The sequence below is a fragment of the Indicator indicator genome, chromosome 5 (genome assembly GCF_027791375.1).
Source record: "Indicator indicator isolate 239-I01 chromosome 5, UM_Iind_1.1, whole genome shotgun sequence".
NCBI classification, from domain to species: Eukaryota; Metazoa; Chordata; class Aves; order Piciformes; family Indicatoridae; genus Indicator; species Indicator indicator.
Window position 1 is genome coordinate 37,408,233 of NC_072014.1, and position 71,134 is coordinate 37,479,366.

At 49.5% G+C, this 71,134-nt stretch overlaps 1 protein-coding gene across 1 annotated transcript; it reads right to left on the reverse strand.

Annotated features, from left to right (window-relative positions):
* Window positions 1-4,299: 4,299 nt before the first annotated feature.
* GPD2 (glycerol-3-phosphate dehydrogenase 2) lies at window positions 4,300-57,725 on the reverse strand. The gene is made up of 16 exons (XM_054381107.1): window positions 57,624-57,725; window positions 52,930-53,101; window positions 50,672-50,796; window positions 49,418-49,515; window positions 48,098-48,261; window positions 28,018-28,182; window positions 26,426-26,570; window positions 19,465-19,658; window positions 15,729-15,863; window positions 14,736-14,911; window positions 13,985-14,116; window positions 10,852-11,010; window positions 9,929-10,041; window positions 9,337-9,415; window positions 9,121-9,219; window positions 4,300-4,425 (listed from the first exon to the last, which is right to left on the reverse strand). Exons 1-16 carry the CDS (start codon window positions 57,723-57,725, stop codon window positions 4,300-4,302), a joined length of 2,184 nt encoding a protein of 727 aa, XP_054237082.1.
* Window positions 57,726-71,134: the final 13,409 nt, after the last annotated feature.

Below are 71,134 nucleotides of genomic sequence, written 5' to 3' on the forward strand. Positions count from 1 at the left end.
TGAGAGGTGGTGGACTGGCCAGGAATGCTAAGTGCTGGGTGCACTCCTCATTTTGTGGTTTAGAAGGGAAAAAATGGTCAAACAGGGAAAGCACGGATGAAACTGGGTGATGTTTGGATCGATTTGGGTGACGTTTCTACCTCATTCTGTAATTTCAAAGTGAAAATGCTCAAACAGGGATGGAATTGGGTGATGCTTGCTCCTCACTTGTCTGTTTTAGAAGGGGAAATGCTCAAACAGGGAAAGCTTGGATAAAACGAGGCAATTTTTTGCTCCTCACTTTGTAGTTTAGGAGTAAAAACGCTCAAATAGGGAAGTTATGGATAAAATGAGGTGGGTTTTGCTCCTCACTTCGTAATTTAGGAGTAAAAAAATGCTCAAACAGGGAAAGAAATAGATGGAATCCGGTGATGCTTGCTCCTTATGTCCTATTTTAGAAGGCACAATGCTCAAACAGGGAAAGCCTGGATAAAACAAGGTGATTTTTGCTCCTCACTTTGTAGTTTTAGGAGTAAAAATGCTCAAACAGGGAAAGAAATGGATGGAATTGGATGATGTCTGGATCAAACTCAGTGACGCTTGCTCCCCACTTTGTAATTTAGAAGTGGAAATGCTCAAAGAGGAAAAGCATGGATGGAATTGGGGGATGCTTGCTCCTCATGTCCTATTTTAGAAGGGGAAATGCTCAAAAAAGGAAAGCATGGATAAAATGAGGTGATTTTTGCTCCTCACTTTGTAGTTTAGGAGTAAAAATGCTCAAACAGGGAAAGAAATGGATGGAATTGGGTGATGTCTGGATCAAATTGGGTGACGTCTGGATCAAATTGGGTGATATCTGGATCAAACTGTGTAATGCTTGCTCCCCACTTTGTAATTTAGAAGTGGAAATGCTCAAAGAGTTGCGGAAAGCATGGATGGAATTGGGGGATGTTTGCTGCTCACTTATTTTAGAAGGGGAAATGCTGAAAAAGGGAAAGCATGGATAAAGTGAGGTGATTTTTGCCCCTCACTTTGTACTTTAGGAGTAAAAAATGCTCAAAAAGGGAAAGCATGGATGGAATTGGGTGATGCTTGCTCCTCACTTTCTATTTTAGAAGGGAAAATGCTCAAACATGGATGGAATTGGGGTGAGTTTTTCTCCTCATTTTGTAGTTCAGAAGCAAAAACGCTGAAAGAAGGAAAGCACGGATAAAATGAGGGGATGCTTGCTACTAAGCACCCACCCAGGTTGTTTTTCCTTTGGAGATGATTTTTCCCAAGGCTTGCCCAAAGTTGGGGTTGTTTTTTTTTTTTTTTTGGTAGGTGCTGTAACAAAGTACCAGGGAAGGGACCCTTTTTAATCAGCTTTATTGGCTCATGCGTTCGCTTCGGACTCGGTTAAAAACAAGGCACATTAAATACATCCTCTTATTGCTCTCTAAATGCATGCGGCTCCTTCTGCATATCAAAAGTAATAAATAACAGCAGCAAAACACCCAGACAGGTCCAAAAAAACCCCAATCAACCAACCAACCAACCAAACAAACAAAAAACCCAACCCAACAAACCCAGCCTCCAACAGGGCATCCAACAGCTCAGGCCAGAACAAAATTCCCAAGTGCCACAAGGGAACTGGGGCAGTGTGGATACACACGGAGCTGATTTTCAGACACAAAACACCCCAACCCACCACCTCAATGAAGAGAAGAGAAGAGAAGAGAACCCCCAGCCCCGTGCTGTTTGCCCACCTGGGATCAGAACAAAGCCAGGCAGTGACACTGAACAACTCTTCCTACAGAATACTCACAGAGGGGGAAAAAACCCAAACCGACCGCGGCACCGGCGGCAGCGACAGCCCCAAGGTGACAAATCAAATACTTGTGGCTTTATCTCTGCGTGGAGAGATTCAGCCGTTGGAAGTGAGGACATGATGCAGCTGCTGGAAGGGAGGACATGAGAGCTCCTCTTGTCACACGAGGTGCTCCTGCAGCATCTGGCTGTGCCACACGTAACGGAGCAGGGAAGCGTGGCAGGGAAGCGCCTCGGATGCAAAAAAGCAAAGCTGCAGCGGAGGGATGAGTGAGCTGAGCCAGGGGAATCCCAAAGTCACATTCCTGATGCTGGAGGGCTGAAAGAAAAGGAAAAAAGGACCAAAAAAAAGGAGGAAAAGGACAAACGGGGGGAGAAGAATTGGGGAAAGAAAGAAGAAGGGAAAAGAAAGAAGGGGGGAGAAGAAGGAAGGGGGGAAAAGAAAGAAGGAGGGAAGATGGGGGAAAAGAAAGAAGGGGGGAAAGGAAGATGGGGGGAGAAGAAATAAGGGGGAGAAAGAAAGAACGGGTGGAAAGAAAGAAGGGGGGGAAAGAAAGAACGGGTGGAAAGAAAGAAGGGGGGAAAGAAAGAAGGGGGAAAGAAAGAAGGGGGGGAAAGAAAGAAGGGGGGGAAAGAAAGAAGGGGGAAAGAAAGATGGAGGAAAAGAAGGGGGAAAGAAGGGGAGAAAGAAGGGAAGAAAGAAGAGGGAAAGAAGAGCGGGGGAAGAGGAAAAACAAACAAAAAAACCCCCCAAGATAAAATGAAAAGACAAAAAGAAAGAAAGAAAGAAAAAGAAAGAATAAAAAAGGGGAGAAAGGAAAGAAGAGGGAAAGAAAGATGGGGGAAACAAGGGGGGAAAAAGAAGGGGGAAAAAGAAGGGGGAAAAAGAAGGGGGAAAAAGAAGGGGGGGAAGGGAGGAAACGAAAGGGGAAAAAGAAGAGAGGAAAAGAAAGGGGAAAAAGAAGGGGGGGGGAAGGGAGGAAAAGAAGGGAGGAAAAGAAGGGAGGAAGGGAGGGAAGAGGAAAAAACAGGAGCTGCAGAGCCAAAAGCCTAGCACAGGAGCTGTACAGCCCCAACTCTGACACAGGAGATGATTTTACCCAGACATAAACTGGCACCAGTTAAAATAAACCAGATTTTACCCAGATACAAGCTGGAACCAGTTAAAATAAACCAGATTTTACCCAGGTACAAGCTGGAACCAGTTAAAATAAACCAGGCAGAAACTGGCACCAGTTAAAATCAACCAGGTTTTACCCAGGTAGAAAATGTGACTCCTTGGAACTGGAGCTTCTTTTGGGTTACAGTTTGGGATTTCTGCTCAAAAAAAAAACTGAACAGAGCAACAAATTCGTCACCAAACCCTTCTCAAGGTGTCAAGGTGCCCATTGCTGGTCAGAAACCTTCCAGCTGATGTCCAAACTGCAGCAGAAAGACAAAGAGGACACAAAGCTGCCCAGAACATCTCAACTGACTGGTCCTAAGGTCCTAATTATTATTATTTTTTTCACTAATTATTTTTTTTCCTACTAATCTGCTGAAAAAGAGCCCTTCTGGGAAAGAGAGTGGAATGTAGAACAAACCCTTTGTGGCTCATTTGCCTGGCTGAGCATTTTGAACTAAATGAAAGACTTTTTGCCATCTAAAACCTGCCCACATCCCACATCTCCCAGCTGGAAGCAGGGTGAAGTTGGACAGCATAAAACCCCACTGCTAGCCAATGCTGTTTAGTAAAGGAAGCTTGGTTTGATCCAGCTAGGAGAAGAAGCAGCTGTCCCCTGGCTCTTGGCTAAGGAATTAGCTGGGGGTGATTAATCAAGATGTCCTGTCCTCTTCCAGCTTCATGCTGCTGTTGGGTTTGGTGCCACAAAAATAAGACAGCAGTCAAGGGAGTAAACCCAAAATCACCTCTGGAAGGCTGAGGACAGCTCCTCGCTGCAATCGCTGCCTCAGGAGGCAGCAGGTTGGTTCCTTTTCTGGTGCCATCTCCAACCTTGAAGGTCAGCTTTCCTTCTCTTCATTGAAGGGGACAAACCAGCAGCTTTGAAACACCAACAGATCTCTGCAAACCCAGAGGACACCTCAAGGCAGGCAGGACTCACTTCTGAGCATCGCGTTTGCCAAGGGCGATAGAACAGTTGATGAAGAAGGCAGCATGCTCCTTGTGCGTGTCTCCAGGTCCTTCTGTGTGCCCCCAAGTCCTTCCAGGCTGTGCCCCCCAAACTCTTGTTAACCAACCCCCAGTGGCTAGAGAGCACCCAATCCAAAAGGCCACATGCTGGAGCAGTAAAGAGCTGCACAGAAAACCATTGACAAAGGAGAACAAAACGCACCCAAGCGTGCCGTCGTAGGAGCTACGCCAACAGCTGGACACCACTTATCTGGGACAAGCCAGGAGAGTCAGAACTGGAATGTTTGTGGCTGTGAGCAGACCTGGTGGTGGCTGGACTCACAGCAGGGCAGACCTGGTGGTCGTTGGGACTTCACAGCAGGCGTGGGGGTGGCTGAAGCTCACAGCCCACCACCGCTGCGGTCCACCGGGATGACCGTGCGCTGCCGCAGGTTCTCCTCGGCGGTCTTCATCAGCACGGCCAGCCGGCTGCCCGAGACGTGGCCCTTCTGGATGGCACTCATCAGCTGGGGAGGCAAGAGGGACACAGGGAAGGTCTCAGCAACCTGCCAGAGGGACAGCAAGGTGACTGCAACCCACACCAGTCCTCCAGCGATGCCACTCAGGGAGCACAGGACCTCAGCAGGGGCGCACAGCCTGGGGCTATCGACTCCTCTGCACTGCGTGTCCTGCCCTGGGCCACCACTAGTAGAATCAGGGAACGGTAGGGCTTGGAAAGGACCTCTGGAGATCATCCAGTCCAACCCCCCTGCCAAAGCAGGGTCACCTAGGGCAGGTCACACAGGAATGAACCCAGGTGTGCCTTCAAAGTTTCCAGACTCCACAACCACTCTGGGCAGCCTGCACGGGGGCTCCAGCACCCTCACACCAAACAAGTTTCTCCACACGTTGAGGTGGAACTTCCTGGCTTCCAGTTTGTGCCCATTACCCCTTGTCCTCTCACTGGCCACCACTGAGAAGAGTCTAGCCCCATTCTCTTGCTCCCCACTCTTTAGCTCTTGCTGAGAAGATGCCCTCACGCTGAGGTGTAATTTCCTGTGTTCCAATCTGTATCCAGTGGTGGGCACCAACAGAGTTTCAGTCTAAAATGGCTCAGTTACTGCCTGCTATTGGCTCTTTGGACCAAGATTTGATGACTAACAGAACTGCTTTTTCCATGTATGAAGCAGAACTGCTGGATGGTGTCAAAGACTCACCTCAAAGCACATTTCCACTCCTCAGAAATATCAGTGAGGGTAGTGAGACACTGGAACAGGTTGCTCAGGGAGGTTGTGGATGCCCCTCCCTGGAGGTGTTCAAGGCCAGGATGGGTGAGGCCTTGAGCAACCTGGTCTGGTAGAAGGTGTCCCTGGCCATGGCAGGGGGAGTTGGAACTAGATGATCTTAAAGGTCCCTTCCAACCCAAACCATTCTAGGATTCTATGGATCTATGAATCAGCTGAGGTTGTGGGTGATAGGAAGAGCAGAAGGACCAAATGTAATCCATTTGGAAGTAGCAGTGCAGGACACAATCAACAGCAGGAGTTTTCAGTGACACCTGAGCAGGAGAACCCAGCTGTTTCCTGGGTGCTTTCTAAATTATTTCAGTATTTTTCATATCTGAGTCATAGGAAATGAGGTTGGAGTGAGGTAGGTGTTGGTGTCTTCTCCCTAGTTATCAGGTGACAGGACAAGAAGAAACGGCCTCAAGTTGCACCAAGGGAGGTTTAGGTTAGACATCAGAAGAAATTTCTTCACTGAGAGGGTTCACAAAGACTGGAACAGGCTGCCCAGGGGGCTGGTTGAATCCCCATCCCTGGAGGTGCTGAAAAGTGGCAGAGATGTGGTGCAGGGGGCCACGGTTTAGCACCAGCCTTGGTAGAGTTAGAGAATGGTTGGACTGGATGATCTTAAAAGGCTTTTCCAGCTGAAATGATTCTGTGATTCTGTGATAAAACTGTTGAGGTTGGAGATCATCTACGAGATCATCTATGCCATGGTTTAAGCAGCACCATCTCACAGAATCATAGAACTGCTGAGGTTAGACCCTTGAGACCATCAAGTCCAACCCCTGCCCTAGAGCTCACGATCCCATCACTGCTGCTAAGCCACCACCACACCACCATGTCCCTCAGCACCACATCCACAACTATTAAACATCTCTAGAGATGGTGACTCCACCACCACCCTGGGCAGCCTGCTCCAGAGCCTGAGAACCATCTCTGTGTTGAATTCTTCCTAACACCCAACCTGAGCATCCCTAGTGATGTAACCAACCCACCACCACCACCACCACTCCTGCTCTACCCTTGACCCCAGCCCATGCCCTTTTCATCCACACATCCTCCTTTGCAGAGATACTGCACTTGACTTCCACCATTCTTGCAAATCCAAATTCCTTTATAGACTTTTAAAAACTAATTTGCCTTTTAAGTCCTTGAAGCTGGGCTGGGCTCTCTCTTAACGAGCACACACTGGTGATAAGGTTTTAGTTAATTCTTGTTGATCCCATGGATAAAGTCAGCATTAGACTGGAAATTACAGCAGGCAGCTCCTCAAAGGCTGCTCTGGATTTCTTGCTCCCACCTGAGAACTAAGAATCCTTCAGATTTCTTCCCCTGCAGAGGAAAATCATCAATGGTGTCTGCAGCAGGACCTCTGCAAATGAAGCTGAATGAGCAACCAGGAGGGGAATCATGGAATCTTGGAATGGTAGGGGTTGGAAGGGACCTCTGGAGATCATTCAATCCAAACCCACTGCCCAAGCAGGGTCAGCTAGGGCAGGGCCACACAGGAATGCATCCAGATGGGTCTTGGAAGTCTGCAGAGAAGGAGACTCCACAACCTCTCTCTGTATAGCTTGCTCCAGCACCCTCACACCAAAGAAATTTCTCCTCCTGTTGAGGTGGAACCTCCTGGGTTGCAGCTTGTGCCTGTTGTACTTGTCCTATTACTGGGCACCACTGAGAAGAGACTGACCCCTTCTTCTTGACACCCACCCCTCAGATATTTGTAAGCATTAACAAGATCCTCTCTCAGCCTTCTCTTCTCCAGACTAAACACCCCAGGTCTCTCAGCCTTTCCTCCTCAGACAGATGTTCCAGGCCCGTTAGCATCCTCATAGCCTCTGCTGGACTCACTCCAGCAGATCCCTGACCCTCTTGAACTGGGGATCCTAGAACTGGACACAATATTCCAGAAATGGCCTCACTGGAGCAGAGCAGAGGGGGGAGGAGAACCTCCCTAGATATGCTGGCTGCACCCTTCTTGCTGCACCCCAGGATACCTTTGACTTTCTTGACCACAAGGGCACATTTCTGTCCCATGGATAACTTGCTGTCCACAGGACTCCAAGGTCTTTCCCCATGGAGCTGCTTTCCAGCAGGATGATCCCTGGTCTGTACTGGTGCCTGGTGGTGTATAGAGATGCAGGACTCTATACTTGTCCTTAGTGATCTTTGAGGTCCCTTCTAACAACCCAAACCATTCTATGGTTCTGTGCATCCACAAAAACTCTGATGTGGCCTTTGTGTTCTGCAGACATTGTGAGGCAGGGCAGCCAAGTCCTAACGAGGCTGCTCAGCACAGGAAAGCAAAAACCCCAGAGAGCCACCACAAAATCCACACAAGAGGTAAGTCGTGGTTGCTTCAGCTTCTTAACCACAACATGGCCAAATGAATCCAATCCAAGAGTTCAAGAGAGAGAGGGAAGTACTGGAGAGAGTCCAGTGGAGGCTGCAAAGATGCTGAGGGGCCTGGAGCATCTCTGTGAGGAGGAAAGGCTGAGAGCCCTGGGGCTGTGGAGCCTGCAGAAGAGCAGCCCCAGAGGGGAGCTGAGCAATGCTCAGCAAGAGCTAAAGGAGCTGTGGGGGGCAAGAGGCTGGGGCCAGACTCTGCTCAGTGGCACTCAGTGGCAGAACAAGGGGCAATGGGCACAAACTGGAACCCAAGAGGTTCCACCTCAACATGAGGAGAAAGCTGTTTGGTGTGAGGGTGCTGGAGGCCTGGAGCAGGCTGCCCAGAGAGGTTGTGGAGTCTCCTGCTCTGGAGAGATTCCAGCCCCACCTGGACATGGCGATGCTGAGCAAGCTGCTGTGGGTGCCCTGCTTTGGCAGTGGGTTTGGACTGGATAACCTCCAGAGGTCTCTTCCAACCCCCACCACACTGGGATTCTGGGATGACAGTTAAACAGAGCCCTCACAGTAAACACTGGCTTCCCCTCCCCTCAATGACATCTTTCCTCACACAGAGGGATGCAAGAGGAAGACCTTTCCAGCAGCCAGAGCAGCAGCTGTGCTTCCCTCTTCTCTCTGAATTCATCAGCAAACTCCCAGAGCTGTGGCTTCTTCTCCCAACCCCCTCCAGTATGGTTTAGTTGGTTTTTTTCTTCCCCTTCCCCCAGTTGCATTTCAGTTCTCCAGCTAAACTGCAGCATTTTAGGCCAATAAATTGTGGGGTTTTTTGTCATGCTGGCCACAACCTGTGAAAATTCCCTGCATTTAGATTCAACAAGGCTGCTCTTATCTGCAGCTCATCTCCAGAGAGACAATTACCATTTCCTCTGCCTTGATCTTGTTTGTTTAACTTGACACAGTGAAGAAAGGGCTGACATTGACCAAAATCCCCAGCATTAATTTCTCTCATGTTCAGCATTCATCATTGCCACCAGGCAGAAGAGACATGGCAAGCACTGGGAACACCACACCAGGAGAGGCTACTCAGAAACAAGAGAAGCCAGCTGGGACAACACCAGGCTTCAGCAGCACCCCTCAGCTTCAAGCCCTGCAAGAAGCAGCTGGATGGGTTGCCACCATCATGGTTTGGTGACAGAAGAGTCCACAGACTCACAGGGTTGGAAAGGACCTCAAGGATCATCCAGTTCCATGGGCAGGGACACTTTCCACTAGATCAGGTTGCCCAGAGTCATATCCAGCCTAGCCTTAAAAACATCCAGGGATAGGGCTTCCACCACCTCCCTGGGCCACCTGTTCCAGAGTCTCACCATCCTTGTACTGAAGAATTTCTTCCTAAGGTCTGGACTAAGCCCCTCTGTGTATCTCTCACCCTGTGACAGGGCAAAGAGCAACAACTCCACAGTGCTCTGTCACTACATCAACACTACAAAACTCACCTGGCCTCCAACCCAGCCCTTCAGAAATGAGGGGGAAACAGTTAAATCCCTGTGCCTTTGCTCATTCCTCTGGTGACAAAGCAGCACCTACCTGCAGGAACTCGCTGAGCTCCACCTGCCCATTTTTGTTCAGATCCACCTCGTTGAGGATTTCATGAAGGGTGTTCTCAGCAATCTGCACACTGATGCTCTGCAGACAAAGCAGCAGCACAAAGATGATTCAGCTGCACTGCTCAGCACTGCTTGGGCCACACTGAAATCTAGAGGAGGGGCTTCAAAAGGGAGGCAAAGGAACACGGGATGGTACCTCCAGGACACGCTGCACATCCAGGATGGTTATGAAGCCTTTCTTCTCCTTGTCAAACATGTGGAAGCGCTTCTTGTACCTGCAAGGGGAGGGTTACCAGAGAACAGGGCTGGTGAGGAGCAGCTGAGGGACCTGGGGTTATTTAGCCTGGAGAAAAGGAGGCTGAGGGGAGACCTCATTGCTCTCTACAGTTCCCTGAAAGCAGGTTGGAGCAAGGTGGGGGTTGGTCTCTTCTCCCTAGTATCAGGTGATAGGGCAAGAGGAAATGGCCTGAAATTGCACCAGGGGAGGTTTAGGTTGGACATGAGGAACAATTTCTTTCCTGTAGGAATGGTCAGGCATTGGAACAGGCTGCCCAGGGAGGTGGTGGAGTCACCATCCCTGGAGGTGTTCAAGAAACCTGTGGACATGGCACTGTGGGACAGAGTTTCATGGCCATGGTGGTGTGGGGTTGATGGTTGGACTTGATGACCTTGGAGCTCTTTTCCAACCAAAACCAATTCCATGATTCTATGATCAGTGAGAGAAGTACCTCTGGGGAGCAGGGCAGGTCTGAGTCCCTAGCAGCACAGGGAACTAACTCTTCACTCACCTTTCAATATCTGCTGGCAGGAGGCTGATTTCAGAGCTGTTTGCCAATTGATCTGATTTCACTTTGTAGCCCATTTCAAAATAGAGAAATCTTTTAGCAGCTTCAAACTCTTCCTACAATGACAAAAGAAGAGTTGTGTGTGTCTGAGGAGCAGGTAGATCTTACAGCATTATCTGCACCATCCTCCTTTTCTGATTCAGACCTGCTGAAAAGGAGAGCAGCACATGAAGTATCTGAGGGGGAACAGGACAGGAACACCAAATCTTCTTCACCTCCCTGGAGGTGTTCAAGAAATGTGTAGGACATGGAACTTTGGGAGATGGTTTAATGGCCAGGGTGGTGTTGGGCTGCTGGCTGGACTAGATGATGTTAGAAGTCTTTTCCAACCCAAACAATTCTGTGATGGACATTAGGAAGAAGTTTTTTTTTTCACTGTGAGGGTGGTGAAACACTAGAACAGGTTGCTCAGGGAGGTGGTGGAGGCTTTATCCCTGGAGACATTCAAAATCAGGCTTGATGGGGCTCTGAGCAACCTGATCTTGTTGGGGATGTCCCTGTTTGATGCTGAGGGGGTTGGACTAGATGACCTTTAAAGGTTCCTTCTAACCAAATGCATTCTATGATTTGCTTCTAAATCTGGGAAGCAGGACTTGGATCTTCATTGTCCCCTCCAGCCAAGGCCAGCTCATTTCCCAGCTATTTTGATCTCCTTGCAATGAGCTGCTGCCCATGGCAGGGGGGTTGGGACTAGATGATCTTTTACAATCCCTTCCAACCCAAACCACTCTTTGTATCTATGAATTACACCAAGTGAATCACTCTTGAGAAGAAAGCCCCATTTGAGGGCTTCCAGCCAACTCCTTCAGAGCTGGAAACTCCTCCAGGAAAACAACCCTGTTTCAGATGACAAAGGCCCTCTGTACCTTTTTTTTCTGCTCACTCCAGTTGAGTTCTTTCCCCATGATCTCCACAATCCTTGGCAGGGCCTCCTCTGCAGCCTGCACGTTGAGAAAGGCCAGGCGAGTGCGGCGGGAGATGATGTCCACCACAGTGCGGGCGTACTCCTTCACACCATACACCACCTGCACCAGGGGCAGAGGGCAGCACCACTGAGAAACCAGCCAGGAGCTGCCACAACCTCTGCTCAGCACCACAAACAGCACCACTGGGCTGGATGCACGATGTGACCTGCTGCAACAGGCTCCCACCCAACCAGGAGAAGGACTTGAGAAGCTTTTTCTCCCTTGGAATCTTTTTTAAACTGCACCTGGGATCAAAGGTGGGGGTGAAATGAACAAGGAATGGGTGAGAGTGAAATGAACAAGGAATGGGTGAGGGTGAAATGAACAAGGAATGGGTGAGAGTGAAATGAACAAGGAATGGGTGAGGGGGTGAAATGAACAAGGAATGGGTGAGAGTGAAATGAAGAAGGAATGGGTGAGGGTGAAATGAAGAAGGAATGGGTGAGAGTGAAATGAAGAAGGAATGGGTGAGGAGGTGAAATGAACAAGGAATGGGTGAGAGTGAAATGAAGAAGGAATGGGTGAGGGCGAAATGAAGAAGGAATGGGTGAGGGGGTGAAATGAACAAGGAATGGGTGAGGGGGTGAAATGAACAAGGAATGGGTGAGGGGGTGAAATGAACAAGGAATGGGTGAGGGGGTGAAATGAACAAGGAATGGGTGAGGGGGTGAAATGAACAAGGAATGGGTGAGGGGGTGAAATGAACAAGGAATGGGTGAGAGTGAAATGAACAAGGAATGGGTGAGAGTGAAATGAACAAGGAATGGGTGAGGGTGAAATGAACAAGGAATGGGTGAGAGTGAAGTGAACAAGGAATGGGTGAGGGGGTGAAATGAACAAGGAATGGGTGAGAGTGAAATGAAGAAGGAATGGGTGAGGGTGAAATGAAGAAGGAATGGGTGAGAGTGAAATGAAGAAGGAATGGGTGAGGAGGTGAAATGAACAAGGAATGGGTGAGAGTGAAATGAAGAAGGAATGGGTGAGGGCGAAATGAAGAAGGAATGGGTGAGGGGGTGAAATGAACAAGGAATGGGTGAGGGTGAAATGAACAAGGAATGGGTGAGGGTGAAATGAACAAGGAATGGGTGAGAGTGAAATGAAGAAGGAATGGGTGAGAGTGAAATGAACAAGGAATGGGTGAGAGTGAAATGAACAAGGAATGGGTGAGGGGGTGAAATGAACAAGGAATGGGTGAGAGTGAAATGAACAAGGAATGGGTGAGGGGGTGAAATGAACAAGGAATGGGTGAGAGTGAAATGAACAAGGAATGGGTGAGGGTGAAATGAACAAGGAATGGGTGAGAGTGAAATGAACAAGGAATGGGTGAGGGTGAAATGAACAAGGAATGGGTGAGGGGGTGAAATGAACAAGGAATGGGTGAGGGTGAAATGAACAAGGAATGGGTGAGGGTGAAATGAACAAGGAATGGGTGAGGGTGAAATGAACAAGGAATGGGTGAGAGTGAAGTGAACAAGGAATGGGTGAGGGTGAAATGAACAAGGAATGGGTGAGAGTGAAATGAACAAGGAATGGGTGAGGGTGAAATGAAGAAGGAATGGGTGAGGGTGAAATGAAGAAGGAATGGGTGAGGGTGAAATGAACAAGGAATGGGTGAGGGTGACATGAACAAGGAATGGGTGAGGGTGAAATGAACAAGGAATGGGTGAGGGTGAAATGAACAAGGAATGGGTGAGAGTGAAATGAAGAAGGAATGGGTGAGGGTGAAATGAACAAGGAATGGGTGAGAGTGAAATGAACAAGGAATGGGTGAGGGGGTGAAATGAACAAGGAATGGGTGAGGGTGAAATGAACAAGGAATGGGTGAGTGTGAAATGAACAAGGAATGGTTGAGGGTGAAATGAACAAGGAATGGGTGAGAGTGAAATGAACAAGGAATGGGTGAGAGTGAAATGAACAAGGAATGGGTGAGGGTGAAATGAACAAGGAATGGGTGAGAGTGAAATGAACAAGGAATGGGTGAGAGTGAAATGAACAAGGAATGGGTGAGGGTGAAATGAACAAGGAATGGGTGAGGGTGAAATGAACAAGGAATGGGTGAGAGTGAAATGAAGAAGGAATGGGTGAGAGTGAAATGAAGAAGAAATGGGTGAGGGTGAAATGAACAAGGAATGGGTGAGGGTGAAATGAACAAGGAATGGGTGAGGGTGAAATGAAGAAGGAATGGGTGAGGGTGAAATGAAGAAGGAATGGGTGAGGGTGAAATGAAGAAGAAATGGGTGAGGGTGAAATGAAGAAGGAATGGGTGAGGGTGAAATGAAGAAGGAATGGGTGAGGGTGAAATGAAGAAGGAATGGGTGAGGGTGAAATGAACAAGGAATGGGTGAGGGTGAAATGAAGAAGGAATGGGTGAGGGTGAAATGAACAAGGAATGGGTGAGGGTGAAATGAAGAAGGAATGGGTGAGGGGGTGAAATGAACAAGGAATGGATGAAGGGGTGAGATGCTGGAGAACAGCTCCATAGAGAAGGACCTAGGAGTGCTGGAGCACAAGTAGTTTCCCAGGAGTCAGCTATATGTGCCCTCATGGCCAAGAAGGCCAGTTGTCTCCTGAGGCACATGAAGAGTGTGGCCAGTAGGTTCTCCTTCTCCTCTACTCTGCCATAATGAGGACACAGCTGGAGAACTGGGTCCATTTTTAGGCTCCAGTTCAGGAGAGACAGGGAACTATTGGAGAGAGTCCAGTAGAGGCTACAAAGATGCTGAGGGGCTTGGAGCATCTCTGTGAGGAGGAAATGCTGAGGGAACTGAGGCTGCTTAAGCTGGAGCAGAGCAGCCCCAGAGGGGATCTGATCAATGCTCAGCAAGAGCTAAAGGGTAGGGGACAAGAAGATGGGGCCAGCCTCTTGTCAGACTTCTTGCCTGGTGACAGGACAAGGGACAACAGGCAGAAACTGGAAGCCAGGAGCTTCCACCTGAAGATGAGGAGAAACTTCTTTGTTGTGAGGGTGCCAGAAGACCTTTTGACCCCCACCATGCTGGGATTCAAAGAACATGATGGAGTTTCTGCACAATACCTCAGCTTCAATGTAAGGAAATTCCGACACAAGCCGTTTCCCAACGATGGGCCATCTCTTCCCTGTCACCTGGGCTATCTTGGCCACCTCAAAAGCCTTGTCACCATACGTTGAAGCCAGATGCTGAGCCACCTACGGAGTTGAAAACAAAATTCAACACGTTGAGGGAACTGGGGTTGTTCAGCCTGGAGAAAAAGGAGGCTGAGGGGAGACCTCATTGCTCCCTACAACTCCCTGAAAGGAAGCTGGAGCCAGATGTGTGTTGGTCTCTTCTCCCAGTGACAGCACAAGAGGAAATGGCCTCAGGTTGCACCAGGAGAGGTTTAGGTTGGACTTCAGAGGAAACTTCTTTGCTGAAAGTGTCCTCAAAGACTGGAACAGGCTGCCCAGGGAGGTGGTTGAATCCCTGTCCTTGGAGGGACTTTTGGAGGTGTTTCAAAGATGCAGAGATGTGGTGCTGAGGGACATGGTTTATCCCTAGCCTTAGTAGGGTTAGAGAATGGTTGGAATGGATGATCTTAAAGGGCTTTTCCAGCCCAAGCCACTCTCTGACTCCATGCTTTTGGAAAGCACATCAAAGACACACAAGTTTCTTGCAGGTCTCTTATCACAAGCCACAAACAACCTGAGGAGGGCACTGGATGTTGATTTTGTGGGAGGAAACTCCTTGGGCTGTGAACGGGTCAGAGCAGCAGTGACACTGCTGCAAAACCCCTCCAACACAGAGATACCAGCAGCAACCACGACTCACCTCACTTTCAAGTCCATAGTCTTGGACCAACCTAATGTAGAGGGTGGGACTCCAGTCCTCAGCCCCTAGTAGCTGGAGTCCAATGGTCTTACTGGAACCTGCCTTCAGACCGTGCGCCTGAACGGCTGCATCGATGGTGTCCTGGGCCATGGCACGGTAGGTTGTCCACTTCCCACCTGCAACCACACATTCACCTCTTTATTTGGGGGAAAGTGGCAGAATAACAAGCTGATGTGTACTGAGATGGTCAGCCTGCAGGAGAGAAGGCTCCAGGGAGACCTTACAGCAGCCTTCAGTGGCAGAAGGGGGCTACAGGAGAGCTGGGGAGGGATTTTTGTCAAGGGCTTATAGTGCCAGGATAAGGGGCAATAGTTTGAGACTGGAGTAGGGTAAATTTAGGTTGGGCATTAGAAGGAAGTTCTTCACAATGAGGGTGGTGAGGCAGTGGAAGAGGTTGCCCATGGAAGTGTGGATGCCTCCTCCCTTGAGGTGTTCACCACCAGGCTGGATGAGGCCTTGAGCAACCTGGTCCAGTGGAAGGTGTCCCTGCCCATGGCAGGGGATAGGATCTAGATAATCTCTAAGGTCCCTTCCAAGCCAAACCATTCTATGAATATGTATTTTATATATTCCATTATTCTTACTGGTCCTGCTCCAACAAGCCAGTCATAGAATCATAGAATCATAGAATCATAGAATCCTAGAATCAGTCAAGGTTGGAAGGGACCACAAGGATCATCTAGTTCCAACCCCCCTGCCATGGGCAGGGACACCTCACACTAGATCAGGCTGGCCAGAGCCTCAGTCATGCCTCCACCATCACAGAACCATAGAACTATTTGGGTTGGAAAAGACCTCTGAGGTCAGGGAGTCCAACCATCAACCCAACACCATGATGGCCATTAAACCATGACTGTAGAGTGCTGCACGATGATCCTGCAGCAGGAAAAGCCTGGACTAAACCCCAGTGGGGAAGGCCCCACAAAGCCATACCTGCGATGGTGACCAGGCCGCTCTCGCTGATGTTAACGACGTGGTTGCGGGAGATGGACTGCGTGTCCTTGGAGTTGGGGTCTGTGACCAGAGGACGAATGCCACTCCATGCTGCCAACACATCTCCTCTTCTCACTGTCCAGAAGCAAAGATCAGCCAAAGATCAGCCAAAGTGGTGATGCCTCTGAGTAGATACTCGCTGTGGAATGGGGACTGTGCTTGGGAGCCAAACAACTCAAAAAGCTGGAGAAGGTTTTCCAAAGTAAGGCAGTAAGGGACTGGAGGACTGCCCTGTGAGGAGAGGCTGAGAGCCCTGGGGCTGTTCAGTCTGGAGAAGAGAAGACTGAGAGGGGATTTAATCAATGTTTAGCAATATCTGAGGGCTGGGAGTCAAGAGGGAGGGGACAGGCTCTGCTCACTTGCACCCTGGCATAGGACAAGGGGCAATGGAGAGAAACTCCAGCACAGGAGGTTCCACCTCAACATGAGGAGGAACTTCTTCAGTGTGAGGCTCACAGAACACTGGAACAGGCTGCCCAGGAAGGTTGTGGAGTCTCCTTCTCTATAGCCTTTCCAGCCTCATCTGGATGTGTTCCTGTGTGACCTGTGCTGGATTCTATGGTCCTGCTCTGGCAGGGGTGTTGGACTCGATGATCTCTGGAGATCCATTCCAACCCCTAACATCCTGTGAGCCTGTGAATAATCTGGGCTAGAGAAGCAAAACCAGCACAGCCCTGACTGGTATCAGGAATGTTTTGTACCCCAAAGCCAGAGACAGGGTGGTCTGTTGTTCAAATCAGTTAAAAACCCAAGACAACAGAGATATAGAATCATGGAATTACTTAGGTTGGAAGAGACCTTTCAGCTCATCAAGTCCAAACATTAACCCAGCATTGCCAGGTCACCACTAAACTATGGCACTCAGCACCACATCTACACAACTTTGAAATCCCTCCAAGGGATGGGGACTCCACCACTGCCCTGGGCAGCCTGGGCCAGGACTTAACAACCCTTCCGGGGAAGAAATTGTTCCTCATGTCCAACCCAAACTTCCACTAGGAAAAGTTGAGGACATTTCCTCTTGCCCTATCACATACTACTTGGGACAACAGAACAACCCCTGCTTGGCTCCAACCTCCTTTCAGGGAGTTGTAGAGAGCCAGGTCTCCCCTCAGCTTCCTCTTCTCCAGGCTGAACAATCCCAGTTCCCTCAGCTGCTCCTCACCAGCCCTGTTCTCCAGACCCTTCCCCAGCTTTGTTGCCCTTCTCTGGACATGCTCCAGCTACTCAATGTCTTTCTTGGAGTGAGGGCCCAAAGCTGAACATATACTCAAGGTGCAGCATCACCAGTTCCTAGTAGAGGGGGACAATCACCTCTCTAGTCCTTCTAGTTACTTATCCTGGGAATTGATTGACTAAGAGAGATTCAGCTGTCAAACTCACCTTTTGGTTTGGAAGGGACCCTTAAAAGTCATCTTATCCAACCCCCCTGCAGTCAGCAGGGATGCCTCCAACTACATCAGGCTGCCCAGGGCACATCAAGTCTGATCTTGAATGTCTCCAGAGATGGGACCTCAGCTACAAACCTTGGGCAACAAAAGCCTTTAACAGTTGTAGGAAAAGGGTGAGGAGACACTGGACCAGGTTGCCCAGGGAGGCTCTGGACGCCCTCACCCTGGAAGTATTCAAGGCCAGGCTGCATGAGGCCTTGAGCAACCTGGCCTAGTGGAAGTGTCCCTGCCTATGGCAGGGGCATGGGAACCAATGATCTCGAAGGTCCCTTCCAACCTAAACCATTCTATGATTCTATGAACGAAAATAGCCCAGCTTCCAAAAGTCACATTTTAATGGATCAAAAAACAAGACCAAGAGACAAAATTCAACTTGTGCCTTATTAAATTTGCAAGTGGGAAGAAAATAAAAACCCAAAACAATTGCCTGATTTTCTTGATTCTGAAGTCTTGGGAACGCTGGGGTTGGTTTTCTTTTTATCCAACCTTCAAGCCTAATGAGAATGCAAAAAAAATCAGTAAAAGGGTGTAAAAAAAACCCCAAAACAACCCACCAACAAAAAAAAAACTACCACAAAAAGACCATGAATTAGATTTCCTAAATCAATGGTGCTCTGCCAGCCTGTTGAACCTGCCAATGTGAAGAGTTAATCAGAGAAATGAGATTCCCACATTAGGTTTCTAAACTGTCAGAAGTCGAAAGCGCGGCACGGTGCGCGTGCCCGACACCCTCGTTAACCAGCTTGGAGCCCTGCCAAGCCTGTGGCAGTAGATAACCCTGGCACTGGCTATGGCAGCAGGAAGGAAGGGCTGCAGCCAGCTGATAGGGCCAGCACCACGTCCTCAAGTCAACGACAAGCAATCTGTAACGCGTGACGAGCGGCGTGCTTGCAGGTAGGCTCCGATCAAAGCAACCGAAGCCTTCAGACAGGGCTTCTGCAGGGTACTCCCAACAGCTCTGCCTTCTTCATGCTCCTAGCTCCACCAGCTTCCTTATCTACATCCTTGGCTTATCTATCATGGAATCAGAGAACGGTTGGAAAAGACCTCTAACACAGTACCACAGTACATCAGAGGTTGGAGATTCCAGAGGTCATCGAGTCCAAATCACTGCCAGAGCAGGATCACCTAGGGTAGTCCACACAGGAATGCATCCAGGTGGGGTTGGAAAGGCTCCAGAGAAGGAGACTCCACAACCCCTCTGGGCAGCCTGTTCCAGTGCTTTGTCACTCTCACTGTAAAGAAGTTTCTCCTCATGTTAAGCTGAAATCTTCTATGTTCAAGCTTGAACTTGTTCTTCCTTGTCTTATTAGTGTGCACCACTGAAAAGAGCCTGGCCCTCTCCACTTGACACCCACCCCACAGATATTTATACATGTTGATGAGATCTCCTCTCAGTCTTCTCTTCTCAAGGCTACAGCATGAGATTACAGAATCACAGAATCACCAAGTCCAACTGTTAACCCAGCATAACCATGGCTATTAAAAGCAGTGTGACCAAAGGGATGTGGGAGGTGGTTCTGCGCCCCCTGCTCTGCTCTGGTGGGACCTCACCTGGAGTACTGCATCCAGTTCTGTGGCCCCCAACACAAGGAGGACACAGAACTGTTGGAGCAGGTTAGAGGAGGCCACAAGGATCATCAGAGGGCTGGAGCACCTCCCCTGTGGGGACAGGCTGAGACACCTGGAGAAGAGCAGCCCCAGAGGGTATCTGAGCAAAGCTCAGCAAGAGGTAAAGGACCTGTGGGGGCAAGAGGCTGGGGCCAGACTCTTGTCAGTGGTGCTCAGTGACAGGACAAGGGGCAACAGGCACAAACTGGAATCCAGCAGGTTCCACCTGAAGATGAGGAGACATTTGTTTGGTGTGAGAGTGCTGGAACCCTGGAGCAGGCTGCCCAGAGAGGTTGCGGAATTTCCTTCTCTGGAGAGCTTCCAAAACCAGCTGGCCATTGTGATCCTGGGCAAACTGCTGTGTGTGCCCCTGTTTTAGCAGGGGGTTGGACTGGATGATCTCCAGAGGTCCCTTCCTTTCTATTTGCATAACCTAAGTAGTGCAGGGTTATCTGGAAAAGCATCATCATACAGCTCAGGAGCACACTTATGTCCTACTAGCTTTAGAAGCACTCAGAAGCACCAGAACCATGGCTGCTAGATGACAGACTGCACTGAGTCAAGCTGAAGTGCCATGGAGTCATCAGGGCCAAACAGAGCTGACAAAGTTTTACCTTCAACATCCACACTGAGGTAGTTTCGCACTTCGTTCAGGATGAAGTTGATGTCTTCTTCTGTTGGGATGGGGTGGGAGGTGACATCAGTTGGGCTGTCTGTGGTTCCTGCAATAGTCATCTTCTCCCAGGGCAAGAAGAAAATCACTCGACCATCGCTGGTGGCTGGGTCCAGCAGCCCCATGTTACCAGGGCTGAAAGCAAAGAGAGACTCAAACCAGGCTCAAAACAGGTCAGGCAGCTCCAGGGCTTCTGCTCTTGCACACTGAGTGTCCCACACAAAGCATTCAACCATCACCTTTGGTCTCGGGTCAAATGATTGAATAAAGATAAAAGTCCAGATATTTCCCACATGGCTGTCACCTGACTTTAAAGGATAGCCCCAGAAGTTTGGAGAAATCATAGAATCACAGAATGGGCCATGGGCAGACCAGGTTGCTCAAGGCCTCATCCAGCCTGGCCTTGAACACCTCCAGAGAGGGGGCATCCACAACCTCCCTGGTCAACCTGTTCCAGTGTCTCACCACCCTCACTGTAAAGAATTTCTTCCTAATCTCCAGTCTAAATCTGTCCTCTTCTAGCTTCAATCCTTGAAGGCAAGATGTTGGCTTTCATTTCACGTCCTAGCAGTGCTTGTGAAAACACCTGCATCCATTCTTCTACCTCTCTACTCTGCCCTGCTGAGACCACAGCTGCAATCCTGTGTCCAGTTTGGGGCTCCCCAGTTCAAGAGAGACAGAGACCTGCTGGAGAGAATCCAACAGAGAGCCAGCAGGATGCTTAGGGGACTTGAGCATCTCCCCTGGGAAGAGACACTGAGAGCCCTGGGGCTGTTTAGTCTGGAGAAGAGAAGCCTGAGAGGGGATCTGATCAATGTCTCTCAATAGCTGAGGGGTGGGTGTCAAGGGGAGGGGGCCAGGCTCTTTTGGATGGTACACAGTGATAGGACAAGGACCAATGGGTTCAAACTTGAACAGAGAAGATTTCAGCTCAGCATGAGGAGAAACTTCTTTACAGGGAGAGTGACAGAGCCCTGGAACAGGCTGCCCAGGGGGGTTGTGGAGTCTCCTTCTCTGGAGCCTTTCCAACCCCACCTGGATGCATTCCTGTGCAGACTCCCCTAAGTGATGCTGCTCTGGCAGGGGGGTTGGAGCTGATGATCTCTAGACGTCCCTTCCAACCTCTGATACTGTGTGAGACTGTGATTTAGCTGCCTTCAGGGAGAAGGGGGATAGAGGAAGGATATGGAAGGAGGGCAGGAGGTACATGTTTAGGTGGTACCAAAGACCATCAGAAGGGAATAATTCAACAGGCTCAAACTTCTACAATAAGCTGAAGATAGACAAAAAGCTGCTTGGCCATGAATGACCTACTGCAGGGAGCCAGAAGCTGAACCACTGCATATAGCTGGCAGATCAAGAGAGGTGATTCTGCTCCTCTACTCTGCTCTGGAGTACTCTGCCCAGCTATGGGGACCCCAAGAGAAGAAGAACATGGACCTGATGGAGCTGGTCTAGAGAAGGCCACAAAAATGATCAGAGGGCTGGAGCACCTCCCCTGTGGGAACAGGCTGAGAGAGTTGGGGTTGTTCAGCCTGGAGAACAGAAGGCTTCAGGGAGAGCTTAGAGCTACATTTCAATATCTGAAGGGGGCCTACAGGAAGGCTGTGGAGGGACTGTTTAAAAGAGGCTGTGGTGATGGACAAGGGGCAGTGGTTTGAAACTGGAGCAGGGTAGATTCAGGTTGGACGTTAGGAGGAAGTTCTTCGTACTGAGGGTGGTGGAACAGTGGAAGAGGTTGCCCAGAGATGTGGTGGAGGTCCCATCCCTAGAGACATTCAAGATCAGACCTGATGTGGCCCTGAGTAACCTGATCTAGTTGGAGTTGACCCTGCTGACTACAGGAGGACTGGACAAGATGAGCTTTGAGTGAGGGTCCCCTTCCAACCTGCTGCATTCTGTGAATCTGTGAATATTGAATTTTGGGGCAGTCTAAACTGACTGCTGAAGGTAAGTTTGCAATGTCTGGGCAGGCTGGAAGAGGAGCTGAGAATTTCCTATGGAGCATGTATATCAGAACATTCTTCAGGTGACATTTATAGACAGCTTAAGCCTACAGTTGGAGGAGGACAATTTAATAGGGGGAGTCAACACAGGTTGGTGGAAGGTAAACCACGTCAGACAAATGATTACTTTTGAAAATGAAAAGGCTATTGATTTAGAGACAGGGAAGCTGAGGTTTAATAAACCCCACCAGAACAGGCACTAAACCTCAGTTGTTTCCTCAAAAGGATGATTTTTTGTGTTTCTTTTTTTTTTAAAGTGTGATTTTGTAAGAAGTGTGAAAAAAATAAGGAAGAGAAATAAAGATTTAAACTAAGTTTTAGTCTGAAGAGAAGGAGGCTGAACACTCCAAGAAGGACATTGAGGTGTTGGAGTAGGTCCAGAGAAGGGCAATGTAGCTGGTATAGGGTCTGGAGAACAGGACTGGTGAGGAGCAGCTGAGGGAACTGAGCTTGTTCAGCCTGGAGAAGAGGAAGCTGAGGGGAGACCTTCTGGCTCTCTACAACTCCTTGAAAAGAGGTTGGATCCAGGTGGGGGTTGTCCTCTTGTCCCAAGTAGCAAGTGATAGGACAAGGGGAAATGTTCTCAAGTTGTGGTAGAAGAGGATTAGGTTGCACATGAGGAACCATTTGTTTGCTGCAAGAGTGGTCAGGCATTGGAAGAGGCTGCCCAGAGAGGTGGTGGAGTCCCCATCCCTGGAGGTGTTCAAGAAAGGTGTGGACAGGGCACTTGGGGACATGGTTTAATGGCCATGGTGGTGTTAGGTTGATGGTTAGACCCAAAGACCTTAGAGGGCTTTTCCACAGCAACAATTCTATGATTCTATGCTTCTAAGTTCCAGCACACCACCTATGGACTGAAGTGTTTCCAACTGCACAGCAGATGACAAGGAAGGACAAACATTCTCCATATGCCAATTAGTTTGCTGAATTAATGACTACCAGCTATCCTGGGAAACTCTTCCCATCTTCATCTCCTATTGCTGTGTTTGTTCCATCTGATATAAATAACTGAGTAGCCCTCCCAAACCCAGGCACAATAAGGTGTTTCCTTCCCAAAAGAAGCACCCCAGAGTTGACTGACATCAATTGAATGTGTTTGGAGCATGTCTACTGTTGACCAAGCTTCCTTCTCCACAGGGCAGGGCAGGGAAATGGGACAGTATCTGTGGAACACACAAGAGATCAGGAGGGAATCTGTAAAAGAGGTGACTGAAGCCTACACAGGATGGAAGAAGCTATCAACACTGACCTAGATAAGAAGGTTTAACTAAAGGCCAGGTTAGAACTCTTGAGGTCACCAAGTGGTTCACTCATGGACATTGAATATGGCATTTGACACAGGTACCTGGAGAATCTCTAACTGAAGAAGTTTTGAGCAAAGCACTACAAAGGCTGAGAGAGTTGGGATTGCTCAGCCCAAGGAAGGCTCCATGGAGACCTTAGAGCAGCTTTCCAGTGTTTGATTTGGGCTCCAGGAGAGCTGGAGAGGGACTTTCCACAATGGCATGGAGTGACAGGATGAAGGGCGATGGCTTCAAACTGGAAGAGGCTGGATTGAGGTGTGCCATTAAGAAGAAATTCTTCCCTATGAGGGTGGTGAGGCAATGGAACAGGTTGTCCAGAGAAGTTGTGGAGGCTCCAAGCCTGTTCAAAGGCAGGTTGGATGGGTCCTGGAGCAACCTGATCTAGTGTGAGGTGTCCCTGTCCATGGCAAGGGGTCGGAAGTAAATGATCTTTGAGGTCCCTTCCAACCCAAACCATTCTATGAATCTATGAATCTATGAATCTATGAATCTGAGATGCCTCTGGCCATGGCAGGGGGTTGGAACTAGATGATTTTTGAGGTTCCTCCCAACTCAAAGCATTTAGTGATTCCTTGGAAGGCAGTCACAAAGAGGTGACTTTCCACAGAGCAGAACTTGGGTTCAAGAAACACATTTCCCAGATGCTGGAATGCAGGGCAGAGGGGAAAATTCAAAACATGAGGGAAAACACCTGAAATGTGACAGAAGGGAGGACACACCCCAGGGAGGACACACTTCAGGCTGGAAGCCTGTCTGCACAAAGGCAGCCAGAGCCCTCTCTCGTATCAGCAGGTGATGCCCTCAGACAATAGGGAGTGCAAGAGCCTTACTGCAGCCACCAGAACAGACATGAGTGAGCTAAAAATAGAATTAATGAGAGGAGGAACTCTGGGACTATTAATGAAGAACACAAATGAGTGAGAAACCCCTGGGAGACGAATGCAGAAGGCTAACATTAGTTTTACAAAATATTCACTGTGTTCATATCTCAAACCCTTTGCCTGGTATCTGAGTATGAGTCAAAATTCTACCCCGCATTTTGGGGTACATGAAGGAAAGCATGGCCAGCAGGTCAAGGGAGGTTCTCCTCTTGCTCTGCTCTGCCCTGCTGAGACCACATCTGGAGTGTTGTGTCTAGTTCTGGGCTCTCTACTTCAAGAGGGACAAGGACCTGCTGGAGAGAGTCCAAAGGAGGCTACAAGCATGATGAAGGGACTGGAGTATGAGGACAGAGTGAGAGACCTGGGGCTGTTTAGCCTGGACAAGAGAAGACTGAGAAGAGATTTTATGAATATCTATAAATATCCGAAGGGTAGGGGGCAAGAGGAAGGTGCCAGTCTCTTTTCAGTGGTGTTCTGTGGTAGGACAAGGGGCAATGGACACAAACTGGAGCACAGGAAATTCCACCTCAACGTGAGGAGAAACTTCTTTAACATAAGGGTGTTGGAGCCCTAAACAGGGGGCCCAGAGAGGTTGTGGAGTCTCCTTTTCTGCAAACTTTCAAGGCCCACCTGCCCTAGGTGATCCTGCTTTGGCAGGGGTGTTGGACTGGATGATCTCCAGAGGCCTCTTTCAACCATTCTCAGATTCTATGGAACACTGAGCAGAAGATAAGTAGACACAGAGAAACAGCCCCGTTCCTGTGGTGAGGAGAACTCCTTGGCACCAGGAGAAGCCCTGGTACAGCTCAGATTAAGCACCACAAGCATTTTCAGTGCAGCAGCCAGCTCCTTGGTTTCAGCTGTCCCACTTGAAGGAAATCCAGGATGGTTTCAGCTGCTTGGCTGCTCTGTGGAGGCAGCATGTGGGCAGAGAGTGTTTTACAGGGAAAGCAGTGCCCACATACGTGCTGGCATGCAGAGGGGAACAAGGAGAACAAGAATTCTCCACATTCCCAATTAAAAGTATTAGTTATTAAAGAATCAATTACAGCCCTCATCTGCTTGGAGTTTGAGCCAAAGCTTTAGAACTTACCCTGGGTTTGCTGCAGGGCTCTCAAGTCAACAATACATACTTCTAGATCATAGAATCAAGAATCCTGAGCAGAGCAGAGTGGCAGAACCACCTGCTCACCAAGTTCTGCCTTGGTGAGCTTCAACTAACAACTGGAAGACTTCAGTCTCTCCTGAATGGGTGAAGTTGTTCTAAGGGGTATCAGAATCTTCTTTAACCACCCCTCAAATCACACAATCCCAGCATGGTAGGGGTTGGAAGGAACCTCTGGAGATCATCCAGTTCAACTCCCCTGCCAAAGCAGAGGCACTCACAGCAGCTTGTCCAGCATCATAATGGCCAGCAGGATTTGGAAGCTCTCCAGAGAAAGAGAGTCCACAACCTCTCTGGGCAGCCTGCTCCAGGGCTCCAGCACCCTCACAACAAACATATTTCTCCTCATCTTCAGATGGAACCTCCTGGGTTCCAGTTTGTGCCCACTGCCTCTTGTCATGACAGTGGGCACACCTGGATGGAGACTGGCACCTTCATCTTGGCACTCACCCTTCAGATATTTACAGACATTAATAAGATCCCTCTCAGTCTTCTCCAGACTAAACAGCCTCAGGTCACAGAATTACAGAATACATGTGGTTGGAAGAGACTTCAAAGATCATCCAGTCCAACCCTCATCCCAGCCTTTCTTCATCAGACAGTTTCAGTAGGCTGAACAGGAGCCAGCAGTGTGCCCAGGTGGCCAAGAAAGCCAATGGCATCCTGGCCTGGCTCAGGAATAGTGTGGCCAGCAGGAGCAGGGAAGTCATTCTGCCCTGTACTAAGCACTGGTTAGGCCACACCTTGAGTGCTGTGTCCAGGTCTGGGCTCCTCAGTTCAAGAAAGATGTTGAGATGCTGGAACATGTCCAGAGAAGGGCAACAAAGCTGGGGAGGGGTCTGGAGCACAGCCCTGTGAGGAGAGGTTGAGGGAGCTGGGAGTGTTTAGCTTGGAGAAGAGGAGGCTCAGGGAAGACCTTACTGCTCTCTACAACTACCTGAAGGGAGGTTGTAGCCAGGTGGGGGTTGGTCTCTTCTCCCAGGCAACCAGCAACAGAACAAGAGGACACAGTCTCAAGCTGTGCAGGGGGAAGTTTAGGCTTGACCTTAGAAAGAAGTTCTTCCCAGAAAGACAGATGAGCCATTGGAATGGGCTGCCCAGGGAGGTGGTGGGTTTGATGTCCCTGGAGGTGTTTAAGAAGAGACTGGATGAGGCACTTAGTGGTTGATTAGATAGGGTTGGGTGATTGGTTGGACTTGATGATCTTGGAGGTCTCTTCCAACCTGGTTGATTCTGTGTGATTTGAGTCCCTTCATCATCCTCATAGCCTCCATTGGACTCTCTCCAGTAGATCCCTGTTTCTTGAACTATGGAGCCCAGAACTGGACACAATATTCCAGGTGTCACCTCACCAGGGCAGAGTAGAGGGGACGGAGAACCTCCTTTGACCTGCTGGCCACACTTCCCTTGACGCACTCCAAAGTTAACCAAATCCTGCACTGGACCCCCTCCAGAAGCTCAGGCAGGTGTCTGCCAGCTGCTTTATTGCAGGCAGCAGCAGCAGCAGGGGTGGCTGGGGCAGGCTGGGGCTGTGCAACACCATTACCTGTAGTACCCAGGCATCACAATGTGCACGCCGGCGCTGGGCTGACAGATGTTGGGGACCTGCTGATCATCCATTTTGCGCACTGAGTCTGTGAAGGGTCCGGTAGCATTGATAACACACTTGGCTCTGACATCAAACTCCTGCCCTGTGAAAGCAAACAGCATCAATCACACCCCCCACCACCACCATTTGTTCCCCAGCTCGCTGCGATTCATCCGTCTAAGGGCTCAAGCCTGCTGCACCGTGGCTGGTGGTGCCCAGCAGCTGGGACAGGCTTTGGATGCTGAATTAAGATCTCATCTTAACACCAGCCTGGGAAGAAGGTGTTTTGGGGTGAAACCTCCCCTCACCTGCCCACCATCCCTGGAGGTGTTCAAGAAAGGTGTGGACATGGCACTCTGGGACATGATTTGATCATAGGACGTTAGGGGTTGGAAGGGACTTGATCACAGAGGGCTTCTTCAACCCAAACAGTTCTATGATTTGTCTGCAGAGGCAGCAGGAGGAGCTCAGCTGAGATCTTCCTCTATAGGAGGAGAGCTCCCAGTCTCAACCTGCAGACTGGTAACTGGGATGGGTGCTGTATGGGGGGGCTGGATACGGAGCTCAGCCTGCCAGCTAAAACACTGGGGGTGAAGAACCTGGCAGGAGCTGAAGCTGAGTGACACCAATGGCAAGCTGCTGCATGGGGCAGCTGGCTCCTCTGTCCTTTCACTGAGATTTACAAACAGCAGATTCCTGCTCCACCTTCCCTGGCTCTCCTCTGCTTCATCAGCAGAGCCTGAGCTCCTCAGCAAAGGGCTCTGCTGCTGCTCACCACCCAGTGACAAAGCCCTGGTACCACCCCATGACACTGGGGGTGCAGGGTGCAGCAGGATGGGGGTGGAGGGAGAGAGGGGTGGAGGGAGAGGGGGGTGCAAGGGAATGGAAGCTAGAGGTGCAGGGAGAGAGGGGTGCGAGGTGGTGGGAGTTGGGTGTGCAGGTGGATTAGGGTGCAGGGTGATGGTGTGCAAGGTGAGTGGGGTGCAAAGCGAGGGAGCTGGGGGAGCAGGAGCAGCTGGGGGTGCAAGGTGATGGGTGCAAGGGGATATTGGTGCAAGAGGATGGGAGCCAGAGGTGCAGGGAGAGAGGGGTGAGAGATGGTGGAAGCTGGGGGCAGAGGGGAATGTTGGCGCAAGGGGATATTGGTGCAAAGGGCTGGGAGCCAGAGGTGCAGGCAGAGAGGGGTGCGAGGCAGTGAGAGTTGGGGGTGCAGGGGGATGTTGGTGCAAGGGGATGGGAGCCAGAGGTGCAGGGAGAGAGGGGTGCAAGGCGGTGAGAGTTGGGGGTGCAGGGGGATGTTGGTGCAAGGGGATATTGGTGCAAGGGGATATTGGTGCAAGGGGATGTTGGTGCAAGGGGATGTTGATGCAAGGGGATATTTGTGCAAGGGGATGGGAGCCAGAGGTGCAGGGAGAGAGGGGTGCGAGGCGGTGGGAGTTGGGGGCGCAGGGGGATGTGGCCGCGGAGTGCCGCCCCGAGGGCGGCTCGGGCGGTGAAGGCGGGCAGGAGGGCGCGGGGGGCCGGCGAGCAGGTGGCCGGAGGGCACCCACCTGTGAGGACGTCCCTGCAGCGCACCCCGCAGACACGCTCCTTGCCGCTGGCCGGGTCCCGGCCCTTCAGCAGGCGCAGCACTTCAGCGTAATTGGCCATGGCAGCGCCGTACCTGGCAGCGGTGAGGGCGATGGCGAGGTTCATCCGCGCGTCGTTGTGCTGTCCTGCAGCGGGGCCGGGCACGGCGGGGGAAGGACACCAGTCACCCCCAGCCACGCACTCGCGGTATGGAAGTGTGTCAGAAGCGATCTGTCACAGCTGTCCCTGTCACATCGCATAGGCCCTGATGGCTGCCCGCGCCTCACCGGCGGGATTTAAAGATACAGCCCCGGCGGAGCTCCCCGCCCGGGCCTCCCTCGGCGCCAGCCCAAGCCGCGCCGCCGCCCGCTGCCTCCCCACGCCTCTGCTGGGACTGCTGCACCTCCAGCTGAGCAGCACGGAAACCATTCGCTTTGCTTGCCCTGCGCTGTGATCCTGCCCCTCTAAGGATTCCTTTGGTAGCCCAACCGGCACCCATCAACAGTTCCCAACAGCACATGGACTGCTCCATGTCCAACAGTTCTGGTGCCCCCAGCATGAGAAGGACATGGAGCTAGTGGAGAGGGTTCAGAGGAGGCCACAAAGATGAGAAGAGGACTGGAGCGCATCCCCCCTATGGGGACAGGCTGAGAGAGTTGGGGCTGTTCAGCCTGGAGAAGAGAAAGCTCCAGGAAGACCTTAGAGCAGCCTGAAAAAGGCTACAGGAGAGCTGGGGAAAGACTTTTGACAAGGGCTTGTAGTGACAGGACGAGGGGTGATGGTTTTGAGCTGGAAGAGGGGAGATTGAGACTGGAGACTAGGAAGAAATTCTTTCCAGTGAGGGTGGTGAGACACTGGAACAGGTTGCCCAGGGAGGTTGTGGATGTTCCTTCCCTGGAGGTGTTCAAAGTCAGGTTGGACGAGGCCTTCAGCAACCTGGTCTGGTGGGAGGTGTCCCTGCCTATGAAAGGGGCTTTGAAACTAAATGATCTTTAGGGTTCCTTCCAACTCAAACCATTCTATCAATCCACGAATCTTCAAGGTCCTTTCCAACCCAAACCATTCTATCAATCTATGAATCTTCAAGGTCCTTTCCAACCCAAACTATTCTATCAATCTGTGAATCTTCAAGGTCCTTTCCAACCCAAACCATTCTGGGAATATATGAAACCCAACCAGCATCCACCAATAATTCTCATCAGTACTCGGCATCCAAAGAACAACCTCCCAGAGACTGTGCCACACTCTCAGCTCCCTACAACTGCTTTTTCAACACCCAACCCACACCATAAAACCATCCCAAAAAAAAAAAAAGAGAGCGAGAGAGAGCAATAAGCAGACAGGAATTAATGAAGGATTCTTAACGTGTATCATTAAAGATTTATTACCGAAATTCCCTCGTTAAAGCAAACCAAGAGGGAGGCAGAGGGATGGGGAGGGGGAGATGATTAATTACTTTGAAATGCTGGCTTCACCTGAGACTTTTCCTATTTATTATTGCCACTGAAAGGAAAGTCCTGGCTGCTGGCTGGGAAGAATTACTATACATTGAAGGGGCCAGGCTCTGTGTGTCCTGAATAATTAATTCACCAGAGGGTTACAGCTTCCTGAGGTATGGTTCCTCTGCCCCACCAGTTTGGGGCCACTTCTATCCAAGCTAAGACTGATCAGGTGATAAATTGGTAATAGATAGTGTGGTTGATTTATGCTGCCAGCATTCCCAGCCCTCGCTACAAATGGTTTATGTAAAGTTTGGTCCTTCGGATTCTGCCCGCGCTGTCCCGAAACACCGTGCAAATCATCTGTTCCCAGCTAAAAGGGCAACATTCTGAAGGTGGGATCAATGGCCTCAAAGGTGCCACCTCCCCTTCCCAAACTTCTCCTCCTCACACAGCCAGATGATGCAGTGCAATCAGTCTTCAGGCGGCAGGAAAAAAGACAAAGCAAAAACTTCTGCGAGGTGCATGGAGCCAGCAACATGATAAAGCACCAATGAAGAACCAAACTAACTCCAGCTCAGCCCAGCAAACAATGCCCAGGATGAACTGCAGAGAAGAACAGCAAACCATCTGAGCAAGGTATCAGGAGAAGTTGGGGATGCTCCATCACCCAGCATGAACCAGACTAAACCAGCCCCTTGTCAGACAGGAAAGGCAAACCAGTGGATGCATGCATGGCCATGGGTGCTGCTGCCATGGCAGGGGGAGGATCAAACCCTTCTAACCCAAACCATTCCATGATTCCATGAAATCACAGAATCCTAGAATGGTTTGGGTTGGAAGGGACCTTGAAGATCATCTAGTTCCAACCTCCCTGCCATGGCCAGGGACACTTCCCACTAGACCAGGTTGCTCAAGGCCTCATCCAACTTGGACTTAAACACCTTCAGGGAGGGGTCATCCACAGCTTCCCTGAGCTACCTGTTCCAGTGTCTCACTACCCTCACTGTAAAGAATTTCTTCCTAATCTCCAGTCTAAATCTCCTCTTTTCCAGCTCAAAACTATTCCCTCTCATCCTATCACTAGAAGCCCTTGTCAAAAGTCTCTCCCCAGCTTTCTTGTAGCACCCTTCAGGTACTGAAGAGCTGCTCTAAGAGGTCTCCCTGCAGAGCCTTCTCTTCTCCAAACAAGTGGGCATTTTAGAGTCCTTCTGCCTGTCCATCAGTCCAGCCAGGACGAAAAGAACAGTGAACACTTTCATCATCAATGAGCAATTTCATGCATATAACTTTAGAACATCTCAAAGGCAGACCTCAAAGGCAGAGGACTCTTTGTACATCTGCTCCTGGAAGCCAGCTATACCTCTAACATCTAAATCTACCATCCTCAAGCTTCAATCCATTCCCTCTTGTCCTATCACTACAAGCCCTTGTAAAATGACCTCAAGAGGTTCAGCTCAAACTTCAACACTTCAAGGCGGGGTGGGAGAAAGTACAGCTCATGTAGCACCAGACAGAGAAAAGACAAAGAACAGCAACCTCTTGCATCACTGCAGCTCCTTCCACGTGGAGCAGGACACAACACAGGTTCCAAAGTACTCCAGGAAATGATCCTTTGGCCCAAAGCTGACAGCTTGAAAGTACTCCAGGGAAGGATCAAGATCAAGATCAAGATGAAGAATCAAGAAGGTTGGAAGAGACCTCAAAGATCATCGAGTCCAACCTGTCACCCTAAACCTCATGACTATCTAAACCATGGCACCAAGTGCCACGTCCAATCCCCTCTTGAACACCTCCAGGGATGGTGACTCCACCACCTCCCTGGGCAGCACATTCCAATGGCCAACCACTCTCTCTGTGATGAACTTTCTCCTCACCTCCAGCCTAAACCTCCCCTGGCACAGCTTGAGACTGTGTCCTCTTGTTCTGGTGCTGGTTGCCTGGGAGAAGAGACCAACCCCCGCTGGCTACAACCTCCCTTCAGGTAGTTGTAGACAGCAATGAGGTCTCCCCTGAGCCTCCTCTTCTCCAGGCTAAACAGTCCCAGCTCCCTCAGCCTCTCCTCATAGGGCTAGTGCTCAAGGCCTCTCCCCAGCCTCATTGCCCTTCTCTGGACACGCTCCAGCAATTCAACATCTTTCCTAAACTGAGGGGCCCAGAACTGAACACAGTACTCAAGGTGTGGCCTAACCAGTGCCACATGTTCCTCTGGCCCAAAGCTCAAGGTGTTCAGAAGCTCAGTGCTTTGAAGACACCTTTGTTGTGGGGCTTTCCAAGCCCCCTTTCCAATCTTCGGAGATTTCCTGACCCAGAGGATAGAATCCCAAAAAGCAAAACCAAACCAGTGTTGAGTTGACTCTGCAAGTGTTGGAGTTGACCAAAAAGAATCCAAGCACAAAACAGACACATGACCCACAAACCCATCTATGTATGAATGAAACCATGCTGTACCTGGGTGACATTTATTCACTTATTACAGAAGAACCTCAAGACTAAGAAGGTTTCTTCAGTTACTTTCTGAACCTCCATCGCTTTGTTTTCATCAACATTGCATAAGGTGGTAACTGACACAAATGAGTCTGCTCTGGAAAAGAGGAGGCTGAGAGGAGACCTTCTGGCTCTCTACAACTCCCTGAAAAGAGACTTGAGCCAGCTCTCTTCTCCCAAGAAACAAGTGACAGGGCAAGAGGAAATGGCCTGAAGTGGCACCAAAGGAGCTTTAGGTTGAACATGAGAAAAAACTTCTTCTCTAGAAGGCTTTTCAAACATTGGAACAGGCTTCCCCAGGAGATGGCTGAATCCCCATCCCTGGAGGTGTTTAGAAGCCTCAGAGATGTGGTGCTGAGAGACATCAATCATCCCCCTGGGCAGCCTGTTCCAGTCTTTGAGAAGCCTTTCAGGGATGAAGTTTCTTCTAATATCCAATCTAAACCTGCCACGGTGCAACTGGAGGCTGTTTCCTCTTGTCTGCTAATCACTTGTCACTAGGGACAGAAGACCAACCTGGCTCCAACTTCTTTCCAGAGACTTGCAGAGAGCCAGAAGGTCTCCCCTCAGCCTCCTTTTCTGCAGCCTGAACAACCCCAAGTCCCTCAGCTGCTCCGCACACAACCTGTTCTCCAGAACCATCCATCCTTGGGACATCATCCACCTTTGGGACATGGCTTAATGGCCATGGGGGTGTCAGGTTGATGGTAGGACTCAATGATCTTAGAGGTCTTTTCCAACCCATACAATTCTATGATTCCATGATCCTATGATCCCTTCAATCGCTGCTGCGTCACAGTAACAACAAAGGGAGACTTTAATTTTTACTAAGGGTAGTCACCCTCCTTGGCCTCACTGCTGTCACCAAATTAACACCAAACCCTCCTAAAACTCCATTCTTCTTCGAAGGCTGCTGCTGAAGACATGCAGTGCTTCAAGACATCTTCTCTAAGTGTGTCCTACATCCTGTTGAGCCCAAGAGTGATGCCATTTAGTTTATAATTTCTTTCCTTTCCTTTCTTTTTTTTCCTTTTTTTTCCCCCTGGGGTGTAATTTAGGAAACTTCTATTTTCACTCCTCAGCAGCAAATGTTGTATCTCTGCAAGAGGAGCAGACAATGCTTCCGTTGGCACTGGAGGAAGCCTCCCACAGGCTGCACCGCGCGTACGTTGGGTTTATTTCTGTCTCAGCTGAGCCGTGGCCAGCTTTGGCCCACAGACTGCAGAGGTGTGGCTCTGACTGATTCACTGTGTGACAATCACACTCTTCAGGAGGCACTCTGCTCCTTCTAGCATCTTCTGGACCACACGGGTACCCATGGATTTAGTACCAGGTCCTGCTTGCTCCTCTGCAACTCTCTTCACTTCACACAATCCCAGTGTGGTGGGGCTTGGAAGGGACCTCTGGAGATCACCCAGTCCAACCCCCCTGCTAAAGCAGGGGCACCTACAGCAGCCTGCCCAGGATCACAATGGCCAGGTGGCTTTGGAAGCTCTCCAGAGAAGGAGACTCCACAACCTCTCTGGGCAGCCTGCTCCAGGCCTCCAGCACCCTCACAACAAAAAAGTTTCTGCTTGTCTTCAGGTGGAACCTCCTGGATCCCAGCTTGTGCCCATTGCCCCTTGTCCTGTCCCTGGGCACCACTGACAAGAGTCTGGCCCCAGCCTCTTGCCCCCCACAGGTCCTTTAGCTCTTCCTGAGCATTAATCAGAACCCCTCTGAGGCTGCCTTCTCCAGGCTCAACAGCCCCAGGGCTCTCAGTCTTTAGTCCTCACAGAGATGCTCCAGGCCCCTCAGCATCTTTGTGGCCTCTACTGGACTCTCTCCAGTAGTTCCCTCTCTCTCTTGAAGTGGGGAGGCCAGAATTTGACCCAGTACTCTGGATGTGGCCTGACTAGGGCAGAGTAGAGGGAGAGGAGAACCTCCCTCGACATGCTGGGCACAATTTTCTTCATGCAAAGTTGAAGATAAAGAGTACATAGTCACCAGTGACCTTTTTTAAAAGAAGCTGGAAGCTCTTCAAACGTTAAGATGGTCACTGGTGTTCCTCTTAACCTCTTTATGCCAAGAACCAACACCAACACACTGGTCTCTTGCCACAGAGCCACCTAAGAAAGCCCTGCAGGCATCACCCCAACCCCTCTGGCTCACCCTGCAACAGCAGAACTGCAGCCTGTAGGGTTGCAAACTTCTTGCTTTAAAAAGCAGGTTGGTCCCTGTGACAGACATGGAACCCACCTCCACCCCCCCTCAATTTATAGCCCTTTCTGATTAGCCTCATCCAGTTACTACTGTGGAGGTCAAGTTTAATGGGGAGCTGGAAATGAGCCATGCAAGAAGCTATCTGACAGCCTTAATGAACTTTCTTGAGAGAACAAATCCTTCCAGGGAACCACCTACCAGGCTCCTCTGCAATGGATGAAGGCATTAAAAGAAATATGGGAATGAGACAGCTCAGCCCATGGGCTGTTCACCATTTGAGATCCCCACACAGACCAGAAGGTTTTGGGGTTTTTTTTTTGGTTCTCCTTTCAAAAGCTCAGGGGAAAGAGGTCAAATAAATACTTGCAAATTCATCTCTTGCTTGACTCTTACCCCTCTAACAACACCAGAGAGCACCACCTCTTAACAACCCCATGAACGTTCCAGGTTGGGGCATTCCAGTTGGCTGGAAACTGCCTGGTGGAAAAGGAGCTGGGGGGTGTTGGTTGACAGTGCCTGAAGGTGAGCCCAGGTAGCCAAGAAGGCCACAAGCATCCTGGCCTGGATCAGCAACGGTGTGGCCAGCAGGACCAGGGCAGGGATTGTGGTGCTGAACTCGGCAATGGTGAAGCTACACTTCGAATACTGAGTTCAGTTTTGGGTCCCTCACTCCAAGAAGGATACTGAGGGACTGCAGCAGGTTCAGAGAAGGGCAGCAAAGCTGGTGAAGGGTCTGGAAAACAGGTCTGGTGAGGAGCAGCTGAGGGAGCTGGGGTTGTTCAGCCTGGAGAAAAGAAGGCTGAGAGGAGACCTCATTGCTCTCTACAGCCACCTGAAAGGAGGATGGAGTCAGGTGGGGGTTGGAACGACAAGACAAGAAGAAATGGCCTCAAGTTGCACCAAAGGAGCTCTAGGTTGGACATGAGAAAGAACTTCTTCACTGAAAGGGTTCTCAAAACACTGGAACAGGTTGCCCAGGGAGGTGGTTGAATCCAGAAATGGGTAGGTTTAGACTGCACAGTAGGAAACATTTTTTCACAGGCAATGAGTGATAGAAGAGGGAATGGCCTCAAGCTGCAACTGGGTAGGTTTAGACTGGACAGTAGGAAAAAAATTTTCCAGCAAGAGTGGTCAGGGATTGGAATGTGCTGCCCAGGGAGGTGGTTGAGTCACCAACCCTGGATGTGTTCAAAGGTGGTTTGGATGTGGTCCTTGGGTTGAACCTTGCAGAGTAGGGTTCTGGGTTGGACTTGGTGATCCTGAGGGTCTTTTCCAACCTGAATATTTCTGTGATTCTGTGAAATGTGGTGCTGAGGGCCCTGGCTTAAATTCAGCCAGGGTAGGGTTAGAGAATGGCTGAACTGGATGACCTTGCAGGTCTTTTCCAACCCAACCCATTCTGTGGCTCTCTGACTCTCAAAGCAGTAATTGCTCCAAGCTCTCTCAGGAGTCTATTTCTGTGGCTCTGCGTTCCACTCCTACCCCAGCCCTGTGCTAGATGATTCCATGCAGGCAGTGAAGCAAAGTGAGGCATGAAACCAGGCAGCTCCATGTGAGGGAAGGTTTGCTCGCTGTGTGTACACAAACCCTGCCAAAACCGCCCCAAATTGAGGCTGATGAGCGATAATTAGACAGCACGCTCCAGAACCCAGTTACCAGGGCTGCCCACAGCCTCTGATTCCTAACTAAGTGCTTAATTAGCCTGAGCAGCTTTATTACAAGCATTAAGGCAGGAACTCAACATCTGCTGTGCAGATGGAAAGTAGTCATGGCCAAGTTTAGGTATCATGAATCAGCTGGAGTGACTCAAAACTCTACCAGGCTTCTCTGGGAAAGAACTGGGCAAGTTCTCTGCACTGGTGAGGTCACACCTCCAATCCTGGGTTTTCAGTTTTGGGGCCCTCACTCCAGAAAGGATGTTGAGGGGCTGGAGCTGGTCCAGAGAAGGGCAATGAAGCTGGTGAAGAGTCTGGAGAACAGGGCTGGTGAGAAGTGACTGAGGGAACTGGAGAAAAGGAGGCTGAGGGGAGACCTCACTTCTCTCTACAACTCCCTGAAAGGAGGTTGGAGTGACATGGGGGTTGGTCTCTTCTCCCTACTATTAGGTGATAGAACAAGAGGAAATTACCTGAAATTGCACCAGGGGAGGTTTATGTTGGAGATGAGGAACAATTTCTTAGCTGCAAGAGTGGTCAGGCACTGGAACAGGCTGCCCAGGGAGGTGGTGGAGTCACCATCCCCGGAGGTGTTCAAGAACTGTGTGGACATGGCACTTTGGGACATGGTTTCATGGCCATGGTGGTGTTGGGTTAACAGCTGTACTCAGTGATCTTGGAGGTCTTATCCAAACAGAACAATTCTATGATTCTATGATGAAATTCGACCCTGTGAGTCATGAGTCCTCACTGATGCCCTCCGATGTGAAATGCTCCTTGCTCTCTAAACCACGCAATGCTTCAGTCCAAAGCTCACTGAAAATGGACTTTCTAGGGCAGGTAGCATGCACACCCTCTTGGACAGCTTTGGAGGGAAGAGCCTTCTGAGCCAGTTAATCCAGCTCAGTCACACCTACACCCAACACCACAGCCACATCTCACCAGGCTCTTTAGACTTCAATACACCTGAATTCTGTGCCCAGTGTCTCTTCTCTGCTGCTGAAATACAGCCCAACCAGGCTGGAAGGATGAGACACCTCTTAAAGATATGCACTGGGAAAAAAAAACCCTCACCCCCCACCTACTTCAGCTCTTTATGGTCTGCCCTAAACTGTAGGTATCTTCACCCCTTACTCTGCAGAAGCTGTAATAGGAAGGGAAGAATAAAGAAGAAATAAACCTCTCCAATCTTGTGAGTGATGGAAATGGTGATCAGCAGCACCTGACTTCTGGGTTCTGCTTTTCAAGGGTCTGGAAGAACTAAAGTCCATTTACCAAGGACATCCTAACACTCAGGGCTTGAGAGCTGCAGAGACCACACCAGGCAGGGGCAACAGAACTGCTCATTTAGAAGCCAAGCTTAGAGACTTTAAAGTCAAGATTATCTTCATAATGGAAGATTAAAGGACTGGAGGAGCCTGTGACCAAGCAAACTGGGTCAGACCAAACAGGATCAGGGTGAAGGTCAGGAAATCAGAGTGTGACCCAGTGCAACTCAGTGCTGAGTTATAAACAAAGGAGGAACAGAAGCAAGAGACAGGAAGCCCATCAAAGGTTTTAACATAAAATTAAATAATTAAAACTCACAAGAATCTGAGAATGTCCAATGAAGCCTACTGCCAATGGTCAGGGCTGGGCTGGCCACCAGAGGAGTGCCAGAGGCTCTCCAGGGAACCTTCTGACTTCCCAAAGGGAAGAGAAGCAGAAGAAGGGAGAGAGGCTGATGGGCTGGGAAAGAAACTCAACCAGCTGGGATGGAAAGAAGAACAATGCCATGGAAGAGAGACAGAGAGACACAAACCAACATGGAACCCACCCCTGATGGCAATGAGGGCACCATTGGCACCACTGATGCTGGGGACAGGCACTGGGCAAGTCCCAGCCTGGACTCAGCAGCAGATGGGAAATGGATTCAGGAGCTGGATTCTGGAAGTGGATTGAGGAACACAGGGATGAGGATGGAAGGCAGAAGGGACAGAGTCCTGCTGGGACACCAGCCAGGGAAGAAGAGGCTTGGCCCTGGGCATCCCTCAGCTTGCTCCTGAAGATGCCCTCCATGGGCTGCAATCCCCTGTTGGGCACTGGAGGCTCCCCTGTCCTGGCTGCTCCTCCCCACAGCTGCCACCTCTGCCTTGCTGCCCCCCAAGGTGTGGCACAGCTGTGGCAGTGCCCTTGGTGTGCAGAGGAGCAAGGCTCAGGCAGAGCCTTTCTGCAGCCAGCCCTTGGCAGGACCTCTCCCCATCAGCTTCTCCCTGCTAGAAGCAGCCCCTGGCTGTGCCACCCTGCCCTGAACTTCAGCAAGTGCCTCACTGAGCCAAGAGAGACCTGGGAAGTCTCAGCCCTCACCAGAACTGGTTGTGGTTGGACTAGTTTAGATGGTTGGACTCAATGACTTTGGAGGTCTTTTCCAACCAGAACAATTCTCTGATTCTCTGGTCTAGCTTAGACCAGGACATGTCTTTACTTCTGCTATCTCACTTCAGATCTGGAGGGATATACATCACCATAACTCTACTGAAACCAAGAAAGCTTTCAGATCTAAGGGGCTCAAGGTTCTCCATTTCTGCTCAGTCAGTGCTCTCCAAATATTATTTCAAACCAGGAGCCATTTGGGAGTGAACAAGCCAGGCTGCCCAGAAGGCAGTTCAAGAGCACCACAAGTCCTCAGGTTGGGCACAGAGCAGACTTTCAGCCCTACTCCAGGATCTGGCATCAAGTGTCTGAGAGACCCTCACATTCAGTCACAAGCATCCCCTTGATTTTGAATCCCACTGATGGTGTCTTTGATAGCAGCCCTGTCACCCCCCTGCTCCCTCAGGAGTCTCAAAATTTAAACAAAGACTCCACATTTCATGGATTTTTGAAGAATACCCTCAGAAAGTGCCTCCCTGAGCAGAGACTGAGCTGGGAAGTCAAATTTCTGACCAGAATCAGTTGTGGTCTGGCTGAGAGCAGGACACTGCAGTTACAGCATCACCACTGATTCTTACAGAATCATAGAACTACTGAGGCTGGAAGAGACTTTTGAGATCAAGTCCAATTCCTCACAATCCCACCACTACTACTAAGTCACTATGACTAAACCACATCCATTAGCACCACATCCATGTTTCTTGAACATCTCCAGAGATGGTGACTCCACCACCTCCCTGGGCAGCCTGTTCCAGTGCCTGAGAACCCTCACCAGGAAGGCATTTTTTTGCTAATGTCTTTAGCACAGAAGCTAAAACTGGTACATAAACTAAGCTATCAGAACCCAAACCCAAGCCACAACCTCCAGGTACCTCAGGAGGGACCAAATTTGGGCTCCCTGCTGGGTGCTGCTGATTCGCAGGACCTTGTCTCCTGCTCCTTTCGTCTCAGCCTTCAAGTTGTCACCACAGTCATATTGCCATGTCAGCAGGAGGAACAGCATGGTGTTAAAATGGGACTGAGCATTGTCACTGTCACTTTATGGAAGCCAGGCTCAACTGTCACCCTGAACAACTGTCAGGGCCATGCCACCAAGCCAGAGAGGAGCGTGGTGGTGTCAACACAGCTTACCGCGGGCCCGCGCCGCATCCGACCTGACTGCTCCTCCCAACAGCTTGGAATGGGGGCAAACTTTGCTCTCCACACTGCAGCAGTTTCCCTTTTTTTTTTTGGTTTGGTTGGTTGGTTGGTTGGTTTTTGGTTTTTCTTTTTTTGGGTTTTGGGTTTTTTAAGCCTAAATGAAGTAGTGATTGATGTGGCAGCTCTGGCAGGTTGTCTTCTGCAGGTTGGATGCTGACCTTCACTGTGTGTGACCCACTGGGGATCAGCTGTGGAATGTGATTCACAGAATCATGGAATGGTTTGGGTTGGAAGGGACCTTAAAGATCTCATCCAGTTCCAACCCCCCTGCCACGGGCAGGGACACCTTCCACTAGACCAGGTTGCTGAAGGTCTCATCCAACCTGGCCTTGAACACCTCCAGGGAGAAGGCATCCAAAGCTTCCTTGTGTCAGGGCAACCTGCTCCAGTGTCTCACCACCCTCGCTGGAAAGAATTTCTTTCTAAAGTCCAGTCTAAATCTCCCAGGAGAGATGGAGGATGGGGATGTGGCATGCTGCAAATAGTCAGGATGGGCATTTGGGTGCCAGCTGGAGCTGACCACATTCACCAAGGAATGCCAGGAAGGGAGCAGGCAGGGCTGCTGCTGACAGAGGGATCCAACCCCATCCATCCACAAGTCCAGCAGCAGCTTTCTGAGAGTTCTCCCCTGAACCTAGAGAAACCCAGCACATGCATGGCTGCAGACACAGGTCAGGAGGTGCTGGGCAAGGTGAACTTGGCTGATGTGAGAGGAGGAGCATGGTGAGGAAGATTATAGAACGGTTTGGGTTGGGAGAGACATTTAAAATCACTTGAGTCCAACTGTTAACCCAGCACTGCCAGGCCACCACCAAACCATGGCCCTCAGCACCACATCTCCATGGCTCTGAAACCCCTCCAGGGGTGGGAACTCCACCACTGCCCTGGACAGCCTGGGCCAGGACTTGACAGTCCTTCTGGGTTAAAAATTGTTCCTCATGTCCAACCTGGTGCAACTGGAGGCCATTTCCTCTTGTCCTGTCGCTTGTTGCTGGGAAGAAGAGGCCAACCTCAACCTAGCTCAAACTACCTTTGAGGGAGTTGTAGAGAGCCAGAAGGTCTCCCTTCAGCCTCCTTTTCTCCAGGCTGAACAACTCCAGTTCCCTCAGCTACTCCTCACCAGCCCTGTTCTCCAGACCCTTCACCAGCTTTATTGCCCCTCTCTGGACTCTCTCCTGCCCTTAATGTCCTTCTTGGAGTGAGGGGCCCAAAAGTGAAATCAGTATTCAAGGTGTGGCTTAACTGGTGCCCAGTCCATGGGGACAATCCCTGCCCTGGTCCTGCTGGCCTTGCTGTGTCTATCCATGAGAACCTCTGCAACCCATCCCAGGGATGGGAGTTGCTCAGGCTCTGTATGCCAAAACAATAGAGGACCAGCTGCCACCATAAGGGAAGGAGCTGGCAGAAGTAGAGCCATCCCATAATGTGTGTTTCCTTCAGCACACACAGAATCATAGCTCCAGTATGGAGCTGTGTAGATTCACAGATTAATGGAATTGTTTGGGTTCGAAGAGACCTCTAAGATCACTGAGTCCAAACCATCAACCCAACAGCACCATGGCCATTAAATCATGGCCCCAAGTGCCATGGCCACACAGTTCTCAAACACCTCCAGGGATGGAGACTCCACCACCTCCCTGGGCAGCCTGTTCCAGAGCCTGACCTCTCTTGCAGCAAAGAAACTGTTCTAATCTCCAACCAGATATAAACTAATGAGTGGCCATTAAGTGCCCATCAAGACAGGGCTGTAAACGACAGCAGAGTTCCATGCTCTGGCGGAGGCCTCCTGGTGCCCACCACAACCCGCAGAGGACCACTCAGATGTTTGTGTCCCAATCTGCAAATAAAGCTGGGTTTGAGGTTTTTTTTTTTGCTAAGAAATAACCTTCTGAAACACCATCTGAAGGGTTATTCCCTGTTCACTTCTTAAGGGACACAAAAAAACCCTCATCCTTTGCTTTAGAGGAGCAAACCTCCCCCCCCCATCTCCCCTTCCCTTTGCTTAGAGGAGCATTAAAGAAACAGCCAAGCGCGAGGCGGTGGAATTGGCTGGAATATTCATCATCTCCAACCCACCACGGACAAACAGAGGGATCCAGCACGTCAGAGAGCAAAGCCAATTTCATCTGTGGCTCCCCTGAGGTAAATGGAGTTCACAGTCCTGCCCCCACCCCAACCTCAGCCATAATCCCTTGCTTCCTGGAGGTAAGAAAAGCACTGGAGTGAGGAAAATTCTGCGGCGGGATATAATGATCCAAAATGACAGGGACAATAATGACAATGAATTTCATGTCTCCCAGTCATGAGCTGGGGATGCTTGACTGGGCTGACTCACACAATTAAATTGTTACAGGTACAGCAGGAGATGCAGTTATCAGCCACTGCTTTCGGGAGGGACGCCCGGGGCGATGGCGACGGCAACGTGGCGGCGATGGCCCTTTGGTTGGGAGCAAAGGGCTTGCTCCTGGTTGAGGGGGGGACACCCTGTGAGGCTGCACCCTCTGACAGAAGCAAAACTGGGTTAAAGACACCAGCCATTCGAGGGGGGTATTGATTTGATCCCTTCTGAAAAGGAGCAAAGAGCTCCGGAGCGTGGAGGCAGCTGCAATGCTGGCTGCTGCATACCGAGAAGCTCTGCCAAATAAGAGGGACCCACAGGGGTTGGTGAGGGGAGTGGGGAGCAGTGTTTAGAACACAGCCCCATTGGTGTTTCTCCTGATGCCACCCAGGAAATAGGTTGCTCAGGGAGGTGGTGGAGTCACCGTCCCTGGAGGTGTTCAAGAACTGTGTGGCCATAGCACTCTGGGACATGGTTTAATGGCCATGGTGGTGTTGGGCTGATGGTTGGATTCCATGATCTTAAGGGCTTTTCCAACCCAAACAATTCTCTATGATTCTACATCCCTCCTCCAGGTTCAGCTTGGGGCTGTACCTCATTGTCCACACATCCCACCAGAGGCAGCTGTTGGTACCACACCTTTGTGATCCCTCCCGGCTGTCAAAGAATCATAGAATTGTTTGGGTTGGAAAACACCTCCAAGATCATCCAGTCCAACCATCAACCCAACACCATCATGGCCATGATATCATGTCCCAAAGTGCCATATCCACAGGTTTCTTGAACACCTCCAGGGATGATGACTCCCACCACCTCCCTGAGCAGCCTCTTCCTCAGGATTCCACCTCCAGCTCCTTTATACTGGACATGGGACAAAGTGTGCTTAAGAGCAATGGGGTATGGAGAAGACAGAGTATTGACCAGGTTCTACCTACACTTAGTCTGCCTGCAAGGCTTCTTCTCATCTAGCTTCAGCTCTGAAGAACCAAGAAATATGGTTAGCTGGGTGCTTCACCTCTGGAACCTCTGCTTAGAATCACAAAATCATTAAGGTCGGAAAAGACCTCTAAGATTATCAAGTCCAACACCTTCTGCCCGACACCTCCATGACCACTACAGCATGTCTCCAAGTGCCACATCTACTCATTTTTTGAGCACTCACAAACTCAAAGAGTTATTAGACCCAGGGAAAGGAAAAAAAAAATAAGTCTGAAATAGGGCAATACCACTCAAGAACCCCAAAATATCCATTTCTCAATTCCACATTGCAAAGCTCTACCATTTCATCATTCAGGACACACACAAATAGAAGGAAAAAGAGCTACAAGAGCCTAAATAAATAATAATTTTTTTAAAAAAAGCATTTATTCCATTTTTTTGACAGCTTAATGAATGCCCTACTCTTTTGCATTGATTTTTGTGTGTCTGGGTGTGTGCCTGGGAAGGATTTCTCAGGGGGGCTGCTGTAAACAAGCAAAGCTAAATCCTCTGCCACAGCTTCTTCTACCTTTAAATAAGGTCCAGATTAAAATATTTCAGCAGGGAATAAAAAAGAAAAATCCTGAGAATGCCAAAAATCAAGAAAAAAACCCTTATAATCTACTTTTAAATAAGCTCCAGGTTAAAATATTTTAAGGAGAGGAGACATGTGAAAAGAAAAAAAAAAAATCAAAATCCAAAAATGATAAAAATAAAGAATAATTCTTACAACTTCTTCTTTTAAATGAGGTCCAGGTTAATATATTTCAGGAGTGAATACATTCAAATAAAATTAAAAAAGCCAAAAATAAAGAAAATTTATTACAAGTTTTTTCTGCTTTTAAATAAGCTCTAGATTAAAGTATTGCAGGAGAAGATACATACAAAAAAGTCCTGAAGATGCCAAAAATAAAGAACAATTCCTACAACTTCTTCTACTTTTAAATAAGATCCAGAGTAAAGTGTTTCAGAAGGAAAAGCATACACAAAAAAAAAGGTCAAAAATAAAGAATAGTTACTACAATGTCTTCTACTTTTAAATAATGTCCACATTCAACTATTTCAGGAAGAAATAAAGAGAAAAGAAAAATCCTGAGGATGCCAAAAATAGAGAACAATTCTTACAACAACTTCTACTTTTAAATAAGCTTCAGAGTCAAAATATTTCAGGAGGGAATGCGTTAAAAAAAAATCCCCAAAAATTGCCAAAAATAAAGAAATTTTTTTTTTCTACTTTTAAATAAGCTCCAGATTGAAGTATTGCAGCAGAAGATACACAAAAAAAGTCCTGAAGATGCCAAAATTAAAGACCAATTCTTACAGTTTCTTCTACCTTTAACTAAGATCCAGATTCAAATATTTCAGGAGAGAATGAATATAAAGAAGTCCTGAAGATGCCAAAACCAAAGAACAATTCTTACAGTTTCTTCTACCTTTAACTAAGATCCAAATTCAAATATTTCAGGAGAGAATGAATATAAAAAAGTCCTGAAGATGCCAAAATTAAAGACCAATTCTTACAGTTTCTTCTACCTTTAGCTAAGATCCAAATTCAAATATTTCAGGAGAGAATACATATGAAAAAGTTCTGAAGATGCCAAAAGTAAAGACCAATCCTTACAGTTTCTTCTACCTTTAACTAAGATCCAAATTCAAATATTTTAGAAGAGAATGAATACAAAAAAAGTCCTGAAGATGCCAAAATTAAAGAACAATTCTTACAGTTCCTTCTACCTTTAATTAAGATCCACATTCAAATACTTCAGGAGAGAATGAATATAAAAAAGTCCTGAAGATGTCAAAACCAAAGAACAACTCTTACAGTTTCTTCTACCCTTAACTAAGCTCCAGATTTAAATATTTCAGGAGTGCATACATATGAAAAAGTCCTGAAGATGCCAAAAATAAAGAACAATTCTTGCAGCTTCTTCTACCTTTGAATAAGCTCCAGATTCAAATATTTCAGGAGGGAATAAATACATTAAAAAAAAGAAAAAAAAAAGGAATCCCAAATGCCAAAAATAAAGAACAATTCTTACAGCCCTGCCAAGTGCACTGGAAAATTGTAGAGCAAGCTAAATATCAGGCTGTGGCATGACAGTCACCACAGAATCACAGCTACTCCACAGGCACAGAAGTTGTAGCTGCTAATTCCTGCTTGCAGGAAATAGCAGCAAATTCAAAAAGTGGGGTCAACAACCTCCAATCTTAAAATTCAGGCTTGATTCCAGAACATCTTTTTTTTTTTTTTTTTTTTTGAACATACCCAAAGGCTCATCTTGCCAGGCAAAATATGTTAAGAAAACCCAAGTCTGTGAGCACCTAGAGATGGAAAAAAAATAATGCTTCTAAAAAAAGAACTTGGAATTGCTTAAAGGCTTGAAACTGAAATTTGCTGGCCCGTTGGATCCCTGCTTTCATGTTTTTTTCATAGAATTAGAGAATAAGGTTGGAAAAAGACTTTAAGATCATGGAGACCAATCCTTGTTTTTCTTGTTTTTAACATATATTTTCTAGATCTTTCATAGTGGGGCGGGGGGGGAGTTGGGACCGGGTTGAAGCATAGAGTGTGCACATCCTCCCGATCACATGGGACAGGGATACACCGGGTCGTGATACTGCGGGGCGCAGGGCCGCTTAATGTTAGTGTTTTGGAGGGGGACCGTCGTACGCTAGGCGTGACCTGGGCGTTGCGTGGGGTGGGGTGGAGTAGTGTGGTATTGGTGTTGTGTGATTGGGGTGTGGTGTGGAGAGAGATGGAGCGGGTGGAGTTGGACGCAATGGCCGAATGGCCAGGCACTGGAGATGGCCAGGGCACATGGAACGGAGAGCACGAGTGGCGGCGGACAGGCGCTGGGGCCACGGCGAGGAGTGGGAGCCGGGGACCGGCGCGTGTGGCGCGCACGGGGCACGGACGCGAGTGGCGAGGCGGGGCAAGGCAGACGAGCGACAGGGGACACGGCGAGGCGACGGCGCGGCGCGTCGAGAGGAGAGGCGGACGGCGCAGGCGAGGCGCGGCGAGGAGGCGGGCGGAGAGGGCGGCGCGCGTGGACGGGGCCACGGCAGGGATGACGGGGTAACGGCGAGGCGAGGGGCGGGACCGGCGACGCGACGTGGAAACAGGAGCGACGCGCGGCGGCACCAGGCAGCGAGTGGAGCGGGACGGAGAACGCGCTAGCAGCTACTAAGCTCCGCTCCGCGAGCAGCGACCGCGACACGCGCCGGCGCAGCGCCGGAGCCAAGCACAGGAGCCTCTCCTCGCCACTCCGCCGACTCATCGCCTGCCCGCAGCGCTCGGACGCGCCGCGCTCCTCGCCTCTCTCCTCTCCTCTCCACTCTCCTCTCCTCTCCTCGCCTCTCCTCTCTTCTCCTCTCACTCTATTCTATTCCATTCTCTCCATTCCACTCCATTCTATCATACTCCATTTTATTCTCATACAGTGTAAGATATAGCTGGATATTATATTCTATATATTGTATATATCACTATTAATGATATATAAAAGTGGAGATGAATTCTTCCATTTAAAATGCTTTAAAACCCTTCTGCCCACGATCCTGAGAGCTCGACCCAGCTCCTCCACCCCACTGCCTCTCCTCCACTTTTCCTTCAGCTACATAAGTGGAAGTGACAGATCACTGCTCAGATAGCAGCCACGTTCTTCCCCCAAAATGTTGCCTTTTTTTTTTTTTTGCTATTCAGGAGAATCCTAATGGCAAGGAAATGCTAAATGAAGTCTGACATCTACCCCTAAGAAACAAACTTGTGAGTTGTAGCTTCAAAGCAAACCTTGAATAAATAGGACACGTTGTGTACACCCAGGCTAACATCCAACATATGCTGCAGCTTCCCGATGCTGAGACAGAGCAAGAATAGCCTCTGGGAAAGCTCTGATGTGCTCTTGCTGGTGCTTCCAACATTTATAATGGGCCTGGTTTGCCTTTTTTTTTTTTTTTTTTTTTATTCCCCCTGTACAAACAATTTACAAAATGTAATTAAGATGAGCACAGCAACGGTTCAGAACACAACATGGCCATGAATAATGGATGGTTTGACACACCATTGGTTTGATCCATGAGTACCAAACACAACCAGCAGCCTTCCTGATTGCTCCAAGGCTGAGGGAGAAGGCTATCACCCAGCCATAACTGACAGAGAATCATGGAATGGGTTGGACTGGAAAGGAACTCAAAAAATTATAGAATCATAGAACAGGGATTGGCTTAGAAGCGACCTCAAAGATTCATAGAATGAGTTGGTAGGACCTCAAAGATTCATAGAATGGATTGGTTTGAGTTGGTAGGACCTCAAAGATTCATAGAATGGATTGGTTTGGGCTGGTAGGACCTCAAAGATTCATAGAATGGATTGGTTTGAGTTGGTAGGACCTCAAAGATTCATAGAATGGATTGGTTTGGGTTGGTAGGACCTCAAAGATTCATAGAATGGATTGGTTTGGGCTGGTAGGACCTCAAAGATTCATAGAATGGGTTGGTTTGGGTTGGAAAGGACCTCAATGATTCACAGAATCATAGAATGGGTTGGGTTGGAAGGGACCTCAAAGATTCATAGAATGGGTTGTGTTGGGTTGGAAGGGACCTCAATGATTCACAGAATCATAGAATGTGTTGGGTTAGAAGGGACCTCAAAGATTCACAGAATGGGTTGGGTTGGAAGGGACCTCAAAGATCATTTAGTTCCAACTCCCCTTCCACTAGACTCTTTTTTTTGTAGCCTCCAGTGAACTATGTTCAGTAGTTCCTTTTCTCTCTTGTGAGGAGCCCAGAAATAGACATAGCATTCCAAACGTGGCCTCACTGGAGCAGAATAGAGGGGGAGGAGAACCTTCCTTGTCCTGCTGGCCACATAACATCTTTGTAGCCTCCATTGGACACTCTCCAGTATTTCTGTCTCTCTTGAACTGAGGGAGCCCAGAACTGGACACAGGACTGCAGCTGTGGTCTCACTGGAGCAGAGTAGCTACATCTATCTTGGATCCATCCAAACTGTTTGTTTAATCAGATAAAAAAAAAAACCAAACCTTCACTAGATTATAAACAGATTCCAAGCTCCAGTGCTCTTAAGACAAGTGTCATTAGATATGAGAAACACTTTGTTCTTCTTGTGTGCTCCTGGGAACCCTTAAAACAGCTGAAGGGACAGCTTGTGAGGATGAGAAAAGAAACCTGAATTATTGTCTCCAGCAGCTCTTGTTACAGCACACAAAAAAGACCACAACAAAATTTGAACCTAACTAACCTCTTCTTTCCTCTAGATCTTAAAAAGAAGGTAGAAAAGATGCACTTTCCACCAGAGACCAGTGAAAGTCAGCAGAGAAAGGCAACCTACCATCATAGTAGACAATGGCTCCAACCAGATCATCTTTGCGTAGCATTGGGAAGAGCTCCAAGGCTCTGGACTTGCTGAGGACATAACTGCTTTTCAGGCACTGGCTTCCTGCCACCAGGTCATAAAGTTTTATTCCAAACCAGTAGTAGGGCAGCTGCCACCATCTGCAAGGGGGGGGGGAAAAAATAAACAAAATCAACAGGAGATTAAATTACAACATGAGATGTTTCAGATGGCCTCTAGAGGCAGTTGTTGTGAACAAGAAGGTGGAAAGGACCACAGAATGGTGTGGGACACCAATTTACCACCAGACAAGTCCATGGCCTCACAAGATAGTGTAAATTAGGTAGGACTTGTGGTGTTCACTGCTGTTTTCAACCAACCTGCTCACTGCAGTCAGCCAAGCAGGTTCAAGGCTTTCATTATTCTGGATGAGGATCATAAATTGACTGTTTTTACTTCGGTGCAAGGTGAGATATTAAAGTTCTGTGATAAAGGAAGAACCAGGCTGTGTGTGAACTGAAAGGGTTCCCCAAAGGCACACCTTGGGTGGTGCCTCCTGCACCAACAGGACAAATGCATGCAGCTGGGCACTGACCTATGTGAGCTCCAGCCATCAGAAAGCCCTTCTGCTAGGACAGAAATAAATCCACACGTTACAGAGTCACAGAATCATCTAGGCTGGAAAAGACCTTCAAGATCAACCCTTCCCTAACTCTACCAACGCTGGTGCCAAACCATGTCCCTCAGCACCACATCTCTGCCTCTTTGAAACACCTCCAGGCACTGGGAGTCAACCACCTCCCTGGGGAGCCTGATCCAGTCTTTGAGAACTCTTTTGGTGAAGAAGTTTGTTCTAATATCCAATTTAAACCTTAACAGCTCAAGTCCAAGATGTGCTCCTGGACAGTGGTGACAGCTGCTTGGTGCCATGAGAGGATAGATTCACAGAATGGTTTGGGTTGGAAGGGACCTCAAAGATCATTTAGTTCCAGCTCCCTGCCATGGGCAGGGACACCTTCCACTAGCCCAGGTTGCTCAAGGCTCCAACCAGCCTGGCCTTGAACACCTTCAGGAAGGGAACATCCACAACCTCCCTGAGCAACCTGTTCCAGTGTCTCCCCACCCTCACTGGAAAGAACTTCTTCCTAATCTCCAGTCTAAACCTGCCCTCCACAAGTTTCTACAGCACAGCAACAGCTCACCTGCTGAAGGAGAAAGACTGTGGCAGGTTTAAAGACATGCTTGGGAAGAGGTTCCTTCAGGGAACCAGCTTGTTTGTCAAAAGCAATGGTAAGGGTGAGGCAGAGCAGAGCTTACTTGTACACAGGGAGCATTATTGGCAGAGGAGCTGAGAGGTGAGGAGCAATTTCCAGCAGGTTTGCACGCTCCTCCAGTGCTTCCTTCACCATCTTGTACTGAAAAACATTTAAGTGCAGAGTCAGTCCCTGTTAATTCTGTCTCCATGTGCAGCATGCAACAAGAAACTTGATCAAAGTAAATATCCTGCAGAATTTTCCCTGCTCTGTCCAAGACAAATTGAGCTTTGCTGAAAAGTTCAGAACTGAAGGAAACTAATTATTTCCCAAAGGAAAAAAAAAGTTTCTCTTCATTTTTTACCTCACTTGAACCATTTGGGGTTGGAAGGGACCTTAAACATCATCCACCTCCAAACTCCCTGCCATGGGCAGGGACACCTTCCACTAGCCCAGGTTGCTCAAGGCCTCATCCAACCTGCTCTTGAACACCTCCAGGGAGGGGGCATCCACAACCTCCCTGGGCAACCTGTTCTAGTGCCTCCCCACCCTCACTGTAAAGAATTTCTTCCTAATCTCCAGTCTAAATCTCCCCTCTTCCAGCTCAAAGCCATTGCCCCTTGTCCTATCACTCAAGCCCTTGTCAAAGCTCCTCCTCAGCTTTGTTGTAGCCTTCTTCAGGTACTGGACATATTTTAAGTCAGAACACAAATCAGTTTCTCATAAGAATATCAATTTCTACCCTCACAAGAAGACACACAACCATTTCTATCTAACCACTTCTGGACCCTATTTTGTCTCCCCATTCCAGACTGGATAACCTCTCACTCCTCCAAATCCTGATAGGCAAGAAGGTTTTTTATTCTGAACCCAGCCCTGCTTCTGCTTTCTTTCCCCCTGTGGTGGATTGAAATTCCCTCTCCCACATTAACTTGACCAGACTAGCTCAGTTTGGAAGCAAATTAAGCTATATTATTTTCCTTTTTTACACCCAACAGTGATTTATTTCCATTCTTACTACTCCCTGCTCAAGATCTGTGAAAAATCTTAAAGGCATAGCCTTGAAACCAGTACCCCCCCCCCCCAAATAAACACAGCCCACAAGTTATGGCAATTTCCTTGGCCATAAAAGGTGAGGAAAAGGAAGCAGCACCCAGCTCCTAAGCTGGGAAGCTCAGAAGAAGACACTTTCTAGGTATAGTGGCTGTGGAACACAACAACCAAGCACTGCAAAAGGAAAAAGGAGCCTTGGCTGTGGCTGGGACCAGGGGAAGTGTCTACCAGCAATTTCTGCTTAACAACCAGCATAAACAATTACCTGCTCAAGATCCAAGTTCATGATGGCCTTCTGAAGATACCTCACTCCACCATGGATCAATTTAGTACTCCTGCTGCTGGTCCCTGATGAGAAATCATCTCTTTCTAGAAGGGCTGTTTTTAGTCCTGTGTTACCAGAAAACCAAATTAACTTCTTAAATTACACAATTTGTATGTAATTCATTAAAGACACTTCTCTAGGGTAGAGACAATCACAAGAAAAATTACTCTGTACATGGAGAAATTGGTATTCAAAGTGTGCTGCAGTGTCTATATTGTAATGACAAATTTTAGCCTCCTTCCTGAGGGAAAAGTCAAAGCAGAACTTCAGCAGCAGCACATTAAAAGCTGGATATTCCACACTGGAAAGGCATTAAGTACATTCCAGGGGCCACGCTCCCTCCAGCAAATTACACCTCAGGAAGAGAAGATTTTCATCAATATTTTTAACTCTTTGCAGCAGAGAGCTCTAACCTATCACACATACACCATAGGCAGGCAACTGCAACCTTTGGTTGCTCATAGGCTGCTCAAGAGGGGCCCAAAGCTACAGGAGATCCAGCCATGGGTGTGCTCAGGGAGCCAAAGAACATGATAGACAAACAGACAAAATGTTAATCACAGAATCAACCAGGTTGGAAAAGACCTTCGAGACCATCCAGTCCAACCTATCACCCAGCACCATCTGATCAACCAAACCATGGCACTGAGTGCCTCATCCAGTCTGATTTTAAACACTTCCAGGGACTGTGACTCCACCACCTCCCTGGGCAGCACATTCCAAGGGCCAATCTCTCTTGCTGTGAAGAATTTCTTCCTAACACCCAGCCTGAATCTCCCCTGGCACAGCTTGAGACTGTGTCCTCTTGTTCTGGTGCTGGTTGCCTGGGAGAAGAGACCAAACCCCAGCTGGCTACAACCTCCCTTCAGGTTGTTGTAGAGAGCAATGAGGTCTCCCCTGAGCCTCCTCTTCTCCAGGCTGAACACCCCCAGCTCCCTCAGCCTCTCCTCACAGGGCTGTACTCCAGACCCCTCCCCAGCCTAATTGCCCTTCTCTGGACATGTTTGAGCAACTCACAGAATTACTTGCATTGAAAAAGACCTCTAAGATCACTGAGCCCAACCATCAACCCAACACCACCATGGCCATGGAACCATGTCCTAAACTGCCATATCCACAGGTTTCTTGAACATCTTCAGGGATGATGACTCCACCACCTCCCTGGGCAACCTGTTCCAGTGTTCCACCACCCTCATAGTAAAGAACTTGTTCCTAACATCCAATCTAAATCTGCTCTTTTCTAGTTTGAAGCCACTGCCCCTCATCCTATCCCTACAGGCCTTTGTAAACAGTCTCTCTCCATATTTCTTGCAGGCCCCTTTCAGGTATTGGAAGGCATCAGCATGAACATCCTGCTTTTCCACCCCCTGAACAGTGTTTTCACATGACTGACCAACTTGGGCAACACCTGGGTGCCTACTGGGCAGCAACCAATCATCACCACTCACTTTGTCATCCTCCTGCAGCAGGCAGAGAGAAAGCACTCACTGAAACTTTTTTTACCTTGAGCTTTCCCTAAGTCAACATCAATCCAGCTGCTTCGAGGAGGTTCTTAACCCAGTTACACCACTAATCCCCCAGAAATGGGAGCACAGATCAACTGCAAGGACCTTCAGACTGAAAATCCAAACAGACTCCAAACCTACAACACACTAAGCAGCCACAATGCATTACTAGCAGGAGCTGCAAATCCTAGAATTTTTTGGGTTGGAAAGGACCTTTCAGATCATTGAGTCCAACCATCAACTCAACACCACCATGGCCATAAAACCACGTCCCAAAGTGCCATGTCCACATATTTCTTGAGATATCTCCTGTAAGAAGAAATACAAGCTGGAGAGCCCATGGATTTCATGCTTGGTTCCCTCAACACAGTTGTGGAAGTCTTGGGCAGGTCTTGTCTTCACTTTCCTGCAGCTAGTCTTCTGCACAAGCAAGTGAAGGCTGACTGTAGATAAAGAAGGACCAAGTAAGGAGCAACAAAGACCATCCAAGAGCATCCAGCACAGAAGGTTTGTATTAGACAGCCCCACACAAGCACATGGACAATAAAGCCTCTGATGAAACATCACCATCAAATGAAAGGTTTCTTCAAGTCCCTTCCAAGAGCAGAGGAAGGTTGATAATCAGGACCTGATCAATGCATTCTAAACCAGGTCATCCAGGAATAAGAGCCCAAGCAAACTTCCAAGCCTTACCTCTAGTGACAGCATCTAAAGCACAGCCACATCCTGTGGCTCCTCCACCTATAATGAGGACATCAAATTCACTTGTGGTCTTCAGCGTCTCAATCTGCTGCTCTCTCGTGGGGAAATGGTCCTTTAATGGAACTCCCACAGCTTCTGCAGCTTGCACATGCACAAAATGACCCTACAAAGATGAGAAAACACCACAGGAGGGCCAGAATTTATCACATTGATTCTTTATTGCACTACACCTCTCCCCATCAGCTTCTCCCTGCTAGAAGCAGCCCCTGGCTGTGCCACCCTGCCCTGAACTTCAGCAAGTGCCTCACTGAGCAGAGAGGGACCTGGGAAGTCACAGCCCTGACCAGAGCTGGTTCTGCTCTGGCTCACACCAGGACACCACCATTTATTTTTATAGAATCACAGAACTGTTGAGGTTGGAAGAGCCCTTTGAGATCATCAAGTCCAACCACTTGTGTAGAGCTCACAATCCCACCACAGCTGCTAAACTACTCCCACTAAACCACATCTCTCAGCACCACATCCATGTTTCTTGGACACCTCCAGGGATGGTCACTCCACCACCTCCCTGGGCAGCCTGTTCCAGTGCCTGAGAACTCTTTCTGGGAAGACATTTTTCCTACTGTCCAACCTGAACCTCTCCTGGCACAACTTGAGCCCAGTGCTGTGGTTTCTGCTGGGGTTGTCTGCAGTGCTCTGGCAGGACCTTGCTCACCTCCAGGCATGTGAGCAGCCACATTAAGCACTTGACAAACTGGCCCAGGCTTAGCCACTGACTACAAATGCAGAGCAACGAAAGGTCTCCTAATTAGCAGCTTGTTTGAAGCCACCACAGCCCTCAAACAGAGATGCAGACGCTGCCAGCCCTGCAGCTCAGGGAGCTCCAAGGCACACAGACAGTGGAGAGGTTGAGTTGAAGTGAAGCAGAGAGGTGAATCCTGATAAGCCTCCCAGCTCCAGCCTCCCCTCGCTCCCTGCTGTTTGCACACCAACGTGAGGCACTTGGCAAAGATCACAAGGTGAGGTACAGAGTTGTGGCACTTCAAAAGTTCAGCTTCCACCTTATTCTTCTGACCAATGAGTCTGCACATTGTCCCTTCTTGCCCTGCTCTCTCCCCAGCCTATTCCTCTTCTCCAGCAGCACTAAAAAGTTTTACATCCCCCAAGGTATGGTAGATATTTTCCTGTCCTTTCAGTAACACAGAATCACAGAATCTCTTTGGTTGGAAGAGATCTTCAAAATCATCTAGTTCAAGCTGGTACACTGGTGGAGCTTGAGACCCATGAATTCACAGATGGTTTGGGTTGGAAGGGACCTTAAATATCATCCAGTTCCAACCTCCCTGCCTTGGGCAGGGACACCTCCCACTAGACCAGCTTGCTCAAGGCCCCAGGCCATCCACAACCTCCGTGGACAACCTGTTCCAGTTTCTCACCACCCTTCAAAGGGAAGAATTTTATCCTCATCTCTAATCTCAATCCAACTTCTTCCAGTTTGAAGCTATCACCCCTCATCCTGTCACTCTAAGCTGCTATCAAAAGTCCCTCTCCAGCTCTCCTGTAGCTCCCTTCAAATTCTGGAAGGCTGCTCTAAGGTCTCCCTGGACCTTCTCTTCTCCAGGCCAAACAACCCCAACTCTCTCAGCCTGTCTTTATAGGAGAGGTGGCCAGGTCTCAGATCATCTTTGTGGCCTCCCCTGGAGGAATAACTTCAGGAATAACTTCATTCTGTAACTTCAGAAGAACTGAGGTGTACCAGCACTGCCTGGAGTTGACTGTAGTTTTGGTTTTCAGCACATAAAGTACAACAAATGGTATAAAGGAGACAAGAGGAAATGGCCTCCAGTTGTGTCAGGGGAGGTTCAGGTTGGATATTAGGAAAAATTTCTTCCCAGAAGGGATTCTCAGGCACTGGAACAGGCTGCCCAGGGAGACGGTGGAGTCACCTTCCCTGGAGGTCTTCAAGAAACGTGTCCCATGGCACTTTGGGAAATAGTTTAATGGCCATGGTGGTGTTGGGTTGATAGTTGTACTCAATGATCTTAGAGGGCTTTTCCAACCCAAACAATTCTCTGATTCTGTGAGGGAGCACAGCCCCAAGCAAGATAGCCATGGGCACAGGAAGAGGACCTGGATGAGTGCAGCGGTGCCCACCAGGAACTGATGGAGACATGATTCATCTTGCTGTCAATTAGCTGTGAGGGAGAAGAAAAGCTGCATGCAGGGATCCCATCTGCACCACCCTGATTAGTTTGGCATGACCAAGTGTGTTTACTGCAACCAGCAATTGCTGTTTATATCTACAGCTCCTCAGGCAAGAGTTCCTTGAATGGGCTTGATTGCACTCATAGCGAGAAGAAAATTCAGCCTGGCAGTTGGAACTCAATCATGGACTCATGAAGTGGTCTAGGAATCCTTAAGTAACATTCCTGTTCATGTGCTAATGTAAACCTCCAGGTAGGCTGGAGAAGTCAAATTTATCATCCTGAGCCATGGAGAAAAAGGAAGTCATAAAAATGCCCCAAAGCAGGCCCTGATCATTCTATAATCATAGAACAGTTTCAGCTGAAAGCCCTCTCAGATCACAGAGCCCAGTCACCAACCCAAAACCACCACATCCTGTTATCAGGCTTGTGGTCAGTGCTACAGAGCCAGGCTGGAGGTCTGGAGCTTCTTTAATCTAAGGGTGACAAAGCACTGGAGCAGGCTGCCCAGAGAGCAGCTGGAATCTCCATCTCTGGAGACACTGCCAACTCACCTCCATGTGCTCCTGTGTGACCTTCTCTAGATGAACCTGCCTAGGCAGGGGGGTTGGATTTGATTGCCTCCAGAGGTCCCTTCCAATCCCTACCATTCTGTGACTTTGTGATTTTCCCTGGGGTCAGGACTGGGTCTTAATCTCCAACCTAAACCTCCCCTGGCACAATTTCAGGCCATTTCCTCTCCTCTGTCACCTGATACTAGGGAGAAGAGACCAACCCCCATGTGGCTCCAACCTCCTTTCAGGGAGTTGTAGAGAGCAAGAAGTTCTCCCCTGAGCCTCCTCTTCTCCAGGCTAAACACCCCCAGTTCCCTCAGCTGCTCCTCACCAGCCCTGTTCTCCAGACCCTTCCCCAGCTTTGTTGCCCTTCTCTGGACATGTTCCAGCCCCTCAATGTCCTTCTTGGAGTGAGGGGTCCAAAACTAAAGGTGTGGCTTCACCAGTGACCAGCACAAAAGCATTATCCCTGCCCTACTCCTGCTGGCCACCTGGGCAGGCTCTGCCTCATCTTCAGCTGCTGGCAACCAGCACCCCCCAGGTCCTTTTCTGCTGGGCAGTTTTCAGCCACTCTGCCCCAAGCCTGGAGCCTTGCTTAGGGTTGTTGTGACCCAAGTGCAGGATCCAGCACTTGGTCTTGTTCAACCTCATCCCACTGGCCTTGGCCCACTGATCCAGCCTGTCCAGATCCCCCTGCAGAGCCTTCCTACCCTCCAGCAGACCACAGAATCACAGAACATTAGGGGCTGGAAGGGACCTTGAAAGATCATTCAGTCCAAGCCCCCTGCCAGACCAGGATCAGCTAGAGTAGGTCACACAGGAACACATCCAGGCAGGTTTTGAATGTCTCAGAGAAGGAGACTCCACAACCTCTCCGGGCAGCCTGCTCCAGTGTTTGGCACCTTCAACAGTGAAATTTTTTCCTTATGTTCACATGAAACCTCTGCTCCAGCTTGCCTCCACTGCCCCTTGTCCTGTCATTGTGGATCTCTGAGCAGAGCTTGGCTCCATCCTCCTGACACTCAACCCTCACACATTTATAAACATTAATGTGGTCACCTCTCAGTCTCCTCTTAGAATCATAGAATCAGCCAGGTTGGAAGAGACCTCCAAGCTCATCCAGTCCAATCTATCACCCAGCCCTATCCAATCAACCAGACCATGGCACTAAGTGCCTCATCCAGGCTTCTCTTGAACATCTCCAGGGATGGTGACTCCACCACCTCCCTGGGCAGCCCATTCCAAAGGGCAATCTCTCTCCTAACATCCAGCTTGTACCTCCCCTGGCACAACTTCCAACTGTGTCCCCTCCTTCTGCTGCTGGTTGCCTGGGAGAAGAGACCAACCCCAACCCAGCTACAGCCTCCCTTCAGGTAGTTGTAGACAGCAATGAGGTCACCCCTGAGCCTCCTCTTCTCCAGGCTAAACACCCCCAGCTCCCTCAGCCTCTCCTCACAGGGTTGTGCTCCAGACCCCTCACAGCTTCGTTGCCCTTCTCTGGACACATTCCAGTACCTCAACATCTTTCTTGAATTGAGAAGCCCAGAACTGGACACAGCACTCAAGGTGTGGCCTGACCAGTGCTGAGTACAGGGGAAGAATAACCTCCCTTGTCCTGCTGGCTACACTATTCCTGGATGCCATTGGCTCCCCTGGCCACCTGGGCACACTGCTGGCTCTTCTCAACACTGCCACCCAGTTCAGTGTCATCTACAACCTAGTACACAAAGGTCTACATGAAAACTGCTTCCCAAGAGTCACCCACTGGTTGAAGACCTCTGATGGTGAACCATCCTCCAGTTTAGCACCTGCCAAAAGAAGCTGCAAGAGAGGCTCTTGGCACTCTGTCCCCAAGCAAAGGAGCCTGACAGACGCTCCAGCAGCTGGGAAGTTTCAGATGTGCTCAGAAACGATCAGCAATACTTACGTGTTGGTTTCTATACTGAGAGAACTGAGAGAGGCCAAAAACTGTTGCTAAGGCTCCTCCACCAACCAGAGCAGCTCCTTTTACCACCTTCTGAAATGCCATCTTGGGAGCTGCAAGGAAAGGGAGAGAAAAGCAAATCCTTTTTGGGGGAACCATTTGTAGGAACCTGTGGCAGGTTGAAATTCGCAGCAGCAATGTGTAAATTAATGATTTTGGGGGGCAATCACAGAATCACAGAAACATTCAGGTTGGAAAAGACCCTCAGGATCACCAAGTCCAATCCAGAACCCTACTCACCCCTAAATCATATCCCCAAGGACCACATCCAAACCACCTTTGAACACATCCAGGGTTGAGGACTCAACCACCTCCCTGGGCAGCACATTCCAATCCCTGACCACTCTTGCTGGAAATTTTTTTTCCTACTGTCCAGTCTAAACCTACCCAGTTGCAGCTTGAGGCCATTCCCTCTTGTTCTATCACTAATTACTTGAGAGAAGAGACCAGCAGCAGCCTCTCTACAATGTCCTTTCAGGTAGTTGTAGAGAGCAAGGAGGTCTCCTCTCAGCCTCCTCTTTTCCAAACTAACCATCCCCAGCTCCTTCAGTTGCTCTTCATCAGATTTATTCTCCAGGCTCTTCACAGCTTCCTTGCCCTCCTCTGCACTGGCTCCAGCACCTCCACATCTCTCTTGTGTTGAGGTGCCCAAAACTGGACACAATACTCAAGGTGTGGCCTCACCAGAGCTGAGTGCAAGGGGACAATCACCTCCCTACTGCTGCTGGACACAGCATTGCTGATCCCAGCCAGGATGCCTTTGGCTTTCTTGGCCACCTGGGCACACTGCTGACTCCTATTCCATTGCTGGTTGTTTAGAACCCCCAGGTCCCTTTCTGCCAGATTGATTGCAAAGCAGAGTCTAGACAGAGGGGAGGGAAGTGCTCTGGTATCTGCTGTGAAAGCTGAGCCATCAAGCTCTGTCCTAGAATCATAGAATGGTTTGAGTTGGAAGGGACCTCCAAAGGTCATCTTGTCCAACCCCCTCTGCAGTAAGCAGGGAGCATTCTCAGCTAGATCAGTTTTGAAGTGTTGAGGGTTGAGATGAACCTCCTGAGATCATTCCACAAGGACTTGTAGTGACAGGATAAGGGGCAATGGACTGAAGATTGAGGAGGGCAGATTTAAACTGGAGGTTAGGAAGAAATTCTTCATAGTGAGGCTGGTGAGACACTGGAACAGGTTGCCCAGGGAGGTCATGGATACCCCAGGGAGGTGTTCAAGGCCATGTTGGATGAGGCATTAAGTAACCTGGTCTACTGGAAGGTGTCCCTGCCCCTGGCAGGGGGGGTGGAACTAGCTTCATAGAACCATTGAATGGTTTGGGTCGGAAGGGACCTTAAAGATCATCCAGTTCCAAACCCCAGGCCATGGGCAAGGACACCTTCCACTAGACCAAGCTGCTCAAGGCCTCATCCAGCCTGGCCTTGAACACCTCCAGGGAGGGGACATCCACAATCTCCCTGGGCAACCTGTTCCAGTGTCTCATCACTCTCACTGGAAAGAATTTCTTCCTCATCTCCAGTCTCAATCTCCCCTCTTCCAGCTCAAAGCCATTGCTCCTCACTCTGTCACTTCAGGCCTTGGCCCCTCAGCCATTGCCCCTCATCCTGTCACCTACAGCTGCCCTCTTAGCCCACTAAACTTTCCACCATCACATTTACCTAGCAGCACCCCATGCTGCTTTCCAGCCAGGAATTGTGATGCCTGTGTTCTCTGCCCACCAGCAGAGCCTGTCCTACCTGGAAATAGTGACAAAACCACGGACTGCTAGGCAGAAAGCAGGTCCTCCAGGCAGAAGCAGTAGAAGAGAGTGTGGACAAGATGAAGTGGCTGGGAATAAGGGCAGGACTTGATCGTCTGGCAAGGGATGGATTCAAACCAGCCCTATGTGGGTCAGAGAAACTCTTCAAAGACCCAGTGTTCAGCCACTGAATGAAGAACTTGCACGGAGCTGACCTGCATCTTAAGCAGGCACAGCCTCATCCAGCTTCCCGGCGGCTCGCACCACGTTAGAAACAGCACAGCATCATCTGGAGGATGTCCACCAGAACTCCAACCCTCTGCTCATGAAGATGTCTTTGTCCCACCCCAGACACACCCTGCAGCCCCCACACAAGGATTTAGCATGTTTAAGGCTTACAGCAGAAGCAGGAGATGTGTCACAGCCCCGTGCCAACACTGGAATGCCAGCAGACTCCCAACATAGCCAGGGTGGCACTGGGCCAAGAGCAGGGAGCTGTGGTGGCTCCCCACTGCAAGAGGCCTTGGTAGCCTCATGCAGAGTCTGGTCAGGGAGCTCAGTCCTTGCATTGGATACTCAGAGAGGCCCTACTGCCCCATTGCTCCAAGAAGGACATTGAGTAAACAGTGGCTGAAGATGAGCCAGCATGTCCCCAGGTGGCCAAGAAGGCCACCAGCATCCTGGCTTGGATCAGCAATAATTTGACCAGCAGGTCTAGGGCCAGTATCATCCCCTTCTACTGGGCACTAGTGAGGCCCCACCCTGAATCCTGGATTCAGTTTCAGGCCCCTCACTTCAGAAAGGACATTGAGGAGCTGGAGCATGTCCAGAGAAGTGCAAGGGAGCTGGTGAAGGGTCTGGAGAACAGGTCTGGTGAGGAGCTGCTGAGGGAACTGGGGATGTTCAGCAAAATAAAAGAACTAAGACAACCAACACCTGTTCAGAAGCCATCTGCAGCCCCAAGAAGCACATGGTGATGGTGAATACAATCCAGCACTCTGTGGACTACAGGCTTCCACCATAAGATTCCCTCAAGCTGTGACAATAAGAGCCCATCTGAGACTGCAGGCTGGTGGCACTCTTGGTTTCACACACCTGAGTCACCTCACAGAAGAACAGGTTGCAAGTGACTGTTCTGGGGACTTATGATGCTCTAGAAGCCATAAGAGTTGAAAAAGTACAAATTAGGATCTCACAGCATGCTAGCTGACATGTCTGCTGAGATGCTGGCGTTCAAGAGTGTCCCTTCCATGTTTCACAGAATGCATTGGGTTGGAAGGGACCCTCAAAGGTCACCTTGCCCAAGCCCCCCGCAGTCAGCAGGGACATCTTCAATTAGATCAGGTTGCATCAAGTTTGACCTTCAGTGTCTCTAGGGATGGGGTCTCAACCACATCCAAGTTCAGGGAGAAGGGGTGAGGTCCAAAGCACAAACCCCTGCACAGAATCATGGAACCATTAAGGCTGGAAAAGACCTGTGGTATCATCAAGTCAAACTATTAACCCAGCACTGCCAGGTCACCACTAAACCATGCTGTGCTCCAACAGGTCCATGTCCTTCTCGTGCTCCCTGTCTCTCTAGGGAGCCCATAACTGGACCCAGTACTCCAAATGTGGCCTCATTAGGGCAGAGTAGAGGGGGAGGGGGGAACCTCCCTCGACCTGCTGACCACACTCTTCTTGATGCAATCCAGGATGCCATTGGCATTCTTGGCCACAGGAGCACATTGCTGGCTTGGCGTCATCCTGCAGCACTCCCCTATTAACCCAGCACTCCCAGGTCCTTTTCTCCAGAGCTGCTCTCCAACAGAGCACTGGAACAGGCTCCCCAGAGGGGTTGTGGAGTCTCCTGCTCTATAGCCTTTCCAGACCCATCTGGATGCATTCCTGTGTGACCTGTGCTATGGTCCTGCTCTGGCAGGGGGATTGGACTCAATGATTTTCGGAGGTCTCTTCCAACCCCTAACATCTATGATCTGTGATCAGCTCCCAGTCTGTGCTGATCCATGGGGCTGTTCTTCCCCAGATACAGGACTCTACACTTGCCCTTCTTGAATTTCATTGGATTGCTTCCCACCCAGCTCTCCAGCCTGTCCAGATCACACGGGCAGCACAACCTTCTGGGCTATCAGCCATTCCTCCCAGTTTGGCATCACAGATTCCTAGAAAGGTTTAGGTTGGAAGGGACCTTAAAGATCATCTAGTTCCAACCATGGGCAGGGATAGCTTGCACCAGACCAGGTTGCTCAAGGTCCCAAGCACCCTGCTGGAGCCAGTTTAAAGGTGACTTAAACCACGTGTCATGGCAGGCTGGCTGATTTCTGACTGCATCCCTTCTCGTGCTGTTTGCTGTCACAATTTGCACTGAAATAAAACTGGGTTTCTATCACAAGCTATTGATCTCAGCTTGGAAAGGATTCAAGTTCTCCTCCCTGCTTGCAGAAGATGAAGGTTTTTAAGCGATGCTCTGCGTATGCAGCACAGCCTTGGGTGTCACCACCTGGACTTCATTCCTTCCCCTTCCATCTTCTATGCTCTGCTTGATCCTGCCTGGTGCCACCAGATCTTCTGGGGATCAACTTGAGGGAAAGCCCCAGAAGTGGATGCTCAGAGAACCTCTTGTTCCTCCTGGACTCTGTGCACACTGAGGTGGTGTTTAAGTTGTCCTGCTGCCTGAAGGAGACCTTGCTGTGTGCCACTTCCCACATGGGATGTGGTTTCTTTGCCAAGATAGCTGAAAGGAGCTACAGGAGAGCTGGGAAGGGACTTTTTACAAGGGCTTGTAGTGACAGCACAAGGGGCAATGGGTTTGAGCTGGAAGAGGGGAGATTTACAGATTAAGAAGAAGTTCTTTCCAGTGAGGGTGATGAGACACTGGAACAGGTTGCCCAGGGAGGTTGTGGATGCCCCCTCCCTGGAGGTGTTCAAAGCCAGGCTGGATGAGGCCTTGAGCAACCTGGGCTAGTGGAAGGTGTCCCTGCCCATGGCCTGGCATTGGAACTGGATGATCTTTAAGGTCCCTTCCAACCCAAACCATTCAATGGTTCTATGAATGCAGTGCCACCTGACACTGGCAATCCACACATTCTCCTTAGTTTCAATACAGGCCATCAGTGGCATCCTTTGGATCCATAGTCTCCATTTCAGGGTGGGCTGAAGGCCCTTGCAGGCTTTGGAATGAGCTCCAACAGGAGCAAGGAGCTCTTGACTAGCACAGGAGGAGCCTGTGGCATGCAGAAAGGAGTAGGTATTGTGCACAGTGTGGCCTAGTGGAAGGTGTCCCTGCCCATGGCAGGGGGGTTGGGACTGGATGATCTTTAAAGTCCCTTCTAACCCAAACCATTCTATGAGTCTATGAATCTGTTAAATAAGCTACAGGGACACTCCCTAGTAAACCAAATGAGGATCTGGAAATGTCCACAGGAACATAGGCTCAAAGTTCCAGCTTTTAAAGAGTTCCTGGTGAGAAGAAATAGGCTTTAATGTTGGAAGGAGACACAAAAGGGCAGTCTACATGAAATGTAAACTACTCAGCAGCTTCACGTTCATACTTTCGGTTTCCAGGAGCTGAAGCAGCTCCCAGAAGCTGTCGTCACTTCAGGAACCCCTCCCTCCTGCACTGCATTTCCTCACCAGCATCTCAGCCACAGAGAGCCACAGAACTGTTTCAGCTGCAAAGGCTGAGAGATCATAGAGTCCATCTGTCAACCTAACAGCACCATGGCCACAAAACCATGTCACCAATGCCCTGTCTACACACTTCTTGAACATCTCCACGGATGGTGACTGCACCACCTCCCTGGGCAGCCTGTTCCAGGGCTTGACAACCCTTTGGGGGAAGAAATTGTTCCTCACGTCCAACCTAAACATCTCCTGGGGCAACTTAAGGCTGTTTCTTCTTGTCCTATCACTTGTCCTATCACTTGGAGAAGAGGCCAACCCCCACCTCACTCCAATCTCCTCTCAGGGAGCTGTAGAGACCCTGAAGGTCTCTCCTCAGCCTCCTCTTCTCCAGACTGAACACCCCCAGTTCCCTCAGCTGCTCCTCACCAGATCCATTCTCCAGACCATTCACCAGCTTTGTTGTCCCTCTCCCAATGATGTAAAGACACATGAAAGACACTTTCCTAGGAACCTCTCACTCCAGAGCCCCCACTGCTGACCAGTGACCCTGCACCACAGAGCTCACTCAGGGTGAACCTCAGAGCTAACAGACCATGGACCTCCTGCAGCCTGCTCAAAGGCTCTGCTCCAGCAGCTGATACACATCTGAAATGCAAGATCCTTCTGCTTGGCTTTCAGCCCCAGATATATATAAACTCCAAAGCATACAAAGGCAACTTACATCCTGCTTTCTAAAGTGACTTCCAACACCTCTCTTCAGTAGGTGCTCCTGAAGGGAAGCACCTGCCAGCCCACAGCTCTCCTTCAGCTGACAGAAAGCCTCCGAGTGACTTCCTGATTTCCCAAAATGCCCAACTCAGGTAGGTGCAAGGCTGTGGGCTGGATCTTCTCTGGAGTTGTGCAACTCGCTACCACCCAAGGAGGCCAGGAGAGGGAGAAGGAAGTGCTAGAACAACCAGCATTTCTCCACACAACTGCTTCCTAATTATCACAGCATCAAGGGATGCCATGTTGGAAGGGACCACAAGGATCATCTGGTCCAGCCTTTCTAGATAATAGTCTAGTTGAAATGAGGTGCCTCAGCACCCTGTTAAACTGAGTCTTAAAACCTGACCAAGGTAGGGGAATCCACTGCTTCCCTTGGGAGATGTGTCCAACTGTTCTCATGGGGAAGCATTTTCTTCTGGAGTCCAAAATGAAGGTATAGGGCTGGGTCCTAGCTGTGCATGGCCAGAGCTGGGGAAAAGAATGTGAGGAAGGAGGAAAGAGGAAAAGAAGGGGAACGGTTCATAGATTCATAGAATGGTTTGGGTTAGAACAGATCAAAGATCATCTAGTTCCAACCCTCCTGCCATGGGCAGGGGCACCTTCCACTAGCCCAGGTTCCTCAAGATTTCAACCAACCTGGCCTTGAACACCTTCAGGGAGGGGACATCCACAACCTCCCTGAGCAACCTGTTCCAGAGTCTCGCCACCCTCACTGGAAATAATTTCTTCCTGATCTCCAGTCTAACTCTGCCCTCCTCAAGCTTCACTCCACGGTGGCATGTTCAGACACAGAACCACAAGTTGCAGAGCAAAGGAAGACTCCTGCTGTAGTGGAAGGGAAGAGACAGATGGAGCCCAGCAGCTCGGAGCTCGGCGCGAGGAGCGTGTGACGCCCTGCACGCTGCCATCGGAGGCGGCGCAGCAGACGCAGAACCTGTGAGAGGAGGAGAAGGAACCCAATCTGTTGTGCCGTGTGTCTGTGTGCTCTGCGAGGCCATCACCATGGAATCTGGGCACCTCCCATTCCAGCTTACACCAACACAGCTAATGGAGTGAGTCACCCCATGGCAGGCTCAAAAATAGAAGGCTTCCCATCACCAGCGCCGGGGTTTGCATAGCTTGCCATGGGCACGGCAGCAGCCTCTGATTCCATCTCTCTCACCCCCTTCCCGGAGCTTCCCAGGTGAGTTTTGGATGATGAGAGCCCCAGACTGATGTTCCTCCAGGCTGAGCTGAGAGTCCTGCACTGCCTCTGCTTCTCCAAAGAGCTGAAGTCATCTATCCTCAGCTCCCTCTCATTCAGCTTTTGATCACAGAATCACAGAATGGTAGGGGTGGGAAGGGGCCTCTGGAGATAATTGAGTTCTGCCTCTGTACCAGACTATGATCACCTAAAGCAGGTCACACAGGAACACATCCAGGTGGGTCTTGAAAGTCTCCAGAGATGGAGATTCTTCCACTTCTATGGGCAGCCTGCTCCAGGGCTTCAGCACCTTCACACTGAAGAAGCTTCTCCTCATCTTGCGATGGAACCTCCTGCGTTCCAGTTTGCACCCATTGCCTCTTGTCCTGTCACTGGGCACCACCAACAACAGTCTGGCTCCATCCTCTTGCCCCCTACCCTTTAGCTCTTGCTGAGCATTGAGAAGGCCCCTCCTCAGTCTCCTCTTCTCCAAACTAGCCCCAGGTCTCAGCCTTTCCTCATGTGCAAGACGTTCCAATCTCCTCAGCATCTCAGTGGCCCTATGCCAGACTCCCTCCAATAGCTCCTTGTCCTTCTTGAGCTCCCTCTATGACTACTTAGAAGTTGATGGCTATGATGACTGCTCAGGAAAGCAGCACAGGCCACCATGAGGATTCTTACTGCAGGGAACTTGAGGACTTCGAGTTGTATGATCCTGGTCCAGAATGGCAATGCAGGAAGTAGCCAAATCAGAAGACAAAGGTGGGGGTGATCAGAAAATGACCCTTTTAGCATCTCCCTCAGCAAGGCCACCTACCAGCTCTCTCCTGAAGTGGTTAACACCACCTTCTGTAGGTTGCCACAGAATCCCAGCATGGTGGGGTTGGAAGGGACCTCTGGAGATCTTCCAGTCCAACCCCCCCTACTAAAGCAGGGCACCCACAGCAGCTTGCCCAGGATCACAATGGCCAGGTGGCTTTGGAAGCTCTCCAGAGAAGGAAACTCCACAACCTCTCTGGGCAGCCTGCTCCAGGGCTTCAGCACCCTCACACCAAACAACTTTCTCCTCATCTTTGGATGGAACCTCCTGGGTTCCAGTTTGTGCCCCTTGCCCCTTGTCCTGTCACTGGGCACCACTGACAAGAGTCTGGACCTCATCCTCTTGACCCTCAACCATCATATACTGCTGAGCATTGCTCAGGTCCCCTCTGGGGCTGCTCTTCTGAAAACTAACCAACCCCAGGGCTCTCAGCCCTTCCTCCTCACAGAGATGCTCCAGGCCCCATAGCATCTTTGGTTTCTCCACTGGACCTTCTCCAGCAGTTCCCTGTCTCTCTTGACCTGGGGAGCCCAGAACTTCAGATGTGGCCTCACTAAGGCAGAGTTGAAGTATAGGAGAACATCCCTTGACCTGCATTAAGCATCTTAAACCTAAGTGAATGAAGTTTAAACCAACCCAAACTGAAGACCCTTCACCTGCAACACTCCTAGCAGCCACCAAGCAACTCTCTCCTCAGATGGCACAGGTCTCATCTCTGACCTACTTGTCACCTAACCAGCAACAACAGCAATCACCAGAAGAAAGTAGTACACTTTGAAGGTCAACCATAGCTTATCTACCCACCAGCACAAGCCTGGGCCACTGACTCATGCAGTTGTGACTTCTCCATTAATTATTAGGAGCCACGGCTATAATACAGCCACAGAGCAAGGATGAATTCCAGGGAGTACAAAACATGAATGGAATCACAGAATGGTTTGTGTTGGAAGGACCTTCAAGATCATGTAGTTCCAACCCCCTGTCATGGGCAGGGACACCTTCCACTAAGTTGGAAGGTTGCTCAAGGCTCCATCCAACCTGGCCTTGAACACCTCCAGGAAGGGAACATCCACAGCCTCCCTGGGCAACCTGTTCCAGTGTCTCCCCACCCTCACTGTGAAGAATTTCATCCTAATCTCCAGTCTAAATCTGCCCTCCTCAAGCTTAAACATGGCCAATACCTTGGAAGAGTCCACCCTCCAGGTGCTCTCCTAAAGCCTCTCATGGTTATTTTGGGTTCTTAAACACAAGTTTTGGCACTTTAATTCATCATAGAGTCACAGAATGGCTTAGGCTGAAAGGGACCTTAGACATCATCTACTCCAACCTCCCTGCCATGGGCAGGGACACCTCTCAACTAGACTTGGTTGCTCAAGGCCCTATCCAACCTGGCCTTGAACACCTCCAAGGAGGGGACATACAAAAACTCTCTGGGCAACCCATCTCAGAGTCTCACCACCCTCACACTAAAGAACTTCTTCCTAAGATCCGGTCTAAACCTACTCTCCCTCAGCTTAAAACCATCCCCAATTAGGTAATGACTCAAGAACTTCCTCACCAACCAAGCACACAAACGGAACGCACAATATCCAGACAGCTCATGGGTTTCCAAGACCCTTTCAGCCATGGACTTCACCACAGATTCATAAGTTCCTGTAGACAGAACTTCAGACCCCAAATCCCCACTGGCCATCCTGCTCTAATCATGGAAGAGAGCAGCAGTTTATCATCTGAGGAAGCTTTTTTCCACACTGCAGTGCAGACAAGGAGCTTGGCTACCCTGCTCCAAAGTAGCCATGGTGTTTATCATGCACACAAAGAGGTGGGCTACCCTCCCTGCTTCCCATGGTGCCCACCTTTGCTTTCTGTACTCAGCTATGAAGAACTTCCCAGCCTGCAGCAGATGACAACCCAACTGCTTTGAGCTGTATCCTACAAGGAACAAATTTGTTTGGGTCCTCTTTCCAGTCTTTCTATTTTCACAGATTCACAGACTGCATCAGATTGGAAGGGAGCCTCAAAGGTCATCTTGTCCAAACCCCCTGCAGTCAGCAGGGACACCTCCAACTAGAGCAGGCTGCCCAGAGCCACATCAAGTCTGCCCTTGAATGTCTTCAGGGATGGGACCTCAACCACATCTCTGTGCAACTTAATCAATTCTTTTTCTGCTGCTTCATTACCCTCCCACCAAGGAAGCTGCCTTACAGATGCTGAGAGGAAAAGCCTGATTTCTAGATGCTTCTTGGGACTTCAGCTAGGTCACCATCCTGCAAGGGAAGCAGAGGTCTGCTGAGCCCCAGAGGATGCTTAGTGATGGCTGCAATCCCAAGCACTGCACTTAAGAACTAAACAGAGAAGAAACACTGAGGTCATGAGCATGCTGAGCTTTCCCATCATCCACGCATCATCAGATATTGACCAAAGCTTATGGGAAAAGTCTTTCAATTCCCTCCTGCCCTACTAAAAGACAACTTCAAAACCTGCCATCCAAGGGGTAGAAAAACAACTCTCCAGCCTCACTACATGTAGGTAAAGAAGATTTCCATCCTTTTCCGGCCCTGTGCCAACATTACCTTTAGCTTAAACAGTTCAAAAAGTCATTTTTGCATTCTAAGGGTTAACAGCAGCCATGGAACCCACCACACACACAAACACACCCCCAAACCTGCACACACTAAAAACTAAGCACTTTTAACTGATCCCCTCATCCAGATCATTGATAAAGATACCAGGCACCAGGACAGGTTAGAGGCTGCCCTGCTGGAAAGCAGCTCCACAGAGCAAGACCTTGGAGTGCTGGTGGCCAACAAGTTCTGCATGGAACAACAATGTGCCCTGGTGGCCAAGAGAGCCAATAGGATCCTGGGATGCATCAAGAAAGGTGTATCCAGCAGGGCTGGGGAAGTTCTTCTACCTCTCTGCTCTGCCCTGCTGAGACCACAGCTGCAATCCTGTGTCCAGTTTGGGGCTCCCCAGTTCAAGAGAGACAGAGACCTGCTGGAGAGAATCCAACAGAGAGCCAGCAGGATGCTTAGGGGACTTGAGCATCTCCCCTGGGAAGAGACACTGAGAGCCCTGGGGCTGTTTAGTCTGGAGAAGAGAAGCCTGAGAGGGGATCTGATCAATGGCTCTCAATAGCTGAGGGGTGGGTGTCAAGAGGAGGGGGCCAGGCTCTTTTGGGTGGTTCCCAGTGATCAGAGAAGGACCAATGGGTTCAAACTTGGGCAGAGAAGATTTCAGCTCAGCATGAGGAGAAACTTCTTTGCAGTGAGGGTGACAGAGCCCTGGAACAGGCTGCCCAGGGGGGTTGTGGAGTCTCCTTCTCTGGAAACTTTCCAACCCCACCTGGATGCATTCCTGTGCAGACTACCCTAAGTGCTGCTGCTCTGGCAGGGGGGTTGGACCTGATGATCTCTGGAGGTCCCTTCCAACCTCTGATATACTGTGATGCTGTGATACTGTGATATTAAAGATCCCAGCACTGATCCCTGGGCAACACCAGTTGTGACTGGCTAGCAACTGAAAGATACATTCTAGCTAGTTACATTCAATCTAGATCTGTCCTGATGTCCTTCATTTCCCTCACCTTTGATGCAGATATTGGATCAGTCACCAGTCCAGCTAAAACCTGTGGCTGAACTACATCCATGGCTTTCTTTCCCCTTCCAAGTCAAATACTCAAGGAGCAAGGATTAGAAGAGGTGGTTTGAGTACTGCAAGAGCAGACCTAGACCTGCATACACAAACCTGCTCAAATTAACTACAAAGAAGGTGATTCCTGAGGCGTATCCAGGAAGTGGGCTGGTTTTATAGACTGGAATAAAGATTGAGAGCTGATAGAAGCTGCAAACCCAACCCCAGGGGAGGGAGTGCACACAATGCAACTGCCAAATCAGAGTCAACACTCAGGAGCAGAATCACAGAAAAAAAGGCACAACCCAAGACTTTGTCCCCAGCCACAGGGAAATACTAACTTGGACTCCATAGGCATCACCAGGACATGACTCACTGTGAGTTCATTCAGCATTTAGAAATCCCTTTGAGATGGAGCTACAGGTTCCCAGGAGAGCCTGGCTCACAGGCAGATATTCAGGGATATAAAATCATGGAATCACAGAATTGTTTGGGATGGAAAAGACTTTTAAGATTGACTCCAACCATTCTCTAACGCTGCCAACTCCAGTGCTAAACCACGGCCCTCAGCACATCTCTGCCTCTTTGAAACACCTCCAGGGACGGGGTTCAGCCACCTCTCTGAGCACCCCGTTCCAATGTCTCAGAATCCCTTCAGGGAAGAAGTTTCTCCTCATGCCCAACCTAAACTTCCTCTGGTGCAACTTACAGCCATTTCCTCTCATCCTATCACTTGTTCCTTGGGAGAAGAGACCAACCCCCAGCTCACTCCAACCTCTTTTCAGGGAGTTGTAGAGAGCAACAAGGTTTTCCCTCAGCCTCCTCTTCCCCAGACTAAACACCCCCAGTTCCCTCAGCTGCTCCTCACCAGCCCTCTTCTCCAGACCCGTCCCCAGCTTCCTTGCCCTTCTCTGGACCTGCTCCAGTTCCTCAATGTCCTTCTTGGAGTGAATGGCCCAAAACTGAACCTACTACCCAAGATGTGGCCTCACCAGTACTGAGCACAGGGAGAGATGTTTCTAAAAGCAACACCATGATACCATAGACCTGTTTTGATTGCAAAATGTTTGCTCCAGGGCTCCAGCACCCTCACAGCAAAGAAGTTCTTAGTCATGTTGAGGTGGAACTTCCTGTGTTCCATTTTGTGTCCATTGCCCCTTGTCCCATCACAGGACACCACTGAAAATAGACTGTCCTCACCTGTCCTCACAGTGGAGGTGTTCCAGCCCTCAGATCACCTTTATGGCCTCCTCTGACCCCACTCTAATAGTTCCATGTCCTTCTTGTAATAATTAATTGATTCTTGAGAATCAGATCTCTGCAAGTCCTGTTGCCAGCCTGCAAACAAGCACTGTGATAAAAGTTAAGCTGTTGCCTAACAGAGCTGCTCAGGAACAAAAGCCCTGTTTTGAAACCATCAAGACATTTCCATGTGAAAGTTGAAAGCAGCAACTGCAAACTGCCCGTGGAAAAAAAAAATCATAATATTTGCTAAAGCTTAGGAGAAGACAAAGCAGGTGGCAGAAATGTACCTGGATGAGCTCTTACTGGGGAAACTGGTTTGCATTAATGGCCTTTGAACCCACCACATCTACCCAGTTTCCATTAGTGACAGATTACCAGGTCACCAGAGAAAATACTGCTTCATGTCATACTCAAACTGCCCTCCAAACTTAGACTAA

What these genes read in the sequence shown, in the direction of transcription:
- GPD2 (XM_054381107.1), bottom strand. Translation starts at nt 57,725, where the DNA reads ATGGCATTTCAGAAGGTGGTAAAAGGAGCTGCTCTGGTTGGTGGAGGA. An exon ending in CCTCAGTGTGGATGTTGAAG is followed by an intron (nt 15,864 to 19,464) that starts GTAAAACTTTGT and finishes GCTTCTGGACAG; the next exon opens with TGAGAAGAGGAGATGTGTTG. An exon ending in GGAGTGAGCAGAAAAAAAAG is followed by an intron (nt 10,042 to 10,851) that starts GTACAGAGGGCC and finishes TTGTCATTGTAG; the next exon opens with GAAGAGTTTGAAGCTGCTAA.